The sequence below is a fragment of the Pseudophryne corroboree genome, unplaced genomic scaffold (assembly GCF_028390025.1).
Source record: "Pseudophryne corroboree isolate aPseCor3 unplaced genomic scaffold, aPseCor3.hap2 scaffold_1276, whole genome shotgun sequence".
Taxonomy (NCBI): Eukaryota; Metazoa; Chordata; class Amphibia; order Anura; family Myobatrachidae; genus Pseudophryne; species Pseudophryne corroboree.
Genome location: NW_026967901.1, coordinates 4,151 through 75,452, shown reverse-complemented (window position 1 = coordinate 75,452; position 71,302 = coordinate 4,151). Strand labels below are relative to the sequence as shown.

Genomic DNA, 71,302 nt, shown 5'->3' with positions numbered 1-71,302 from the left:
CAGGGCTATGTCGTGTAGATGATGGCTTAACAGGAGGCTTTAAAATTTTCTTTCTAGTGACCTTCGTTTGGGAGAAAAATGCAAAGGTACAAGACAGCTTTTCCTTGCCAATATCTCTCTTTTGCAAAGAGCTGCGCATTGGAAAATTCAGGGCTATGTCGTGTAGATGATGGCCTAACAGGAGGCTTTAACATTTTCTTTCTAGTGTCCTTCGTTTGGGAGAAAAATGCAAAGGTACAAGACAGGTTTTCCTTGCCAATATCTCTCTTTTGCAAAGAGCTGCACATTGGAAAATTCAGGGCTATGTCGTGTAGATGATGGCCTAACAGGAGGCTTTAAAATTTTCTTTCTAGTGTCCTTCGTTTGGGAGAAAAATGCAAAGGTACAAGACAGCTTTTCCTTGCCAATATCTCTCTTTTGCAAAGAGCTGCGCATTGGAAAATTCAGGGCTATGTCGTGTAGATGATGGCCTAACAGGAGGCTTTAAAATTTTCTTTCTAGTGTCCTTCGTTTGGGAGAAAAATGCAAAGGTACAAGACAGCTTTTCCTTGCCAATATCTCTCTTTTGCAAAGAGCTACGCATTGGAAAATTCAGGGCTATGTCGTGTAGATGATGCACTAACAGCAGGCTTTAAAATTTTCATTCTAGTGTCCTTCGTTTGGGAGAAAAATGCAAAGGTACAAGACAGCTTTTCCTTGCCAATATCTCTCTTTTGCAAAGAGCTACGCATTGGAAAACTGACTCGCTGTTTATCCTCTACGCACCAAACAAGATGGGTGCTCCTGCTTCAAAGCAGACTATTGCTCGCTGGATATGTAGCACAATTCAGCTTGCACATTCTGCGGCGGGACTGCCGCATTGTAGATCAGTAAAAGCCCATTCCACGAGGAAGGTGGGCTCTTCTTGGGCGGCTGCCCGAGGGGTCTCTGCTTTACAACTTTGCCGAGCTGCTACTTGGTCGGGGTCAAACACATTTGCAAGATTTTACAAGTTTGACACCCTGGCTGAGGAGGACCTGGAGTTCGCTCATTCGGTGCTGCAGAGTCATCCGCACTCTCCCTCCCGTTTGGGAGCTTTGATATAATCCCCATGGTCCTTACGGAGTCCCAGCATCCACTTAGGACGTCAGAGAAAATAAGATTTTACTCACCGGTAAATCTATTTCTCGTAGTCCGTAGTGGATGCTGGGCGCCCATCCCATGTACTTGTACATAGTTATTGTTAACAAAAGGGTTATTGTTGAGAGTCATCTGTGCAGAGGCTCCGTTGTTGTCATACTGTTAACTGGGTATAATATCACGAGTTGTACGGTGTGATTGGTGTGGCTGGTATGAGTCTTACCCGGGATTCAAAATCCTTCCTTAGTGTCAGCTCTTCCGGGCACAGTATCCTAACTGAGGTCTGGAGGAGGGTCATAGGGGGAGGAGCCAGTGCACACCAGGTAGTCCTAAAGCTCTCTTTAGTTGTGCCAAGTCTCCTGCGGAGCCGCTATTCCCCATGGTCCTTACGGAGTCCCAGCATCCACTACGGACTACGAGAAATAGATTTACCGGTGAGTAAAATCTTATTATATATATATATATATATATATATATGACTTGGGGTTTGTTTTATTAGATAGAGCATGTCCCTGTGAAGTGCCTTTTGGGGTTGTGGTTTTTCAGAAAGTTACAGGTTTTTTTTAATTAAGAGAAATATGCCCCATTATAGAGATCGGGCATTTCAATTTGTTGCGCCTGCGCAGTGGCCGCCAGCAGGGGGTGTACTAGAGTGCCTTCTCTTGAGAGCCGCAATATGGCCGCCTTCTCCCCGGTTATTCTGTAAATAGGAAAATAACCTCACAGGTTCACATAGGGCAGAGTTGCCACTACTAGTGCAGGGCTGTAACTTACAGTACTAAGGAAAAGCCATATACTAAAGCGGCACGGTGACCTCACCCCTCTCAGAGACACCAGGGCGCAGCACACTGGTACACACACCTGTTAGCTCAGGGCAGCACTATAGGACCCTCCTGTAATGCTGTGCTGGCGGCGTGTAGTGATCAGGGCACTGGGAGACTGGCTGGCTGGTCTCCGTCTCTGCTGCCTATAGAACTTCCACCTCTGTTATATATCAGGGCTGCTGTCCTGTTGTTATGATTCCAATACTCTGGTCTGGGGATATCTTATAGCAAGGACCTGAGTACTGGAACGTAATGCTTGGAAAGGGAGTGGGAACGGGAATAGCCCCTGGCGCCCTATCTCCGTTGTCTCGCCCGTGCTGTCAGAAATCTCTTGCGAGACTATGGTTGCTTGGGCCCATGGCAGCCGCGTTTGAAGGGCGGATTACGTCTGCCCAACTCCGATGCCCCCTCAGGTCTTAATGGGAGACAAAGAGAAATCCGAGACAGGGTGATAACAAGGGGCCCTCTACTAAACAACAAAGCCAGGGGCTCAAAACTAACTTTAAACTAGAGTATGTGCGGAAAACCGCCAGGGAAAAGGACAACCAAAATACCCACTTGTCCACTCTTCTACCCATCACCGGCGAGTTCCGGAGAGGAGTGTGGGAGAGTAAACCTCCGCAAATGCACCAACACAGAATACAAAATAAAGCGGCCTAGGCCGCAGCACGCGGCAGAGCCGCCACTCACGAAAACCACACGAGATCCTCTAGCGACTGTTGCGGGTAAATGAGGACTGGAAGACTCCTTTGGAAGAGATGACAACACTAAGATTCAGGAACTCTGAGGACAGGAATGACCGGACACAGCAGAACTGGAACAGACGTCAGCAAACCAAAGCAGCATGCAGGAAGCTATTACCGGCGTCTGTGTGAAGCACTGAGAAGGTATTTAGCAGGGAGTCCTTCAATCAGAAGTTCAGAGCCTGATTAGCACAATGCCGTGCAGCTGCCTTGCTGCACGACCAGAAGACAAGTGTGTGTGTGTAGTTCACTTGATTGACCCTGCAAGGGGAGCGCAGTCCGTCCGTGGCGTCCCCGTTGCTAGGGTCCAGGCGGCTCAGCGCGCCCGGCGTCCTAGCGTTGCTAGGGAGCCGGCGGCTAGCACGCTCGGCGTCCCTAGTTGCTAGGCGCCGGGCCGCGAGGACATCGCGGACCACGGCGCCTAACACCTGTGTGTTCTCTTCCTCTCCTACCTCACACTGGAACTGGCCGCCCAGAGAACGAGAGGGCAGCGGCTGACATCAGAGAGGGTGCAGCAATCTGTGTGGGCAGAGCCCCTCACAGCAAGGTGTCCTTATGCTGTGCCCCGTGTAATCACTGTGATCCATACAGACTCTCACCCTGGTATGCTCTCTATTATTTATTTTTTTACACTGCGGCATGCTCGAGGGAAGGGAGCAGGCACCACCCCACCGCCACTACTCCTCCGCCAGCATCACTGCCGAGCCGGTCAGTGTTTCGGCGGCAATGAGCAGTAGGCAGCCACCAGCAACAACAGTCAGGAAGCTGTTACTCCCGGCAGCAGTAGCGTCAAGCTGCAATTCAGCCAGCGGCACGATGATCCGGGAGACAGTGGCAGCACAGGGAAGCAGTACCCCCTCCAATCGCAGCACCAACTAGGAGACTGAGGCAGCAACCTGCCCCCAGCAGCAGCACCACCCTGATGATAGGTAAGATGCATTTTGGTGTCACAAGAAGGTGGCCGGAGTAGTGGCTGGCTGTGGTCACACCCCGGGGAAAAGTGATAGTGATTTCAGTGTTCCCTTGCGCGGGGATTGGATGTGTAGATGTATGGAGGCTATGTATGTATAGATGTGAGCGGCAGTGTGCGGATGTATGAGAGCGGCAGTGTGCGGATGTATGAGAGCGGCAATGTACGGCTGTATAACTGCGTCGGTGTGCGGCTGTATGAGTGCGATGGTGTGCGGCTGTATGCGTGCGGCGGTGTGCTGCTGTAAGAGTGCGGCAGTGTGCGGCTGTAAGAGTACGGCTGTAAGAGTACGGCTGTAAGAGTGCGGCTGTAAGAGTGCGGGGTTGTACGGATGTATGAGAGCGGGGTTGTACGGATGTATGAGAGAGGGGTTGTACGGATGTATAAGAGCGGCAGTGTATGGATGTATGTGAGAGCAACAGTGTACAGTTGTGTGAGAGCGGCAGTGTGCGGATGTATATGAGTGGCGGTGTACGGATGTATGAGAGCGGCAGTGTATGGATGGCAGCGTCATAGGGAGGGATGTCGGAATGCTGTTATAGGGTTCCTAATACAAAATGCCACGTTGGGCTTGATGGGCAGGTAGTGCGGCAAGCACACCCAAATTGGCATCTGACGTCGCCTGCAGTCCACACTGTTGTGAGGAGTCAGAGTTAATTTTGACTGTGTAGTGTACTCACAGAGGACCTACCGCCTGTCCCCTCCTCGCATCTGAGCAGCAGGTCAGGCTCTTATTTTCTTTTTAATCAGGAGAGGCCGAGTGAACTGTGAGCAGGGGGGCAGAGCTACATGGGACCCAGAGGGGCTGCTGTGCTGTCAGAGAGGGAGAGGAAGAGAGAGATGAAGCTACTGCAGATCCCCAGCTGATTGTGAGGTGCCGGGTTGAAGGGTGATGTGATCACCCTTCTCCCTCGCTGCCGCTGGGGACCGCATCTAGGCTTCCTCCATCGAGGGCATGCGGCGCAGCAGTGGGCAGCGTGTAATGAGTTTGTCTGACTCATTATACTGCTGCCTGTTGTGGACACCTCCGTCCGTACGGACTGGTGTACATGCCCAGCACAGAGGTGACAGTGTTGGTGGAAGTGCTGCCCAGTTCTGACCCTGCAGGCCTCCCTCATCTGACTGCGGCCGCTGCTACTGCTGCGGCCCGAAACCCCTGCCGGTCCCCTCCATAGACTTCTGCCTGTCCAGCGCTGAGGTACTAGGGGTATCCCAGCTGCGGGAAGGGTATGTCTCTGGCTTTCTCTCCGGCAGGGGAAGGTGACAGCGGCGGAGGAAGTGTTGCCCACCTCAGACACTGCAGGCCTCCCCGATCCAGCTGCGGCCACAGCTGATGCTGCCAGAACCCCCTGCTGGTCTCCTTTGTTGACTGCCGCATGGCCAGTGCTGAAGTACTGGGGGTAGGCCAGCTACGGGAAGAGTGTCTCTGCCTCGGGCTCTCTCTCTCTGTCAGGGGAAGGAAGGGCTGATTCTCTGGCACAACAGGGAGGGCTAGGCTGCAGGAACACAGCACTGGAAGAAACAGGAGGCCGAACTCATGACCAAAAAGTGAGCAGTGCAGTGATCAGCCCCCTAGTCTTTCCCTCTCTCTGGGTGCAGAGCTGTATTCTACAGAGAGAGCTGGGATGGGAAGAAGGGGAACGGCACCTGACACACACATACACGCGCGGCACCTGACACACACATACACGCGCAACACCTGACACACACACATACACGTGCGGCACCTGACACACACACACGTAGCATCAGACACAATAAAATAAACATGCAGCACCTGACCCACACATACACGCGCAACACCTGACACACACACATACACGTGCGGCACCTGACACACACACACGTAGCATCAGACACAATAAAATAAACATGCAGCACCTGACCCACACATACACGCGCAACACCTGACACACACACATATACACGTGCGGCACCTGACACACACATGTACCATCAGACACAATAAAATAAACATGCAGCACCTGACACATGCATATACACGCAGCACCTGACACATGCATATACACGCAGCACCTGACACATGCATATACACGCAGCACCTGACACATGCATATACACGCAGCACCTGACACATGCATATACACGCAGCACCTGACACATGCATATACACGCAGCACCTGACACATACATATACACGCACACCATCAGACACACACATACACACGCAGTGCCTTACTCACACACACATAGACACGTGCAGCACCTGAGGCACACACATGTACACGCGCAGCACCTGACGCACACACATGTACACGCGCAGCACCTGACGCACACTCATGTACACACGCAGCACCTGACGCACACTCATGTACACGCGCAGCACCTAATGCACACTCATGTACACGTGCAGCACCTGACGCACACTCATGTACACGCGCATCACCTGACACAGACATACGTATTCATGCACAGCACCAGACATACACTTGTACACACGCGGAGCACCTGATACTCACACACATATACACCCGCAACACCTGACACACACACACACACGTGCGGCAGCTGACGCATACACACGCACCATCAGACACACTCATATATACACGCAGTACCTGACACACACATACACACAGGAGCTGACACACACATACACAGGCAGCACCTGACACACACACACATATACACGCGCAGCACCTGACACCACGCACTCACACGTACAAGCAATGCATTTCACGCCTACCTCCAGCCTCAGTTACAGGCTGCTGCCGCCTACCCCCCTCCCTGCATCAGCTGCAAAGGCAGCAAAATATTTTGACCAAAGTCTAAAGGCCCGTACACATTAAACGATGTCGCTCTGTGAGCTACATCGTCTAATGTTTCCCCTCCCGGGCCGGCCGGCGGCCGACTGTACACACTGAGCGATATGACCGCTCATATCGCTCAGTGACGTCACGCCCCCGCCAGCCCTGCATGAAGGTCGTGGACGACAGTCCACATCCTTCCTGCATGCCCTACCAACAGCGAAGATTGTTGCCGACCCGCGGGGCCGCGCATCGTTTGTCGCTGGCTGCATACACACTTAACGATAAAATGAGCGACGTCGCTCATTAAATCGTTAAGTGTGTACGGACCTTAAACAATTTGGTTTGGTTAATAAAATAATTTTGCACAGAACAGTGATGTTATACGAACATTTTCATTAAACATTTAAAAAATCAAATGTTTATTCTTACAGTGAAATTTTACATTTCTGAATAAAATTTTTTTTTTTTTTAAAAAGCGATGAAATTCCATAGACAAAAAACCTTACGGTTTCACATGTCCCATTAAGGCTTCTTAGACATGATCGAAATTTCAGAAACCTGTTGTAACTCTTCCACTCAAACTCCAAAAAGCAATGAAATTCCGATCATTAAGGCTGACGCCTTAATGGACGTGTTCCTTGCGTAATACAGATATGGTATGCCTTCACAGCCTGTGGGTAAGTGCAGATTCAGCACTCTCACAGAGTGAGATTGCTGTCACTCACACAATGGTGGAGCTGCTAATTCACAGATTTGTGTGCTCATTGGAATACACACATGCAGTCTATGCAACTGAAGGTCTGAGCGGAAGACAAAGCTGCTCAGATGAGGTAAGAGTGTTGTTGATTGGAGGGAGGAGAGCGGTGTGGATGGGGGAACAGAAGTGTGTGGATAGAGGGAACACTAAGCAGCACTAATGGGGGGGACAGAGAAACACAGGGGGTAATTCAGACCGCAGCAGCAGCAGCGATTGCAGTCTGAATTAGTTTGTGAGGTGCGCACGTGCAATGGCCGCACTGCGCGTGCGTACCCCAGGAGCCCAGTGAGATGCTATCACCCTGCCTGATTGATAGGCAGAGGTGGTTGCGGGGAAGGAGGGGGGCGTGCAAACAGCGTTAGAATGCCATTGGCAGGGCATGGTCTGCACAACGGAGGCGTTTCCGGACCACTGGGGGGTGGGCTGTGGCGGTTATCCCCCTGCCAAGAGCGCAGGATCCACTAAATTTACCTTCAGGATGTCAGCTACATGAATAGGGTAAGAGTGGTGTGGATAGGGGGTAGATTAAGCAGCAAGTATGGGAAGGGAGACAGAGCGGTGCAGATGGGGGAAATGGTGCAGATGGGTTGAAAACACTGGCATGGATGGGTAGAAAACTGGTGCAGATGGGAGAGAAGACAGTGTGCCATGTACTGGAGGAGGCAGAGTGACGTTGAAGAAGGAAACACTGAGCAGCACAGAGAGAAGGAAACGGTGGTACAGACAATGCACAGGTGGGGAAAGACAGATGGTACAGATAAGTTAGTACAGACTAGCACAGATGGGAGAACACAGCAGTAGGGATTGGGGAAGACCGGGCAGCATGGGGGTGTATAGGGGACGTAAGTGTAGATGCATAGACCGTAGATGGGGTATTATAGTTTAGCAATTAACCAAGATGTTTGAGGGAGCTAAATGTGTATACTAAGTGAGATGGATGTATGGAGTTAGAAGGATGTTGTAACAAGGTGGCTTTGTTGTGTTGACTGAATGGGATGGTTGTGGGCACTGTGTGGGATGGGAGCACCACAAAACTGCTCAGACCTTCAGTTGCATAGACTGCATGTGTGTATTCCAATGAGCACACAAATCTGTGAATTAGCAGCTCCACCATTGTGTGAGTGACAGCAATCTCACTCTGTGAGAGTGCTGAATCTGCACTTACCCACAGGCTGTGATGGCATACCATATCTGTATTGCGCAAGGAACACGTCCATTAAGGCGTCAGCCTTAATGATCGGAATTTCATTGCTTTTTGGAGTTTGAGTGGAAGAGTTACAACAGGTTTCTGAAATTTCGATCATGTCTAAGAAGCCTTAATGGGACATGTGAAACCGTAAGGTTTTTTGTCTATGGAATATATATATGTATCACAAACATATATGATTCATACATATATCACACACACATACATGATACATACATGAGAAAGACCTGGGATGGTGATGAGGCCAGGGCCCCCTGCTGATGTTGCGTTGAGGAAGGCAGTGTTCCAGGGCGGATGCCAGTCGGGGAGAGCGCCGCGCAGCCCGGGAAAAATACTGCTGAGGAGCTACATCTGGAAGAGCCCCTGGGAGGGAGAGTGCCACATGCCCCATCCTGCGCGGCAGACTCTGCAAGCCTGCACATGGGAAGGGAGGTCTCTGGCCACACATACTCACCCTTCTGCTGAAGCCCCGCTGCTGTCCCCATCAGCAATCTCCAGCGGGGAGCGTGGCCAGGATGAACCTCAACCTGAGAGAACTATCTTCATGATCAAGAGATCTCATATGCAAGATAAGTATGTTTTGGGATAGGGCTGGGGAGGGCGGCTGCTCGGGCACAGCCCCGTCAAGTTAAGGAGATTTAACTGAGGAAGCACAAGGGAACTCTCGTCTGGGGACAACAACTGCAGGGAGACCACATCTTTTCAGATGAACATGGGAGGGCGGAAGGCTGCCTAATACTGAAGCACCCTCAGACATTAAACCATATGCAACAACTATTGCAAGCATTCCTGGGGGAAGGTCTGCAGCAGACGGATTTGCATACGGTGATGTCATCCAAGCAGTGGGCCAAAGTTGGCTGGAACCCTCATCTGTATATGAAAAGAGAAAAGGGGCATGCAGGGCATGGCGGCCTTTTGCGGCGATTGGATAACCCCAAGTTTGCATTAAACACCCCCACCCTCCTTCGGTGTGGGGCTCATGTTAGCCATGCCCAAGCCCCTGAAACATTCAAGCTGATTTCTTGCAGCAGCTGGGCACTGTAACAGCTTCAGAGCTGCTCTACAAGACAAGTAAAAGGGTGTGGGCCCTGCAGCACCACCTGTAGTTTGCATACACACATATATAGGACAGCATCTCTTATATGCCCCAGGGTCAATAAAATAGTATCCTTGTCTAGGCTATCCATCCCCTCAGATAAGGTATTTGTCCATGCCGCTACAGCACTACACACCCAGGCCGACGCAATTGCCGGTCTGAGTAAGGTACCTGAATGTGTATAAATGGACTTCAGGGTAATCTCCTGTTTGCGGTCAGCACACTCTTTGAGGGTAGCCGTATCCTGGGACGGGAGGGCTACCTTCTTGGATAAGCGTGTTAATGCTTTGTCCACCCTAGGGGAGGATTCCCATCGTAACCTATCCGTTGATGGGAAAGGATACGCCATAAGAATCCTTTTGGAAATCTGCAGTCTTTTATCTGGAGATTCCCAAGCTTTTTCACATAACTCGTTCAGCTCGTGTGAGGGGGGAAAGGTTACCTCAGGCTTCTTACCCTTGTACATATCTACCCTCTTGTCAGCGACAGGGGGTTCCTCTGTGATGTGCAAAACATCTTTTATTGCCATAATCATAAATCGAATGGATTTTGCCAATTTTGGCTGTAACTTTGCATCATCGTAATCGACACTGGAGTCAGAATCCGTGTCGGTATCTGTGTCAACAATCTGGGATAGTGGGCGCTTATGAGACCCTGACAGTCCCTGCAACATAGGATCAGGCATGGGTTTAAACCCTGACTGTCCCAAAGCTTCTGCCTTGTCTAATCTTTTGTGCAATGAGTTTACACTAGCATTTAAAACATTCCACATATCCATCCAATCAGCTGTCGGCGGAGACACCACATTCATTTGCTCCCGCTCCTCTCTAATATAGCCTTCTTCCTCAGACATGTCGACACACGTGTACCGACACACTACACACACAGGGAATGCTTTTTCTGAAGACAGTTTCCCCACAAGGCCCTTTGGAGAGACAGAGAGAGAGTATGCCAGCACACCCCCCAGCGCTATATAACCCAGGAATAAAACAGTAACTTAATGTTTGCCCAGTAGTGCTGCTGTATGTAATTTGCGAATTATGTGCCCCCCCCCTCTTTTCAACCCTCTTGTCTAACGTGGTATAAGCAGGGTAGAGTCCGGGGAGCTTCCTCTCAGCGGTGCTGTGGAGAAAAAATGGCGCTGGTGAGTGCTGAGGGAGAAGCCCCGCCCCCTCGGAGGCGGGCTTCTGTCCCGCTTAAACTGTAAAATTGGTGGGGGCTTATACATATATAAAGTGCCCAGGTGTATATATGTTATATTTTTGCGAAAGAGGTTTATATTGCTGCCCAGGGCGCCCCCCCTGCGCCCTGCACCCTTACAGTGACCGGAGTATGTGAGGTGTATGGGAGCAAAGGCGCACAGCTGCAGTGCTGTGCGTTACCTCAGTGAAGATCATGAAGTCTTCTGCCGCCTCTGAAGTCTTCTTTTCTTCTCATACTCACCCGGCTTCTATCTTCCGGCTCTGCGAGGGGGACGGCGGCGCGGCTCTGGGACGGACGGCGAGGGTGAGATCCTGCGTACCAATCCCACTGGAGCTAATGGTGTCCAGTAGCCTAAGAAGCAGGACCTTGCAACTCAGAGAGTAGGGCTGCTTCTCTCCCCTCAGTCCCTCGATGAGGGAGTCTGTTGCCAGCAGTGCTCCCTGAAAATTAAAAACCTAACAAAATACTTTCTGTCAGAAAGCTCAGGCGAGCTCCTGAAAAGCACCCAGTCTCCACTGGGTACAGTATCAAACTGAGGTCTGGAGGAGGGGCATAGAGGGAGGAGCCAGTGCACACCCAGAACTAAAGTCTTTCTTAAAGTGCCCATGTCTCCTGCGGAGCCCGTCTATCCCCATGGTCCTTACGGAGTCCCCAGCATCCTCTAGGACGTTAGAGAAAATAGGATTTTAATACCTACCGGTAAATCCTTTTCTCTTAGTCTGTAGAGGATGCTGGGCACCCGTCCCAGTGCGCACTGTGTCTGCAGTTATTAAATGGCCCTTAACTCCAGAACATTTATGTGGAGATGAAAACATCCAAGGAAGACTTGACCATCTTCCTTGGATGTTTTCCCCCTGTGTGACTGCTCTCCAGCCTCGGAGGGTTGCATCCGTGGTCCCTAGGATCCCGTCCTGGATCCCGAACCATCGCCCCTCTAGGTGGTGAGAACTGTGCAGCCACCAATGGAGTGAGATTCTGGTCTTGGAAGACAGGATTATCCTCCGGTGCATGTGTAGGTGGGATCCGGACCACTTGTCCAACAGGTCCCACTGGAACACTCTGGCATGGAACCTGCCAAACTGAATGGCCTCGTTGGCCGCAACCATCTTCCCCAGCAACTGAATGCATTGATGGATTAACACTCTTGCTGGTTTCAGAATTTGTTTGACCAGACTCTGGATCTCCAGAGCCTTTCCACTAGAAGAAAACCTCTTCTGTGTCCAGTATCACTCCCAAAAACAACAACCGCGTCATTGGGACCAACTGCGATTTTGGCAAGTTTAGGAGCCAACCATGTTGTTGAAGAACTGTCAGGGAGAGTAGATGTTTTGCACCAACTGGTCCCTGGATCTCGCCTTTATCAGGAGATCATCCAAGTACGGGATAATTGTGACTCCTTGCTTGCGAAGGAGGACCATCATTTCCGCCATCACCCTGGTGAAAATCCTCGGAGCCGTGGACAGACCAAACGGCAACGTCTGAAATTGGTAATGACAATCCTGAATTGCAAACCTCAGGTAGCTTGATGCAGTGGCTAAATGGGAACATATAAGTAGGCATCCTTTATGTCTACCAAAACCATGAAATCTCCTTTATCCCCCGGACTGGAGATCACTACCCTGAGAGATTCCATCTTGAAATTGAATTTCTTTAGGTAGAAATTAAGGGATTTCAGATTTAAGATTGGTCTGACTGAGCCGTCCGGCTTCGGGACCACGAAGAGGCTTGAATAAAAACCTTCTCCCTGCTGACTAAGGCTGATTTGAACAATCGGTGAGGGGGAACGTCTTGAAACCCCAGTTTGTACCCTTGGGACACTATTTGTAAAACCCACGAGTCCAGGTCCGAATGAATCTAGAACTGACAGAAGAGTTTTAGACGTGCCCCCCACTGGTGCGGGCTCCTGCAAGAGAGCCCCAGCGTCATGCAGTGGATTTGGCAGAAGCAGAGGACGATCTCTGCTCCTGCGATCTTGAAGAGGCTACAGACCTCTTCCCTCTTTTCCTTCCTCTACCTGCAAAGAAAGGGGAATCTTAACTTCTTGCATATCTATTGGGCCGAAATGACTGCGTCAGATAATGATGCGTCTTCATCCGTTGAGAGGGAACATATGCAAGAAGGATGACTTACCTGCGGGAGCTGCCGAGATCAAATTAACTAGGCCGTCGCCAAACAAGGCTTCACCTTCATAGGGAAGAGACTCCCTTTCTTCTTGGAGTCAGCATCAGCATTCCCTTGGTGAATCCACAATGCCCTAGTATCCGAGACTGCCATGAAATTGGCCCGTGAGCACTTGTGCCCGGTGTAGGATTTTTAAATATGTGTAGTTTACTGTATGCAAGGGTTTAAAACCTTTTAGGAACTGAGCTCTAAGGTGTATTTCATGTAGTTTAAAAAAAACAAAAAAGGTTTATTTTATTGCAGTAGTTTCCAAACTGGGGTTCTTGCACTGGTAGCATAGTTTGGTGGTCCAGGACCAATTAAAATTATTTATACTTTATTAAATTGGCAAAACCATTCCCTCACAACATAACTGAACCTGAGGATGACATGCTATAAACACAATTTACTTAATTTTATATTTTTTTCTGAATTTCTCAATAAAAAAAACTTTGGCCTAGGGGTGCCGTGAAACAAATTTTGATACTCTAGGGCAGGGGTGTCAAACCCATGGGCCGCATGCCGCCCCCAATGCATCCTTTTGTGGCCCACAGGCCGGGGTCCGGCAGGGGTCCGACAGGGGTCCTTTTGTGGCCCGATCACCTTGCTTAGAGCGAGGGCAGGAGAGTGCAGCCAGAGTCTTTGCTTTCTATGTGCGGCACCATCTTCCCGAAGAGATCACCGGGAAGATAGTGCCCCTTCCACTGGCTACAGCACAGGTATACTGGGGTGGGGTAGCAAACTGGGGGCCCCAATGGGCCCCTCCAGCAGTCCCTCTACCAAAACACGTCTTTTGGTGGTTTTGCGGTGTTGTTATAACTACATGGTGACGATACTGTAGCACAGAGATTTTCAACCATTTACAACTCACGTCACACAGAACAAGATTTAAATATTGACAAGGCACACTGAAATATAATGGTGATGCATGGTGCAGTATCGTGTCCTAGGATGTCATGTCGCAGCTTCTCCATAGGTAACGCCTGAACAGGCCCGGTGACAGGGGGGACCAAGGGGACACTTGTTCAGGGCTCCAAGTATTAAGAACTGAAATAATGGGGCCACAGTGCCAATATTGCTTTTTAAAGTGTATCCACCAACTGCTCAATTTAAGCAGGAAAACAATTAACAGGCCAACTAAACCCTCCCCCCTCCTTTTACCCCATCACTTTGTCCAGTCCCTGTGGTCCATACTGTATTGCCATTATTATGCATGTTGCTGTGCTGGCCCTTTTCTGAATGTCCCTGCCACCGCCACCGAAGAGCTGGATAGCCCAGTATGAAAACCACCTGCCGGCCTCACTGACGGTCCGAGTCAAAGGCTCCATTTTTTTTTAAAGATCCCTCTGCCAAGTTAAGGGGGGGGTTGAGGGGGCCCCAGAGATATCAGTGTACTGGGCCCCGAGATTTCTGTTTCTGGCCCTGACCCTCAGGGGCGTATCTACCCCTTGGCCAGGATGGCACTTGCCAGGGGCACCATCCAGCTGTGCCAACCGTGGCTAAGGGATAGAGTTCTGCAGTCTCGAAAGGGCGCTATGGCAATCAGCGTGGGACTGACCAATTAGACGGTGAGGGAAGGATACTGAAATTGTCCCAACCCTGTTACAGTTTGAAACGCCCCTCAACTGCTGTCCACTGCTTCACTCCTAGCTCTGCCCCTTTGAAATTATTAATCCCTACCCCCCGGTAGGCGGAGTTCTCCAGGCCCATACTCAGGAGTCACCACTGCTGTACATTATGTGCCGGTTGTAGAGGCAGAGCGGGGAACATCAGAGAACGCCACAAATTACACAGTGGGCAAGGAGATGGCTGGAGACAGCTGCACAGCCATGCCTTGCAAGTTCGAGAGAGCTGTTGAATTTCAGCACTTCAAGTCAGAGCCTGCCCCCTGCTGCCCAAGCAGTCCGTGACAGTTAGTGTCGAGGAGGGGGGGATTTGTGCATGTGTGCTTTCAGTGTGTGTGTGGGGGGGGGGGGGTGGGGGGGTGGAGGATGTGTGTGACTGTGAGGGAGCTGTCAGTGTCAGTGGGGAGAGGAGCAGGAGGGAGTTGTCAGTGTGTGGAAGTGATGAGAGTTGTCAGTACTGGGGAAATGTGTGTGTGTGTGTGTGTGTGCTAGATTTAGGAGTGTGTGTTTGTGAGAGGTTTCAGTTGGGGAATTAGAGTTCATACAGTAATTAAATGTTTTCATATTGAGAACTACATCTCCCAGCATATACAGTGTGCTGGGGATGCTAACAAGCTTTATTTAAAAGTTTAAAAAACATTGCTTTTATGACTGCAATGGTTAAAAAGGGAGAGCTATAAATCAATTTATCAGTGAATGATCGCAGTTTGAGCTGTTACATTTTACTGAACCACCTATCCCTCCACACTCACTACCTGTCCTCAGGATACATTTACCATCCCGGCAGACGGTATACCGGCGGTCATTTGACCGATGTTGGAATCCTGACACCACTTGGGAGACTGGTGCCGGCACACAGACAGCCAACATCCCGAAGGCGAGTATTGGAGGGAGGGTTAGGACCGGGGGAGGGGGTGTTAGGGAAGGCACTAGGAGGGGGGGGGGGTTAGTCCTAGCTGCCACCCCCTGAGGGTTAGCCCTATCCGCCACCCCCCCAGAGGGTTAGGATTAGGATTAGGTATCATGTGACTGCTGGAATCCCGAGCGCCGGATGCCATACCCAACCCCCTTTACTTTTTCAGGCATTTCTATCTCTCCTCTCTCTATGGTGTTCCGATTGCCCACTTTCCCTTGTGCTTTTCTCTCTCTCTCCTTTGTTTAGAGCATCAGTTTCTGTAGTCCACTTTATCCTTATTTTTTCCAGTGTTTCACTATCTCTCTGATGTAATGAGGATGTATGGTCTAGAGGGATCAGTAATGCATTGTACTGTATAGAGGCGTCAGGGATGTAGCGTAGGGTATAGAGGCGTCAGGGTTGTAGCGTAGGTTATAGAGGCATCAGGAATGTAGCGTAGGGAATAGAGGCATCAGGGATGTAGCGTAGGGTATAGAGGCGTCAGGGATGTAGCATAGGGAATAGAGGCATCAGGGATGTAGCGTAGGGAATAGAGGCGTCAGGGATTTAGCTTAGGGAATATAGGCATCAGGGATGTACTAGCAGGTATATAGAGGTCAGTGTACTGTATAGAGGGGTCAGTAATGCAGTGATGGTTATAGAAAGGTCAGTGATGTAGTGTAGGGTATAGAGGGGTCAGTTATGTAGTGTGGGGTAAAGAGGGGTCAGTAAAGATACTAAGCTGAAGTACTTAGAACACTTCTTGAATTAAGACACAACCTGCAAGAAAAAGTATGTAATATGGGTGAAAAGGCAAATGTCAGAGGTCTGATACAAGTGACCAGCTCCACACCTTGCACCACATAGCGTTATGTTAAACTGGGATATGTTCTTTTTTGGTGTGTGTGTGTGTGTGTGTGTGTGTGTATGTGTGTGTGTGGGGGGGGGGGGTGCCAAAGGAAATTTTTGCCATTGGCTCCTTTGGTCTAGAACCAGCCCTGATCACAAAATATTTTTGTCTGAGCAGACTGGACACTGATCAGCGTTGGCTCATTCTCAGCCCCCCGCCCAGCCTCTGCTGCCAACAGACTGCTATTAGCTAGTTAACCTTCTGCCTTCCCTATCTATGACACAGACTGCTGCTAATGCTACCAGAATGTTCCCAGTGGCTTCACACCAACAGTGAATCCCAGCCGATGATGTAGGGCAGCGTGTGGGGGAGGGGGTCAGTTGCTGTGGCTCCAACATGGTAACCGCCAATGGACTGCAATGCTTTATCGAAAGGGGGGGCGCCAGTCCCTTACTTTGCCAGGGGCGCTTGGACCCCTAGCTACACCTCTGTTGACCCTAACCGATACCCCTAAACTAACCATAATTCCTGCAGTAAAAATCCATGTTTCTATGTATATAGGGGGTCATTCCGAGTTGATCGCTTGCTGCCGTTGTTCGCTGCGTAGCAATCAGTTGAAAAAAAATGGCTAATCTGTGCATGCGCATGCTCCGTAATGTGCATGCGCATCGTACGGGTACAAAGTCCATTGTGGTTTTGCACTAGTTCTAGCGATTATTCCAATCACAGAACAGGCCACAAGGAGATTGACAGAAAGAGGGCGTTTCTGGGTGTCAACTGACCGTTTTCAGGGAGTGCTTGGAAAAATGCAGGCGTGGCAGAAGAAATGCAGACGTGGCTGGGCATTCGCTGGATGGGTGTGTGACATCAAAAGCCGTCCCTCGGTTGTTAGAATCAACGCACACGAAGTGTAACTACAGTGCTGGTCTTATTTTGAAACGATTTTGCAGGCGCTCTGCTGCTCAAGTGTTCGCACTTCTCCAAAGTGAATATACACTCTCCAGTGGGCAGCGACAATGCGTTTGCATGGCTGCTAAAAACTGCTAGCGAGCAATCAACTCAGAATGACCCCCATAGTGTATTGCAAGAAAATATCTGTAAATCCAATGGTACCGTAAGTGCGGTATATACTCGCACTTCTTTGCGGGGTGAGAACATCTCCCCTAAGTGAAGTCAGCCCTATGAATAGAGTTTGTGTGATCCCTGTGCAGCAGTCACAGAAAGGGTTCATCTCTGCAGTTTGTCACTCAAATTACATTGCTGCATTTTTTCTAGAAGTGGATCTGAGAGCTGTTACCCGCAGACCAGCTACAATAATTATCCTGGGTACTCACTAGACCAGTGGTTCTCAAACTGCACCCTGGGGTGCCTCAGGACACTTGCAGGGGTGCCTTGGATTGGTGGTCCAGGACCAATTCAAAATATTTATAGTTAGTGTTATAGGCAAAACCAGTGCTGTTGGCTGGCAATCATAACATATGTGCACAAGCAGAAGCAAATCCTGTCCCCTACCAAAGGGCCAGTGCTAGGGTGTTTGGCGCCTCCCTGCAAACTATTAATTTGGGCCCTCTCTCCAATACTTAATAAAGGGACAGTGCGCTCCTTAAAAAAAGAAGGTGTGGTATCACAAGGAAGGGGCATGGCCACACAATAGCACCCCAAATCAAAATACGCCACACAGTAGCACTATCTTATTGTCATTACACCGCATGTAATAATAATAATAATAATAATAATAATAATAATACCCACAGTCGCAGTGCCCTTTATACACATAACCACCATATCAGTGCAGCTTACACACATAATGCCAACAGTAGCAGTGCCCCTTCTACACATGCCCACGGTGGCAATCCTTTACATGGCAAATATCAACCTGGTTTTGCCATGTAAAGGATTGCCACTTTAAAAAACAAACAATAAAAAAAAAAAAAAACAGGAAAAAACACAAAATCTCTCACTTTCTGATTCTCACACCCTATTACATTCCTCCCTATATATTTAAATGTTTCTATTACTGTATGTTCCCTCTTCCCTTCTCCAAACTATACACATCAACATTTTTTTGTATTTCCAGGTAAGTTTTGTGATGTAGGCCATGCACAATTTTAGTTGCCCTAATGTATTTACAGCCTTCTGGAGATATGGCTTCTGGAACTGAACACAGGATTCTAAATGTGGCTGTACCAAGGACCTATACAGTGGCATTACAGGTTGAGTATCCCTTATCCAAAATGCTTGGGACCAGAGGAATTTTGGATATCGGATTTTTCTGTATTTTGGAATAATTGCATACCATAACGAGATATTATGGTGATGGGACCTAAATCTAAGCACAGAATGCATTTATGTTTCATATACACCTTATACACACAGCCTGAAGGTCATTTTAGCCAATATTTTTTATAACTTTGTGCATTAAACAAAGTGTGTGTACATTCACAGAATTCATTCATGTGTCATATACACCTTATACACACAGTCTGAAGTTCATTTAATACAATATTTTTAATAACTTTGAGTATTAAACAAAGTTTGTGTACACTGAGCCATCAAAAAACAAAGGTTTCACTATCTCAGTCTCACTCAAAAAAGTCCGTATTTCGGAATATTCCGTATTTCGGAATATTTGGATATGGGATACTCAACCTGTATTACTTTTTTCTGCTACTGGTTCTTTAACCTATGCAAACAAGCATCTGACTTGCCTTTCCTATTGCTTTGTTACATTGCTCACCTGAAATAGTAATACTTAGATAGCTTTCCTCTTGCCATTATAATGCCCTTAATATTATAGTTAGCCTTTGCATTTTTGAGACGTGTATGATTTTGCATTTTTTGGCATTAAATGTTGCCATGTTCTTGACCATTCCTCTAGTCCAGGGGCAGAACTGCCAGAGACAACGGAGTCAGTTGCCGCCGGGCTCCAGCCCTGAAGGGGCTCCAGCCCTAAAGGGGCTTCCTCCATTGCCCCCCGGCTGTTACGTGCCCTTCCTACTAAATAGACAAAGGCGCTACCAGCAGGGTCTCGCAGTTTGTACATTCCATGCCGTAACACCCTTCTTTCCACCTTTTTCAAGACCCAGCCCAGCAGCCTCGCCGCTGCCACCACCGCTAGCTGCAGCACTGCCAGCGGTGGGGTGCCCCTGCTTCTTCTCACACCACAGATAGCTGGGCAGCACTGCAACTGCCTGCCTGATTGCTCCGCCCCCTTCCGGCTCCCAAGCACCTCTGCTGCCCAGTGATCCAGGAGCCTGCTGCTAGGAAGAAGTGGCCGAGCTTCAGCAAGCGAGTCTGGACACTGGCGGAGGAAGCCATGATAACCAGATAATGGGGAGTGGAGAGCCAGTTCCAAGGTAATACTTTATACAGCTGGTTGAGATCCTGGTCGGTGGATATGGATTCCAAGAAAACCCTGGAGGTGCTTCCTTTCAAGGGAGACACTCTCTTTGGAGAAGACCTCAATAAGATTGTAGCTGATCTGGCTACTGCTAAAACAGCTTGCCTACCTCGTATGACTCCTACCACGCAGAAGGCTAAAAGTACTTTCCCTTGGCCCTTTCATCCCTCAGGTAAAGCGTACCCAAGGTCAGGCATACCCAAAGCAAGCTCATGCTTCCAGACCTGCCAAGCCCAGACTGAAGCAAGCCTGGGCTGCCCATCAGCCTGCTTCCAAAACGGACAAGCCTGCCGCATGACGGTGCAGGCCTCCCTCTGGGGGATCCCAGGGTGGGGGGCCCGACTTCTAGGTTTGGCATAGAAAGGTATAATTCTAAGCTAGAGAATTCTGTTTGGAGCTCACCTTGTACTTTGTGAAGAAATAATCAGCATTGTGGCTGAGCAGATACATGTAGTGTGTGGCTGCAAACTGCATGGATCTGCTGCGTTGTAATGCTGATACTTTTTTTTTGCAAAGTACCAATAGCTTCATATAATGTTCACAATTTTTATGCAGGATCAAATAGCTCAATAGGTAGGGTGTTTGATTAGAATTCAACAGGTTATAGGTTTGAATCCTGGGTATGGTAGTTTGAGATGTGTTATTTAATAAAGTATGTTGTTCTGACTGCTGGGATATCATACTAAATAAATGGAGTTGATCAATTTTTTTTTTATTTTTTTTTTTAAACTAGGGACAATTTCCAGATACTTTTCTTTATAACTGAGATTGCCCCCTGGAACTTCACATCAGTTGACAACTATGCATGAGTGGGCAGTGCTTGCTCTGGATCTGCCCACCCATTTATGTGCCGTCATAAAAGAAAGCACAACTGACAGTTATCCTGGGCGTACACTACACAATTATCTGTCAGGCTATCTATCCAGTCTGGATGGATGGAATGAAAATCTGGTAATGTATAGTAGCAAATGTCAATTAACCATTTGCTCCCAAACACTAGAAAAGTGGTCAAAAATGGTCATTACACAAATTGGTTAAACCCAAAATTTAACCAATTTGTTTAGGGGACCATGTTTGTCCATTTTCTAGTGTTTGAGAGTAAATCGTTGATGGTCATTTGCTCACATAGATAACCGGATTTCTATTCCAACCAGCCAGTGTTGGAGATATGGTCTGCCAGATTACATAATGCATACCAGAGCCATAACTAGACTTTTTGGTGCCCTGTGACAGAGAATTATATGCCCCCCCCCCTCCCCTCCCCATTTTTGCAATATGGACAAAAGGCGCATGCCTTGTGGGGAAGGGGCATAACAAGATTGGTCTCAGAGAAAGCACATGAGATATGAAGATATATCTAGTATACTTGACACTCAATGGTTTGTGGTATTGCCGGGGTGCCCTCCTTAAATGCATATACAGTCACACATGGCGTGTTTGTGCAAATGGCATATCAGCAGTCAGCACTAACTGGTGACATGCCATTTGTACAAGTAAGCCATGTGTGACTAATATATAAACATACTTTATTAAATAACACCTCAAACTATCATACCCAGGATTCAAATCTATAACCTGTTGAATTCTAATCAAACACCCTACCCATTGAGCTACTTGATCCTGCATCTATTCTAACCTCCAAAAACAGATTCGGTTGCATTTTCCAGCGTGTTTTGTTTGCGCCTTTGCAAATGTCTTACATCGACAAACTTATTTAGTACTATTTTGCAAATAGGGTTACATTGTCGCAACATTGTGTTCCCTAATTGCTTGATTTTTTAAATGCAACAATTGATAAAGACACCTGATAATTGCTCTGTGGAGTGTTATTTTGTGTCTACTTCTTATCTACATTTAATTCCCTACCTCTAATCAAGGCATTTTTAAATGCTGGGGGCTGCCAGGACGTGAGGCCTACCTAGACTTTAGATCGGAATTTGAATGTACTTGTGAACTAACTTAATTTCCTACTTCTAAATTCATTCCTAAATTCACTACTTACATTAATCCTGTAGTTGGGCATTTTGAGCCTTCAATTGTGGGTATTGTTTTGTGTCCAGACCAGCAGCTGGTGGTGTGCATTTGCTGGAAAGGCATCGAAGACCTCCGATATGCTGCATCTCCTGATGTGTGTCTCCCTCAAGTGGCTGTCAGCAAATGCATGCTAGACACCCCATTCCAAGCTGATTGTGACATCACGGAACATGCATCATAGAACAGGCATGCTAGAATATGGGTCTTCAACCTGCGACCCTCCAGCTGCTGTGGAACTACATATACCAGCATGCCCTGCCTCAGTTTTAGCATACCTTAATAGCAAAACTGTGGCAGGGCATGCTGGGATGTGTAGTTTCACAGCAGCTGGAGGGCCACAGGATGAAGACCCATGTGCTAGAGCCAAGCCGCAGGTACATTGAATGCTAGCAAGCTGAATGTTTAAATCCTTTTTGTTCCGCAGCATTCCAATGCGGAAGATTCCATGGAACCAGAGATTATTCCATTGAGAAGGACATGCTGCCTGGATGACTGCACTGTGCAAATTAAATCACGGAGCCAGTTGGCTTGTGGGTGGCTCTGGTGACTGGGTGGTTGGGTGGGCGGTGTGTCAGAGGTGGAGCACATGCAAATGAATGTGTATCATCCTGCTAGTGAGAGTGAAAACTCATGCAGGAGTGTGCCTGCTTGTCAGTGGGTTATGCACCTTGCCAGGCGTCAAATCTACATGGAGCAGCTGGAGGGGACAAGAGCAGGTTTGCAAAATATAGATAGAAGAGCATATATGCTGGCGCATTCTCCATGATTGTGTCAGCTTATGTTTTGGTGCACTGCACTTTCCTCCACTAAGTTTTAGCCATTTTGGTTAAACGCAAGTGTAGTTGCTTCTCGCCCTTTTGGCTGTGATCTTGTATTGTGGTTGAAGAGTCTGCTGGAGGGATTGTTTTCTTCATTGACGAGAGACTGAAGATATTACAGGATGGAAGGCTTGGGAACACTATCTGTTTTTCAGTTGTGGAAGAGTTGAAAGACAGCTTTTCCTTGCCAATATCTCTCTTTTGCAAAGAGCTACGCATTGGAAAATTCAGGGCTATACTGTGTAGATGAAGCACTAACAGGAGGCTTTAAAATTTTCATTCTAGTTTCCTTCGTTTGGGAGAAAAATGCAAAGGTACAAGACAGCTTTTCCTTGCCAATATCTCTCTTTTGCAAAGAGCTGCACATTGGAAAATTCAGGGCTATGCCGTGTAGATGATGGCCTAACAGGAGGCTTTAAAATTTTCTTTCTAGTGTCCTTCGTTTGGGAGAAAAATGCAAAGGTACAAGACAGCTTTTCCTTGCCAATATCTCTCTTTTGCAAAGAGCTACGCATTGGAAAATTCAGGGCTATGCCGTGTAGATGATGGCCTAACAGGAGGCTTTAAAATTTTCTTTCTAGTGTCCTTCGTTTGGGAGAAAAATGCAAAGGTACAAGACAGCTTTTCCTTGCCAATATCTCTCTTTTGCAAAGAGCTACGCATTGGAAAATTCAGGGCTATACCGTGTAGATGAAGCACTAACAGGAGGCTTTAAAATTTTCATTCTAGTGTCCTTCGTTTGGGAGAAAAATGCAAAGGTAGCTTGTGCCATCGCCACTCTGCTCCTTGTGCCACCTTGGCGGTTTACATGAGCCACTGCGGTGACGTTGTCTGACTGGATCAGAACCGGTTGGTCGCAAAGTAAGGTCTCCGCTTGACGTAGGGCATTGTATATGGCCCCTAGTTTCAGGATGTTGATGTGAAGACAAGTCTCTTGACTTGACCAAAGACCTTGGAAATTTCTTCCCTGTGTGACTGCTCCCCAACCTTGGAGGCTTGCATCTGTGGTCACCAGGATCCAGTCCTGAATGCCGAATCTGCGTCACTCGAGAAGGTGAGCACTCTGCAGCCACCACAGGAGTGATACCCTGACCCTGGGGGACAGGGTGATCAACCAATGCATCTGTAAATGTGACCCAGACCACTTGTCCAGTAGGTCCCATTGGAAAGTCCTCGCATGGAACCTGCCGAATGGAATGGCTTTGTATGATGCCACCATCTTTCCCAGGACTCGAGTGCAGTGATGCACTGACACAAGTTTTGGTTTCAATAGGTTCCTGACAAGAGTCATGAGTTCCTGGGCCTTTTCTATCGGGAGATAAACCCTCTTCTGGTCTGTGTCCAGAATCATGCCCAAGAAAGACAGACGAGTCGTAGGAACCAACTGCGACTTTGGGATATTGAAAATCCAGCCGTGTTGCTGTAACACTTTCAGTGAAAGTGATACGCTGTTCAGCAACGGCTCTCTTGATCTCGCTTTTATGAGATCGCTCAAGTACGGGATAATTGTGACACATTGCTTGCGCAGGAGAACCATCATTTCCACCATTACCTTGGTGAAAATTCTCTGGGCCGTGGAGAGACCAAACAGCAACGTCTGAAATTGGCAATGACAGTCCTGTACCGCAAATCTGAGGTACGACTGATGAGATGGATAAATTTGGACATGAAGGTTTGCATCCTGTACACAAATGCGGACAACAGGTGTCAAGCCGTGTGTTGCCTTTGTCAAGCTGTAATAAGTAGGGGTAAGGACGTTAACCACCTCAGAACATCCTCCCTTATACGTCACCTGCAGCGCATTAATCATAAGTCAGTGACAAGTTCAAAAACTTTGGATGACAGCGGAAGCAGTCCACTGACCACTAAATCCCTTCCTCTTGTAACCAAGCTCCTGCAAACCACACCACCAACTCCCTCAGTGTCAATTTCCTCCTTAGACAGGAGAGCCAATAGTCCTGCAGGCCATGTCACTGGCAAGTCTGACGAGTCCTCTCCTGCCTGGGATTCCTCCGATGCATCCTTGAGTGTAACGCCTACTGCTGCTGGCGCTGCTGTTGTTGCTGCTGGGAGTCGATCATCATCCCAGAGGGGAAGTCGGAAGACCACTTGTACTACTTCCAGTAGGCAATTGACTGTCCAGCAGTCCTTTGCGAGGAAGATGAAATATCACAGCAGTCATCCTGCTGCAAAGCGGATAACTCAGGTCTTGTCAGCCTGGGTGGTGAGAAACGTGGTTCCGGTATCCATCGTTAATTCAGAGGCAACTAGAGACTTGATTGAGGTACTGTGTCCCCGGTACCAAATGCCATCTAGGTTCCATTTCTCTAGGCAGGCGATACCGAAAATGTACACGCTTCTCCCAGGGCAAGGCTCACCCATTGCACTCTGGGTGTGCTGCTCCTGCGATTTCCCCAAATGTGGGACACTTGACTGCATAATTTGTGTTTCCTCTGGTCGGCTCTCGTATAATTCAGATCTCTTTGTCTCAGGTCTCTCTCCAGCCTAGTTTGCTGTCTGTTTCCACTTCTCTTTTCTTCAGCCGCTCCCTTCTATGCCCTTGCGCACTATCCTGACTTCTCCCGTCTGCTTACTTTGTGCCTTCCAACGCACAATGCGAACTACAGGTAGTGCTGCAGGGCCCACACCCTTTTAGTTGCCTTACAGAGCAGCTCTGGAGCTGTTACAGTGCCCAGCTGCTGCAAGAAATCAGCTGGAATGCTTCAGGTGCTGGGGCATAGCCAACATGAGCCCCACACCGAAGGAGGGTGGAGGTGTTTAATGCGAATTAGGGGTCATCCAAGGGCCGCAAAAGGCCGCCATGCCCTGCACATCCCTTTTTTCTTTTCATATGCAGACGAGGGTTGAAGCCAACTTTGACCCACTGCTTGGATGGCATCACCATATGCAAATCCATCTGCTGCAGGCCTTCCCCCAGGAATGCTAGCACTAGTTGTTGCATTTGGTTTGTTGTTTGGGGGTGCTTCAGTATTAGGCAGCCTTCTGCCCTCCCATGTTCATCTGAAAATATGTGTTCTCCCTGCAGTTGTTGTCCCCAGATGAGAGTTCCCTTGTGCTGCCTCAGTTGAATCGCCTTTACTTGACAGAGATGTGCCTGAGCAGCGGCCCTCCCCAGCCCTATCCCAAATCATACTTATTTTGCATAGGAGATATCATGGTCATGAAGATTGTTCTCCCAGGGTGAGGTTCATTCATTGCATTCTGGGTATGATGACCCCTGTGATTTCCCCAAATGTGGGAAACTCGACTGCATTATTTGTGGTAGTGGGGGACTGTGTTGTGCTTTCCTCTGGTCAGCTCTGGTAAAAGTCAGATTTCTTTGTCTCAGATCTTCCTCTAGCCTTGTTCTTCTTTCGAGAGTTCCCTTGTGCTGCCTCAGTTGGATCTCCTTCACTTGACAGGGGGGTGCCCGAGCAGCGACCCTCCCCAGCTCTAGCCCAACTCCTACTTACCTGCCAGGTGAGATACTATGATCATGTAGGTGCTTCTCCCAGGGCAAGCCTCACCCATTGCACTCTGGGTGTGCTGCCCCTTTGATTTCCCCAAATGTGGGAAACTTGACTGCATAATTTGTGTTTCCCCTGGTCGGCTCTCATATAATTCAGATCTCTTTGTCTCAGGTCTCTCTTCAGCCTAGTTTGCTGTCTGTTTCCACTTCTCTTTTCTTGAGCCGCTCCCTTCTATGCCCTTGCGCACTATCCTGACTTCTCCCATCTGCTTACTTTGTGCCTTCCAAAGCACAATGCAAACTACAGGTAGCGCTGCAGGGCCCACACCCTTTTACTTGCCTTACAGAGCAGCTCTGGAGCTGTTACAGTGCCCAGCTGCTGCAAGAAATCAGCTTGAATGCTTCAGGGGCTGGGGCATAGCCAACATGAGCCCCACACCGAAGGAGGGTGGAGGTGTTTAATGCGAACTAGGGGTCATCCAAGCGCCGCAAAAGGCCGCCATGCCCTGCACGCCCCTTTTCTCTTTTCATATGCAGATGAGGGTTGAAGCCAACTTTGACCCACTGCTTGGATGACATCACCATATGCAAATCCATCTGCTGCAGGCCTTCCCCCAGGAATGCTTGTACTAGTAGTTGCATTTGGTTTGTTGTTTGGGGGTGCTTCAGTATTAGGCAGCCTTCTGCCCTCCCATGTTCATCTGAAAATATGTGTTCTCCCTGCAGTTGTTGTCCCCAGATGAGAGTTCCCTTGTGCTGCCTCAGTTGAATCTCCTTTACTTGACAGAGATGTGCCTGAGCAGCGGCCCTCCCCAGCCCTATCCCAAATCATACTTATTTTGCATAGGAGATACCATGGTCATGAAGATTGTTCTCCCAGGGTGAGGTTCATTCATTGCATTCTGGGTATGCTGACCCCTGTGATTTCCCCAAATGTGGGAAACTCTACTGCATTATTTGTGGTAGAGGGGGACTGTGTTTGTGCTTTCCTCTGGTCAGCTCTGGTAAAAGTCAGATTTCTTTGTCTCAGATCTTCCTCTAGCCTTGTTCCTCTTTCGAGAGTTCCCTTGTGCTGCCTCAGTTGGATCTCCTTCACTTGACAGGGGGGTGCACGAGCAGCGACCCTCCCCAGCTCTAGCCCAACTCCTACTTACCTGCCAGGTGAGATACTATGATCATGAAGGTGCTTCTCCCAGGGCAAGGCTCACCCATTGCACCCTGGGTGTGCTGCTCCTGCAATTTCCCCAAATGTGGGACACTTGACTGCATAATTTGTGTTTCCCCTTGTCGGCTCTCGTATAATTCAGATCTCTTTGTCTCAGGTCTCTCTCCAGCCTAGTTTGCTGTCTGTTTCCACTTCTCTTTTCTTGAGCCGCTCCCTTCTATGCCCTTGTGCACTATCCTGACTTCTCCCGTCTGCTTACTTTGTGCCTTCCAATGCACAATGCAAACTACAGGTAGTGCTGCAGGGCCCACACCCTTTTACTTGCCTTACAGAGCAGCTCTGGAGCTGTTACAGTGCCCAGCTGCTGCAAGAAATCAGCTTGAATGCTTCAGGGGCTGGGGCATAGCCAACATGAGCCCCACACCGAAGGAGGGTGGAGGTGTTTAATGCGAACTAGGGGTCATCCAAGCGCCGCAAAAGGCCGCCATGCCCTGCACGCCCCTTTTCTCTTTTCATATGCAGACGAGGGTTGAAGCCAACTTTGACCCACTGCTTGGATGGCATTACCATATGCAAATCAATCTGCTGCAGGCCTTCCCCCAGGAATGCTTGCACTAGTTGTTGCATTTGGTTTGTTGTTTGGGGGTGCTTCAGTATTAGGCAGCCTTCTGCCCTCCCATGTTCATCTGAAAATATGTGTTCTCCCTGCAGTTGTTGTCCCCAGATGAGAGTTCCCTTGTGCTGCCTCAGTTGAATCTCCTTTACTTGACAGAGATGTGCCTGAGCAGCGGCCCTCCCCAGCCCTATCCCAAATCATACTTATTTTGCATAGGAGATACCATGGTCATGAAGATTGTTCTCCCAGGGTGAGGTTCATTCATTGCATTCTGGGTATGCTGACCCCTGTGATTTCCCCAAATGTGGGAAACTCGACTGCATTATTTGTGGTAGTGGGGGACTGTGTTTGTGCTTTCCTCTGGTCAGCTCTGGTAAAAGTCAGATTTCTTTGTCTCAGATCTTCCTCTAGCCTTGTTCTTCTTTCGAGAGTTCCCTTGTGCTGCCTCAGTTGGATCTCCTTCACTTGACAGGGGGGTGCACGAGCAGCGACCCTCCCCAGCTCTAGCCCAACTCCTATTTACCTGCCAGGTGAGATACTATGATCAGGAAGGTGCTTCTCCCAGGGCAAGGCTCACCCATTGCACTCTGGGTGTGCTGCTCCTGCGATTTCCCCAAATGTGGGACACTTGACTGCATAATTTGTGTTTCCTCTGGTCGGCTCTCATATAATTTAGATCTCTTTGTCTCAGGTCTTTCTCCAGCCTAGTTTGCTGTCTGTTTCCACTTCTCTTTTCTTGAGCCGCTCCCTTCTATGCCCTTGCGCACTATCCTGACCTCTCCTGTCTGCTTACTTTGTGCCTTCCAACGCACAATGCATACTACAGGTAGTGCTGCAGGGCCCACACCCTTTTACATGCTTTACAGAGCAACTCTGGAGCTGTTACAGTGCCCAGCTGCTGCAAGAAATCATCTTGAATGCTTCAGGGGCTGGGGCATAGCCAACATGAGCCCCACACCGAAGGAGGGTTCATCCAAGCGCCACAAAAGGACGCCATGCCCTGCACATCCCTTTTTTCTTTTCATATGCAGACGAGGGTTGAAGCCAACTTTGACCCACTGCTTGGATGACATCACCATATGCAAATCCATCTGCTGCAGGCCTTCCCCCAGGAATGCTTGCACTAGTTGTTGCATTTGGTTTGTTGTTTGGGGGTGCTTCAGTATTAGGCAGCCTTCTGCCCTCCCATGTTCATCTGAAAATATGTGTTCTCCCTGCAGTTGTTGTCCCCAGATGAGAGTTCCCTTGTGCTGCCTCAGTTGAATCTCCTTTACTTGACAGAGATGTGCCTGAGCAGCGGCCCTCCCCAGCCCTATCCCAAATCATACTTATTTTGCATAGGAGATACCATGGTCATGAAGATTGTTCTCCCAGGGTGAGGTTCATTCATTGCATTCTGGGTATGCTGACCCCTGTGATTTCCCCAAATGTGGGAAACTCGACTGCATTATTTGTGGTAGTGGGGGACTGTGTTTGTGCTTTCTTCTGGTCAACTCTGGTAAAAGTCAGATTTCTTTGTCTCAGATCTTCCTCTAGCCTTGTTCTTCTTTCGAGAGTTCCCTTGTGCTGCCTCAGTTGGATCTCCTTCACTTGACAGGGGGGTGCCCGAGCAGCGACCCTCCCCAGCTCTAGCCCAACTCCTACTTACCTGCCAGGTGAGATACTATGATCAGGAAGGTGCTTCTCCCAGGGCAAAGCTCACCCATTGCACTCTGGGTGTGCTGCTCCTGCGATTTCCCCAAATGTGGGACACTTCACTGCATAATTTGTGTTTCCTCTGGTCGGCTCTCGTATAATTCAGATCTCTTTGTCTCAGGTCTCTCTCCAGCCTAGTTTGCTGTCTGTTTCCACTTCTCTTTTCTTGAGCCGCTCCCTTCTATGCCCTTGCGCACTATCCTGACTTCTCCCGTCTGCTTACTTTGTGCCTTCCAACGCACAATGCGAACTACAGGTAGTGCTGCAGGGCCCACACCCTTTTACTTGCCTTACAGAGCAGCTCTGGAGCTGTTACAGTGCCCAGCTGCTGCAAGAAATCAGCTTGAATGCTTCAGGTGCTGGGGCATAGCCAACATGAGCCCCACACCTAAGGAGGGTGGAGGTGTTTAATGCGAATTAGGGGTCATGCAAGCGCCGCAAAAGGCCGCCATGCCCTGCACATCCCTTTTTTCTTTTCATATGCAGACGAGGGTTGAAGCCAACTTTGACCCACTGCTTGGATGACATCACCATATGCAAATCCATCTGCTGCAGGCCTTCCCCCAGGAATGCTTGCACTAGTTATTGCATTTGGTTTGTTGTTTGGGGGTGCTTCAGTATTAGGCAGCCTTCTGCCCTCCCATGTTCATCTGAAAATATGTGTTCTCCCTGCAGTTGTTGTCCCCAGATGAGAGTTCCCTTGTGCTGCCTCAGTTGAATCTCCTTTACTTGACAGAGATGTGCCTGAGCAGCGGCCCTCCCCAGCCCTATCCCAAATCATACTTATTTTGCATAGGAGATACCATGGTCATGAAGATTGTTCTCCCAGGGTGAGGTTCATTCATTGCATTCTGGGTATGCTGACCCCTGTGATTTCCCCAAATGTGGGAAACTCAACTGCATTATTTGTGGTAGTGGGGAACTGTGTTTGTGCTTTCTTCTGGTCAACTCTAGTAAAAATCAGATTTCTTTGTCTCAGATCTTCCTCTAGCCTTGTTCCTCTTTCGAGAGTTCCCTTGTGCTGCCTCAGTTGGATCTCCTTCACTTGACAGGGGGGTACCCGAGCAGCGACCTGATAAAGCTAAATATTTATCGTATATAAAACACTTTAAGAGGTCTAAGAACACTATACGCTATCTACGTAAGAAGTACCGTAAGGGTACGCAAGTTGTGTAGCGATCGCTCAACCGTAGTCGAGACGCTCAAGCGTCACGTTCGCTTACGGCCCAGTGATCACAGGCAGGCACGCTATTGGCTGCCGACTAACGTAATGATTCGCTATAGCGTAGCGTACGCTCGGGACCACGAGGAGATCACCAGCGGTGCAGACGCTTACAACGTTTAAACCTTTATCTCTATACCTTTAACGATGAGATACACAGTATACCTTAGTGTAGAGACAGAGTGTAAGTGCAACCTGGTGTAACCTGATTAACTACAAAGCTGCTTGAGCGTCACCGGCGCTCAGAGAATACTTAACACTATAAAGAATACACAGATACCTGGGCTTAGGGTCCGAAACCTATTATATGTATTATGACTATTATACTTGCAAAAAGAATCACAGTACAAAGCATACACTACAATATAACATAAACCAACTAACCAGATAAACTACACAGGAAATACAATACAATACAATTAAAGGAAAATACGAGAGAAAGAGAAGAGAGAGAGAGAGATAGAGAGAGAGAGATGGCTCACAGTAAGACAATATGATTACGGAGAAAACTTACGCACAAGGGGAACGATCGCATGCGCCTCGATATCCAGCTCCCGATTATCAGCAATGAGAACCGTTGAAGAGAGAGAGAACTGGATACGGTCGGCCTGCCTATTTATGCCCCACACACAATACAATTCAATGGTCCCTACAATCTCATTGTTCATTGGACACAGGAATTCGGCTTCGCATTATAACAAAAGGTCATAGGTTGATTCATACAGGTGGGCTGTGACTATTTCCAACTGCTCAGGTGGGAGGGAAACTGGGTATCCCGCCGCATGGGTAATAAAGTGCAAATAAAGTAAATGTTCATAAACTTCTTATGTCCATAACTATTCGCACGAGCGATTGATCTGCTTCAAACCAACACCGGAATATTTCTAATTAAATATTCTTCCGATGGATACTAAACACCACTGTATTACTCCTGTCTGACCCTTCGTATCAAACAAAGAGGGATTCCTCTGTTCATAAACATTCTATATTAACCAAACTTTCAGAATCTATCAAAGGGACCATGATCTACAAAATACATTATTAGTGAAAATATGTTACGATTGAGTCGCACGCTACAACCACATAAACTCTACCGTAAATACGCATACCATGCGCCTGCGGGTGCCCGCGACTGTGAGTATGCGCACGTACGGGAGAGCGTACGCATGCGCAGCACGGACCTGGGTGAGGTGCAAATATGGTAGTGTGCATAGAGATATTTTTCTGACTTTGACAGTCCACCCTTTGGCAGTCAATAATAACTGCCACTTCCTGAAAACATTTCAAAAGGAGAAAAATATATGTTAGGGGTTAATTCATTTCCATGGTTGGGTAAGGGAGGAGAGAGGAGTAGGTGTGAAGAGGGTATGACCTAGTGAGATAGCAGAAGCATGTGTGTATGAATCCATGTTTGGGGGGTCATGTATCATCGTGCCGTACGTGTTGTAAATCAAGCTTCGAGGTATTGCGAAGTATACATTTGAATTCCTTCTTATCCCGTGGTACGGGTCTGTGGATGGGCTGTCAAACTTTACCGAGCTCTTTTCGGATTTTGAACAAAATGGGGAGCACATTTTAGTTGATGATACATGAATGGGGGAATATGTGATTGCTGATATCTGTGCCTGTATTCCCTATACTATGTGTGTCATTACCTGAGGGTTGTAGAAATGAAGAAAAGACATAATTACGGTAAATGCGGTGGTATTCTATGTCAGGTTAATGTATATCTGTCGGTTGAAGTTTTGTTCGGTATCAGTTGAAAGTCGTCTTCTTTGCGCTGTGTTGCCCATTAGGGGTGAGCAAAAAGCTTTGTCAATGCCATTAGATTTACAAAAAATGTTGGGCTAGCGTAAGTTTAAGAATTCTAGGGAAACTGGGGATCCCTGGCAAAGTTCATCAAATGTCCATATCTCAAGTGGTCAAAACTTCTTCTTTGGTCTATCCGTTGTCTGTATAGCGTCTCGTCAACTTCCTCGTCCAAGTGGGTCTTTTTATCTTGGAGAAAAACCAGAAAAACAGGTGAAAGAAACGGACCGTAGAAATCGCATTTTCATCACATCATTGTTTCTATCATTGGGTCATAAATCAAATCCAGGTTAATTACAGTTTCCTCACTCCTCAAACTCATTACCTTAGTACGACGATTGCACCTCATTAAAGCCTGACCGCATCTAAATATCAAGCCAATGGTTATGATAACACCTAAGATACATAGGAGAAACTTCCCAACATCCATTATGACTCCTTGAGCCCAGTCTCCCAAACCGGAGAACCAATTTCGCGGGTTCAACCATGACACCCAACCAGTCAGCTCATTACCTACAGCAGCAAGAGTGAGATTGTGTTTTCGGCGAAATTCCCACTTCAATTGGAGAATATCGTCCATCTTTTGGTCTATGACCTCGACCGGATCCTCGGTGCTATTCGTGATATACGTGCAACACTTCACGCTGTACTGTGTTGCCAATGTAACACAATATCCGCCTGTCACTGCTGTGAGGTAATTAAGAACCATTCTATGCTGCACCAGTTCTGTTTTATAAGCTTGAAGTTCCCTTCCCGTATATCTAAATGTGTCATCATACATTTCAGTGATATTGTCTAACAAATTTGCGAGCGCCAATATGTATTTATAATTTAGCACTCCTCTAGCGGTGCGGGTGAAATCTAACGCGATTAAGAATTGAATCCCGGTGGATTCACTTATCAGATCAGAGGCCGGATGCTCTGTCTTCTCTATCAGGTGTCTTTTAACAACGTGCTCGTAGTGGGTGTGAGTATAAGGAGCTTGGGCACCACGATGTATGTCCTTCATTTTGTCATGTGTTACAGTCATTACTTCAGGCAATACTTTTCCAATATAACACAATCCTTCAGAGTTTGGGGCAAGCCACTTGTACGCCTTTCTCCCGCATATGAAATATGCATCATCGGGGAGAACATATGGGACGGAGAAGGACATAACCATATTACACACCTTCCAGGTGAAATCTCCTAACCCTAATTCTTCCATCTGCTTAATACACGTATCAGGTTGTACGATATGTGCACAGTATCCTGGTGATACTTCTCCAACTCTCGTAATCCTATTTCCTAAGGTGTACCTATACCGGAAAGATTTTCCTCTACTGGCTATGTGGCGTACAAGCTCTGTATCTGTAGGCATTCTATCTGCTCTATGCGAAAAGGTCATGGTGTGGTTACTCCATGACACTTCCCAATTTCCCGGCTTTCTGGGATTGGAGATGTTGAAACATAATAGGGACCTATCCACATGGTATTGGTGGAGCTTCAAACTAGGAGGGCTGGAGATATTAAACCTCCTGTCCACCGGTCTCCCACCATTTAACTCAAGTACCTCCCCTATCGTTAAAGGAAATGGTACTAGCCCTGATTTGCTTTGACCTTGAGGTACTTGAGAGCATACCCAACAATCTGTTTTGTTTAACACATTACCCACTAAGGAGTGATAGTCACTCAATGGATGCCGGTCCATATGGATATTAAAACTGGATTGGCATTTCTTAATGCACCCATCTTCAATGACATTGTTACAGAGCCTACAGATACAGTTTTCTTCAGCTAACAATCCGTCACAATTTCTTCTATGGTCAATGCTATCGGATCGTTTTCTGATACTCGCCTTTGCTTGTTGGTTAGGTTGATCCTGGAAAACTACGCCTCCATCTTTATCATCAGAACCCATTCCAGAACCTCTATCGACCTCCATGGTACTCTCGCCGGAACAGACTGCTCTGGTCAACATCATGGTCAACAGGAAAATCCGGATCACAGTCTCTTGGGGCAAGTCCATCTTATAGGAGGAAATGGAGAAGAATGAGAAGGAGGAAAAAGAAATTTGAGGGAGAGGGGATGGGAAGTGGAGGAAAATAATAAAAGGGAGTGGGGAGTCGACAACAGCTCTCGGTCTTCAAGGCTCAGGTGCCGCCTCAGTCCTCCTGGAACAGACACTCCAGTGATACAACCTCTACCGTCTGTTTCTTATCACGGGACTTCTCTGGATCAGCAACCTTCTTGCAGTGGGATGAATGGACCCAAGTCTCTCTCTCAGCAACCTTCAATGCCGTAGTGCTAGTCAATAAGACCTGGTATGGTCCTTCCCATCTGTCAATAAGGCAACCTGAGCGTAGAAAATTCCGTATCATTACATAATCCCCAGGTTCAATGTCATGACAATTACTATCTGGTAAATCAGGAATCACTAACTTCAGATTATCATTTTGATTCCTCAACTGTTTACTCATGTTAATCAAGTACTTTACAGTTACTTCATTGTTACATTTCAAATCATCCTGAGGGTTAATCATGGCATGCGGTTGTCGACCAAACAAGATTTCAAAGGGAGACAGATTAAGAGGGGACCTGGGAGTGGTTCTGATACTGTACAATACAATGGGTAAAGCTTCTGGCCATGTCAATCCTGTCTCTGCCATCACTTTACTCAATTTATTTTTAATAGTGCTGTTCACTCTTTCGACCTTCGCACTCGCCTGTGGACGGTACGGAGTGTGCAGCTTGCTATCAATTCCCATCAACTTACACATTCCTTGAAAGACATCACCTGTAAAATGGGTACCCCTATCACTTTCGATTATTCTAGGGATACCATATCTACATACAAATTCCTGCACAATTTTCTTAGCAGTAAACATAGCGGTATTTGTTGTCGCTGGAAATGCTTCGACCCAATTTGAGAAAACATCTATACAAACAAGTACATATTTCAAATTCCGACAAGGGGGTAATTGTATAAAGTCAATTTGTATTACCTGGAAAGGGCCGCCGGCAGGTGGGATATGGGATGGTTCTGTAGGTATTGCCTTTCCAATATTCTTTCTCAAACAGGTAAGGCATGACATTGCTCTTTTACTCGCATGAGAGGAGAATCCTGGGGCGCACCAGTATGCTCTTACCAATTTGCACATTCCTTCCTTGCCTAGATGAGTCAGCCCGTGAGCTGCTTCAGCCAGACATGGAAGATATGCTCTGGGGGCCACTGGTTTACCATGTCCATCCGTCCAGAGTCCTGAGGACTCCTGGCCACATCCCTTTGCCTTCCAGACTGCCCTTTCCTGTGTGGAACACAAATTTTGCATTTCACACAACTTCTGTGTGTTAATGGTATTAAATACCATTAATTGTGTGGTGTCTGTCTGTATGGGGGTAGCAGCTGCTAACTTAGCAGCTTCGTCTGCTCGGCTGTTACCAAGTGATACCGGGTCTTGGCTATATGTGTGTGCTTTACATTTGATAACAGCCACTCTGTCGGGTTCCTGTATCGCTGTTAGAAGCCTTTTTATGTGAGCTGCATGCGCTACCGGTGTACCAGCGGCCGTCATGAAATTTCTGAGGCGCCATAGGGCTCCGAAATCATGGACTACCCCGAATGCGTATCTAGAATCGGTGTAGATATTGGCTGACTTACCCTTAGCCAATTCACATGCTCTGGTTAGGGCGACCAGTTCAGCAACCTGGGCTGAGTGAGGTGGGCCTAGCGGTTCCGCTTCTATGGTGTCTTGGTCATCTACGACTGCGTATCCAGTACACAAGTCTCCCGAGTCTGACTGTCTATGACAACTACCGTCCGTGTAGAACGTGAGTTCTGCATCTTCCAGTGGGTTGTCACTGATGTCAGGCCTTGCGGTAAAATTTTGGGTCAAATATTCCATACAATCATGTGTATCTTCCTTTGTATTAAATCCTCCTTCCCCATCACTCTCACCTTCCACCCTTTGTGCCTGACCAGGCACACCTGGGAGATACGTTGCAGGATTTAATGCACTGCATCTCCTTATGGTGATGTTTACGGGGGCCATTAGTGCCAATTCCCATCTTGTAAATCTCGCTGATGAGACGTGTCTGGTTTGGGCAGAATTCAATAAGGCTGATACTGCATGTGGCGTATGGATTGTGAGGTTGTGGCCTAGCACGACGTCTTCGCTTTTTGTCACTAGCAATGCTATTGCAGCAACGCTTCGCAAGCATGTGGGGAGGGATCGCGCTACCGTGTCTAGCTGAGCGCTGTAGTATGCAACTGGCCTACTGGCATCACCGTGTTTTTGGGTTAGTACACCTGCCGCGCAACCAGCACTTTCTGTTCCGTATAGTTCAAAGGGTTTCCCATAGTCTGGCATACCTAGTGCTGGTGCCTGCGTTAGGCACTGTTTGAGTCTCTCAAATGCTGTTTCGGACTCGTCTGTATGCGAAATCCTATCAGGTTTGTTTGAGGAGACCATTTCCTGCAAAGGTAACGCCAAAATGGAAAACCCTGGGATCCAATTACGGCAATACCCACACATTCCTAAAAACGTTCTGATCTGTTGCTGGGTTTGTGGCAGAGTCATGTCTCTAATTGCTTGGATTCTATCAGCGGTCAGGTGTCTCAGTCCTTGTGTTAGACAGTGTCCCAAATATTTTACCTTAGTTTGGCATAATTGTAACTTGTCTTTGGACACCTTGTGTCCGGTGTCTGAAAGATGAAACAGGAGCTGTTTCGTATCCTTCAGAGATGCTTCCAGTGAATCTGAACACAGTAATAAATCGTCCACATACTGTATCAATACTGATCCACTGTCTGGTTGCAAAGACTGTAAACAATCATGCAAAGCCTGAGAAAATATACTTGGACTATCTATGAAACCTTGGGGTAATCGAGTCCACGTGTATTGGACTCCTCTGTATGTGAATGCAAACAAATATTGGCTGTCAGGGTGCAGAGGTACCGAAAAGAAAGCGGAGCAGAGGTCAATAACAGTGAAAAATTTGGCAGTGGGAGGGATTTGCATTAGGATGACAGCTGGATTTGGCACTACGGGGAACTGACTCTCAACTATTTTGTTAATCCCCCTTAGATCCTGCACTAGTCTGTAACCCCTCCCCCCACTCTTTTTCACAGGGAAGATGGGACTATTAGCAGTGCTGGACGTTCTTACCAGAATGCCCTGTTGTAGCAAGCGCTCTATTACTGGGTAAACTCCTAACTCCACCTCTGGCTTCAGAGGGTACTGTGGGATTTTTGGAGCTATCCTACCATCTTTTACTTGTACAACTACTGGAGCTACGTTTGCCATTAATCCAGTGTCTTGTCCGTCTTTTGTCCAAAGTGACTCTGGTATCTGAGATGTCATCTCTTCTATTTGGGATGGATTCCTATTTGTCATAATGGTATGTGACATTAATTTTGATGGGGAGTCTAACATGTCTCGCACTTCCTGAGCGTGTTTCTCAGGTATGTCCAAGAATACACCTTCAGGAGTACAATAAATGACGCACCCCATTTTACACAGTAAGTCTCTTCCCAGGAGATTGGTTGGTGCCGATGCAGCCAGCAAAAAGGAATGCTTGGTATGCAAAGGCCCTATTGTAATCTCGGCTGGTTTGCTAACAGGGTAGTGCTGGACTACTCCTGTTACTCCCATGGCTGGAATTGTCCTACCAGTGGTTCTCATGCCCACTGTCGAATTTATCACTGACCTGTGTCTACAAGAAAGTTTAAAGTTTTACCAGCTACATTAATTGCGATCTCGGGTTCACTTCCAAGATTGGCAATTAATTTTACTGGCTGCAGATTACAGATATGGCCACACCCCTATTGGGTATGGTGACCTCCCTGAATCCCGCTGGCAGCAACTACTTGTGAGGGAGATAGTTGGGAACTACCAGAGGCATGCCAGTCTCTGTTTGGGGGATATCTTTTTGTTTCCCCTGTATGTGGCTCATAACTCCGTTTCTGCGGACCTTGCTCCCAATGTCGTGTGTCGTGTCGTTGTCTAGGGGTTTGGTATGAGTTTCGTGGATTCTTTACTCTACAATCTCGTGCCATGTGTCCCTGTTTGTGACAAGAATAACAAGTAACCATACTTGACTTACCCACAGGATTTGGTGATACAAACAAAGGCTGCCTTGTGGTCAGAGCCTGTATACTTACTGACATTAATTTGTCACCTTGTTGTTCCCTGTGTCTGGTGATGTTTCTGTCGTGATCAATAGCAGCCTCTCTCAAAGTAGCCACAGACAGACCTCGCCAACATGGTTGCGTGGTCTGTACCCTAGTCTTCAATGACTCTTTTAAACCATCCATCAGTACCGATACTGCTACTTCCCGATGGTTTGAGTCTGTTTTAATGTCCTCTATGCCTGTGTATTTGGCATTTCTAATAATGCTCTGTGAAAATACTCTGCAGCTGTCTCTGACTCCTTCTGTTTAATGGAGAATATCTTATTCCATTTAGCTACTGCTGGGAAATACTCTTTTAACTGCAAGTTTATTCTTTTCACATTATCTTGGTTGTACACATCTGTAAGAGGTACATCATGACCTAGTCCGCAATCAGCTAAAAATTGAGTTGCGTCGACATTTGAGGGTAAACATGCTCTCAGCAATATCTGCCAGTCTTTATTGTTGGGCTCTACAGTGTTACCTAAGTCTCTGATGTATTTTTGACTGGCAACTAAGTCTTTTCTAGGGTCAGGAAATTCAGACACTATGGTCCTTAATTCCATTCGGGAAAATGGAGTGTACATGGCAATGTTCCTAATGGGAGTGGCTCCTGATGCGTCTGTTTTCCCATTTGGCACTGCTATTACTCTAACAGGTGTAATTCTAACAACCTCATTCTGTGTAGATTCTACAGGCTGTGGTGAAATAGTTTCAGCATAATGCATGGTGCCGTACTTACCAGTTGATACGACCTCACCTATCCCTCCGCTAGGGGCCTTTACTAATCTCGTGGGTGGAGCTGTGCCTACTGTGGTCTCTGCTATGGTGGCTGCTAGAGAGAGCGCTGAAATCGTTGCCGATTCATCCTCTTGATCACACTCCTGAGGAAAGTTCAAAACAGGGTACAACTTGCACGGGTTAATACTTGCATGGGTTAATGGGTTAACATTATCATTAACATTTACACAGTTACTAAGTGATTTTGTGTTACACCTTAGTGCGTCTTTCTCCGCAATCAACTTCTCTCCTGATATGTATGGTGGCGGCGGGGCCGTGGCAATCAGTTTTCTGTTAGAGCCAGATCCCGCCGCCTGAGCCAAACCTCTCTGTATCTCACCTTCCTGTTGCCACAACTGTAAATAATCATAATGCTGGATTCGTCTCTTTGTTGATTTTATGAGACATATCCTCCTCCTTAAATTTTGTAACACTTCTGAGCTGAAGCTCCCTACTCTTGGGAATTTCTCCCCGTCATGTACAGTCATTCTCTCCCATTCATCACATAAAGTTTCTGTGTGACTTCCATATTTCTCACACATTATATACCTGGCCGACCCAATTGGCCGGACCACTGAATCAACCCGAACCGAGGTTGATCGCCCCCTACCTGAACAAGTGGCCCCCATAGTTCGAAAGTGTTGCTTTATTTAGCCAACCCTTTACGCAAAACCAAATGCCAACAATAGGCTGACGGTGGCGGTTTACCGAGTACCCCACTCACTCGCCCACGCCGACCAATACGACCTGATCACACCGATATGGTGCTGGCGTACTCGACCTAGGGCCCCTGCGACCTGAACCTCTATTTACTGGAACCTGCGAGGGTTATCCGAAGAACACTTACTCTTTCCAGTAACTATTGGTTGCTGGATAGTTCCTGAGTGAGCAGCGAACTTCCCTTAAAATAAAAAAATTACACAAATCACGTTAGAGTGTACAGATAGCGTTTGTGACCCCTTTACTCTAATGGTATTAGGTCAGATTACTAACTACTGCACACACTTACGTGCGGTCCAGTCGTTCAGTACACAAACAACTAAGCTTATGTACGGAAAGACCAATGGAATCGAAACTTACGACTGCGAATTCCTTCAGCCAGAGCTTATATGGCCTATATGGGTGTTGCACCAACCCTTTTCGGTGTTGTGCCTGTGAACTGTATAGCAGACTTCCTTGTCAGCTGTACCTGGACCTCCTGGTCTGTTATGACCTCCTGGTCTTGTTACAGTATGACCTCCTGGTCTGCTATACTCTAATGCTCAAAATTGTATATTTAACCAGAGATGCCTCCCTAGCCACCGTGCACGTCACTTACACGCATGTACCTCACGAGTACTCGACTTTTCTTGTGGTTCAACCTTTAAAAATTGTAAAAACACTCACTCATCACATGTACACTTTTGTTTCTATTTCTATTTCTGCGCAGAAATTTTTCTTCAGATCAGGTGTGTTACCAATTAGGAGCAGGATCTGTTAACTAAATTTCGGACACCCAAAAATAGACTTGCGTTATTTCTCGCCTCGCGTTATTTATCGCTTTGCGTTAAAAATCAACTTATCGTGACTTGAGCTACGTGGGCGTAACCGGACGCTCCGTTGCGTAACGTACGCTGCGTGCGTCGGCCTTTGGATTGCGTACGCAAGTCTTTGTTAGAGACACGTATACGCAAAGCAAAGATCCACCGTAACACAATTTATACTTTTATCAATGTAGATGATCCTTGATCATCTACCACACAAACACACTGACTTCGCCTTATCTCCCAGGCGAAACTGTGTGTTTGTCTATCTTTTAACTATATTACCTTTACTCTTAAACTATGAAATAACGGCAACTCTCTTTTTAGCACTTCTATCAACTATAAAAACTGGCAGACAGGAGAGTGATATACGAAAATGAAAAAGAAAAAGAAATGCAGATATATATATGTGTGCGTGCGTGTGTACGCAAGACAGAAAAATAAACAGTTTTAAAAGACACTAGCGTTTTGTTCTTACCTCCGGTTCCCGGATTCCTTCAGCACTCTTTACCTAAGTGAAGCAGACGCTTATCCTGTCAGCACTACGAGGGATACAACCTCCCGCCCTTTGCTGAGGGATAATGTCTGCTGATCTACCTAGTGCAGATATGTGAAGGACGGGCGAGCCGCCAATTGATAAAGCTGAATATTTATCGTATATAAAACACTTTAAGAGGTCTAAGAACACTATACGCTATCTACGTAAGAAGTACCGTAAGGGTACGCAAGTTGTGTAGCGATCGCTCAACCGTAGTCGAGACGCTCAAGCGTCACGTTCGCTTACGGCCCAGTGATCACAGGCAGGCACGCTATTGGCTGCCGACTAACGTAATGATTCGCTATAGCGTAGCGTACGCTCGGGACCACGAGGAGATCACCAGCGGTGCAGACGCTTACAACGTTTAAACCTTTATCTCTATACCTTTAACGATGAGATACACAGTATACCTTAGTGTAGAGACAGAGTGTAAGTGCAACCTGGTGTAACCTGATTAACTACAAAGCTGCTTGAGCGTCACCGGCGCTCAGAGAATACTTAACACTATAAAGAATACACAGATACCTGGGCTTAGGGTCCGAAACCTATTATATGTATTATGACTATTATACTTGCAAAAAGAATCACAGTACAAAGCATACACTACAATATAACATAAACCAACTAACCAGATAAACTACACAGGAAATACAATACAATACAATTAAAGGAAAATACGAGAGAAAGAGTAGAGAGAGAGAGATAGAGAGAGAGAGAGATGGCTCACAGTAAGACAATATGATTACGGAGAAAACTTACGCACTAGGGGAACGATCGCATGCGCCTCGATATCCAGCTCCCGATTATCAGCAATGAGAACCGTTGAAGAGAGAGAGAACTGGATACGGTCGGCCTGCCTATTTATGCCCCACACACAATACAATTCAATGGTCCCTACAATCTCATTGTTCATTGGACACAGGAATTCGGCTTCGCATTATAACAAAAGGTCATAGGTTGATTCATACAGGTGGGCTGTGACTATTTCCAACTGCTCAGGTGGGAGGGAAACTGGGTTTCCCGCCGCATGGGTAATAAAGTGCAAATAAAGTAAATGTTCATAAACTTCTTATGTCCATAACTATTCGCACGAGCGATTGATCTGCTTCAAACCAACACCGGAATATTTCTAATTAAATATTCTTCCGATGGATACTAAACACCACTGTATTACTCCTGTCTGACCCTTCGTATCAAACAAAGAGGGATTCCTCTGTTCATAAACATTCTATATTAACCAAACTTTCAGAATCTATCAAAGGGACCATGATCTACAAAATACATTATTAGTGAAAATATGTTACGATTGAGTCGCACGCTACAACCACATAAACTCTACCGTAAATACGCATACCATGCGCCTGCGGGTGCCCGCGACTGTGAGTATGCGCACGTACGGGAGAGCGTACGCATGCGCAGCACGGACCTGGGTGAGGTGCAAATATGGTAGTGTGCATAGAGATATTTTTCTGACTTTGACAGACCCTTCGCAGCTCTAGCCCAACTCCTACTTACCTGCCAGGTGAGATACTATGATCATGTAGGTGCTTCTCCCAGGGCAAGGCTCACCCATTGCACTCTGGGTGTGCTGCCCCTGTGATTTCCCCAAATGTGGGAAACTTGACTGCATAATTTGTGTTTCCCCTGGTCAGCTCTCGTCAGATCTCTTTGTCTCAGGTCTCTCTCCAGCCTAGTTTGCTGTCTGTTTCAACTTCTCTTTTCTTGAGCCGCTCCCTTCTATGCCCTTGCGCACTATCTTGACTTCTCCCATCTGCTTACTTTGTGCCTTCCAACGCACAATGCGAACTACAGGTAGTGCTGCAGGGCCCACACCCTTTTACTTGCCTTACAGAGCAGCTCTGGAGCTATTACAGTGCCCAGCTGCTGCAAGTAATCAGCTTAAATGCTTCAGGGGCTGGGGCATAGCCAACATGAGCCCCACACCGAAGTAGGGTGGAGGTGTTTAATGCGAACTAGGGGTCATCCAAGCGCCGCAAAAGGCCGCCATGCCCTGCACGCCCCTTTTCTCTTTTCATATGCAGACGAGGGTTGAAGCCAACTTTGACCCACTGCTTGGATGACATCACCATATGCAAATCCATCTGCTGCAGGCCTTCCCCCAGGAATGCTTGTACTAGTTGTTGCATTTGGTTTGTTGTTTGGGGGTGCTTCAGTATTAGGCAGCCTTCTGCCCTCCCATGTTCATCTGAAAATATGTGTTCTCCCTGCAGTTGTTGTCCCCAGATGAGAGTTCCCTTGTGCTGCCTCAGTTGAATCTCCTTTACTTGACAGAGATGTGCCTGAGCAGCGGCCCTCCCCAGCCCTATCCCAAATCATACTTATTTTGCATAGGAGATATCATGGTCATGAAGATTGTTCTCCCAGGGTGAGGTTCATTCATTGCATTCTGGGTATGATGACCCCTGTGATTTCCCCAAATGTGGGAAACTCGACTGCATTATTTGTGGTAGTGGGGGACTGTGTTTGTGCTTTCCTCTGGTCAGCTCTGGTAAAAGTCAGATTTCTTTGTCTCAGATCTTCCTCTAGCCTTGTTCTTCTTTCGAGAGTTCCCTTGTGCTGCCTCAGTTGGATCTCCTTCACTTGACAGGGGGGTGCCCGAGCAGCGACCCTCCCCAGCTCTAGCCCAACTCCTACTTACCTGCCAGGTGAGATACGATGATCATGTAGGTGCTTCTCCCAGGGCAAGCCTCACCCATTGCACTCTGGGTGTGCTGCCCCTTTGATTTCCCCAAATGTGGGAAACTTGACTGCATAATTTGTGTTTCCCCTGGTCGGCTCTCATATAATTCAGATCTCTTTGTCTCAGGTCTCTCTTCAGCCTAGTTTGCTGTCTGTTTCCACTTCTCTTTTCTTGAGCCGCTCCCTTCTATGCCCTTGCGCACTATCCTGACTTCTCCCATCTGCTTACTTTGTGCCTTCCAACGCACAATGCGAACTACAGGTAGTGCTGCAGGGCCCACACCCTTTTACTTGCCTTACAGAGCAGCTCTGGAGCTGTTACAGTGCCCAGCTGCTGCAAGAAATCAGCTTGAATGCTTCAGGGGCTGGGGCATAGCCAACATGAGCCCCACACCGAAGGAGGGTGGAGGTGTTTAATGCGAACTAGGGGTCATCCAAGCGCCGCAAAAGGCCGCCATGCCCTGCACGCCCCTTTTCTCTTTTCATATGCAGACGAGGGTTGAAGCCAACTTTGACCCACTGCTTGGATGGCATTACCATATGCAAATCAATCTGCTGCAGGCCTTCCCCCAGGAATGCTTGCACTAGTTGTTGCATTTGGTTTGTTGTTTGGGGGTGCTTCAGTATTAGGCAGCCTTCTGCCCTCCCATGTTCATCTGAAAATATGTGTTCTCCCTGCAGTTGTTGTCCCCAGATGAGAGTTCCCTTGTGCTGCCTCAGTTGAATCTCCTTTACTTGACAGAGATGTGCCTGAGCAGCGGCCCTCCCCAGCCCTATCCCAAATCATACTTATTTTGCATAGGAGATACCATGGTCATGAAGATTGTTCTCCCAGGGTGAGGTTCATTCATTGCATTCTGGGTATGCTGACCCCTGTGATTTCCCCAAATGTGGGAAACTCGACTGCATTATTTGTGGTAGTGGGGGACTGTGTTTGTGCTTTCCTCTGGTCAGCTCTTGTAAAAGTCAGATTTCTTTGTCTCAGATCTTCCTCTAGCCTTGTTCTTCTTTCGAGAGTTCCCTTGTGCTGCCTCAGTTGGATCTCCTTCACTTGACAGGGGGGTGCACGAGCAGCGACCCTCCCCAGCTCTAGCCCAACTCCTATTTACCTGCCAGGTGAGATACTATGATCAGGAAGGTGCTTCTCCCAGGGCAAGGCTCACCCATTGCACTCTGGGTGTGCTGCTCCTGCGATTTCCCCAAATGTGGGACACTTGACTGCATAATTTGTGTTTCCTCTGGTCGGCTCTCATATAATTCAGATCTCTTTGTCTCAGGTCTTTCTCCAGCCTAGTTTGCTGTCTGTTTCCACTTCTCTTTTCTTGAGCCGCTCCCTTCTATGCCCTTGCGCACTATCCTGACCTCTCCCGTCTGCTTACTTTGTGCCTTCCAACGCACAATGCATACTACAGGTAGTGCTGCAGGGCCCACACCCTTTTACATGCTTTACAGAGCAACTCTGGAGCTGTTACAGTGCCCAGCTGCTGCAAGAAATCATCTTGAATGCTTCAGGGGCTGGGGCATAGCCAACATGAGCCCCACACCGAAGGAGGGTTCATCCAAGCGCCACAAAAGGACGCCATGCCCTGCACATCCCTTTTTTCTTTTCATATGCAGACGAGGGTTGAAGCCAACTTTGACCCACTGCTTGGATGACATCATATGCAAATCCATCTGCTGCAGGCCTTCCCCCAGGAATGCTTGCACTAGTTGTTGCATTTGGTTTGTTGTTTGGGGGTGCTTCAGTATTAGGCAGCCTTCTGCCCTCCCATGTTCATCTGAAAATATGTGTTCTCCCTGCAGTTGTTGTCCCCAGATGAGAGTTCCCTTGTGCTGCCTCAGTTGAATCTCCTTTACTTGACAGAGATGTGCCTGAGCAGCGGCCCTCCCCAGCCCTATCCCAAATCATACTTATTTTGCATAGGAGATACCATGGTCATGAAGATTGTTCTCCCAGGGTGAGGTTCATTCATTGCATTCTGGGTATGCTGACCCCTGTGATTTCCCCAAATGTGGGAAACTCGACTGCATTATTTGTGGTAGAGGGGGACTGTGTTTGTGCTTTCCTCTGGTCAGCTCTGGTAAAAGTCAGATTTCTTTGTCTCAGATCTTCCTCTTGCCTTGTTCCTCTTTCGAGAGTTCCCTTGTGCTGCCTCAGTTGGATCTCCTTCACTTGACTTTTTAAAGTTTTTCTAGGAAACGTTCTAGATGAATGCTTATTAGCCTTTGTCAGTATGTACTTTTTGCAAAGTGTCTCTGTGGCGCAATTGGTTAGTGTGTACGGCTATTAACCAAAAGGTTGGTGGTTAAATCCTACCCAGGGACGTAATTGACCTTGTGATCAGATTTTGGTGATATTTAAGTAGACAAGTCAAAATTTCAAACCCCCTCTTATTGTGTAGGGTACCTAGCCTTCTCTGATGTAATCAGAGTTAGATTTGATTCAGTGATTTTATAAAAACAGCTAGGAAGCACAATTTAGCAGTGGGTTGCAGAGAAAAAGAAATATGCTGGCAAAAAAATCCAATTGAGTGATTAAACAGCTCTTCATTTCTGGCTTTATTTTTATGCTAACAAATTTGTTCTCTGAAAAGTGTCCACAAAGCCAAGTCTCTGATTAACACCTTTGTAGGGATGGTTTTTCACATATTACTAAATTAAACTTGCTTCATTGTAAAGGCAGCAAGATGCATCCTCATTTCAATGTCTACTGAAATAATACAAGTTGACACCAGGAAACATTAACGCCACTGCATCCTTGCTGCTTTCTCATGTGGAAGTCTGTTTAATGTGAAAACAAGGTGATATCTAATTAGCACACAAGTAAGGAATTAAGAAAATCTTTATTTAAGGGTGAAGATGTTTCTCACAAAATCGTTGCCCCAATGCATCATTGAAATTCAAGCTGGAAAGATGATTTTAATATATCACTTGTACATTTTGTATTGCTCTTCTGGTGACAATGTAGTTTGTTTTTGTCAATTACCATTTTAATAATAGGGTAAAGAAAATTAAGTGGATTTTTGAAAGAAAACAATACTGTCAATATACTATTAAAACAAATTAAAATGGTAAAAGAAATTGTACTTTAAGTAAAAATAAAAGAGGCAAAATATCAATCCCAGTTTTGGATTACTTTAATTAACAAAAAAAAAATGCATATAGCAGAGGATAGTTTCAATCTGCCTACCTCTGGGTTATGGGCCCAGCATGCTTCCATTGCTGTACTCTGCTGCACATGTAAGTGCAAGAGATCCTGAAGCACTCACTCATCATGGGAAAGTACCAATGTGTTTCTTCGTTGGTTGATGGAAGAAACATCTTACAAAAACTCTCCAGATTATTGACTTTTTAAAGTTTTTCTAGGAAACGTTTTAGATGAATGCTTATTAGCCTTTGTCAGTATTTACTTCTGCAAAGTGTCTCTGTGGCGCAATCAGTTAGTGTGTACGGCTACTAACCAAAAGGTTGGTGGTTCAATCACACCCAGGGACGTAATTGACTTTGTGATCAGATTTTGGTGATCTTTAAGTAGACAAGTCAAAATTTCAAACCCCCTGTTATGGTGTAGGGTACCTGGCCTTCTCTGATGTAATCAGAGTTAGATTTGATTCAGTGATTTTATAAAAACAGCTAGGAAGCACAATTTAGCAGTGGGTTGCAGAGAAAAAGAAATATGCTGGCAAAAAAATCCAATTGAGTGATTAAACAGCTCTTCATTTTCTGGCTTTATTTTTATGCTAACAAATTTGTTCTCTGAAAAGTGTCCACAAAGCCAAGTCTCTGATTAACACCTTTGTAGGGATGGTTTTTCACCTATTACTAAATTAAACTTGCTTCATTGGAAAGGTAGCAAGATGCATCCTCATTTCAATGTCTACTGAAATAATACAGGTTGACACCAGGAAACATTAACGCCACTGCATCCTTGCTGCTTTCTCATGTGGAAGTCTGTTTAATGTGAAAACAAGGTGATATCTAATTAGCACACAGGTAAGGAATTAAGAAAATCTTTATTTAAGGGTGAAGATGTTTCTCACAAAATCGTTGCCCCAATGCATCATTGAAATTCAAGCTGGAAAGATGATTTTAATATATCACTTGTACATTTTGTATTGCTCTTCTGGTGACAATGTAGTTTGTTTTTGTCAATTACCATTTTAATAATAGGGTAAAGAAAATTAAGTGGATTTTTGAAAGAAAACAATACTGTCAATATACTATTAAAACAAATTAAAATGGTAAAAGTTATTGTACTTTAAGTAAAAATAAAAGAGCAAAAATATCAATCCCAGTTTTGGATTACTTTAATTAACAAAAAAAAATGCATATAGCAAAGGATAGTTTCAATCTGCCTACCTCTGGGTTATGGGCCCAGCATGCTTCCATTGCAGTACTCTGCTGCACATGTAAGTGCAAGAGATCCTGAAGCACTCACTCATCATGGGAAAGTACCAATGTGTTTATTCGTTGGTTGATGGAAGAAACATCTTACAAAAACTCTCCAGATTATTGACTTTTTAAAGTTTTTCTAGGAAACGTTTTAGATGAATGCTTATTAGCCTTTGTCAGTATTTACTTCTGCAAAGTGTCTCTGTGGCGCAATCAGTTAGTGTGTACAGCTACTAACCAAAAGGTTGGTGGTTCAATCACACCCAGGGACGTAATTGACCTTGTGATCAGATTTTGGTGATCTTTAAGTAGACAAGTCAAAATTTCAAACCCCCTCTTATTGTGTAGGGTACCTGGCCTTCTCTGATGTAATCAGAGTTAGATTTGATTCAGTGATTTTATAAAAAACAGCTAGGAAGCACAATTTAGCAGTGGGTTGCAGAGAAAAAGAAATATGCTGGCAAAAAAATCCAATTGAGTGATTAAACAGCTCTTCATTTTCTGGCTTTATTTTTATGCTAACAAATTTGTTCTCTGAAAAGTGTCCACAAAGCCAAGTCTCTGATTAACACCTTTGTAGGGATGGTTTTTCACCTATTACTAAATTAAACTTGCTTCATTGGAAAGGCAGCAAGATGCATCCTCATTTCAATGTCTACTGAAATAATACAAGTTGACACCAGGAAACATTAACGCCACTGCACCCTTGCTGCTTTCTCATGTGGAAGTCTGTTTAATGTGAAAACAAGGTGATATCTAATTAGCACACAGGTAAGGAATTAAGAAAATCTTTATTTAAGGGTGAAGATGTTTCTCACAAAATCGTTGCCCCAATGCATCATTGAAATTCAAGCTGGAAAGATGATTTTAATATATCACTTGTACATTTTGTATTGCTCTTCTGGTGACAATGTAGTTTGTTTTTGTCAATTACCATTTTAATAATAGGGTAAAGAAAATTAAGTGGATTTTTGAAAGAAAACAATACTGTCAATATACTATTAAAACAAATTAAAATGGTAAAAGTTATTGTACTTTAAGTAAAAATAAAAGAGCAAAAATATCAATCCCAGTTTTGGATTACTTTAATTAACAAAAAAAATGCATATAGCAAAGGATAGTTTCAATCTGCCTATCTCTGGGTTATGGGCCCAGCATGCTTCCATTGCAGTACTCTGCTGCACATGTAAGTGCAAGAGATCCTGAAGCACTCACTCATCATGGGAAAGTACCAATGTGTTTCTTCATTGGTTGATGGAAGAAACATCTTACAAAAACTCTCCAGATTATTGACTTTTTAAAGTTTTTCTAGGAAACGTTCTTGATGAATGCTTATTAGCCTTTGTCAGTATGTACTTTTTGCAAAGTGTCTCTGTGGTGCAATTGGTTAGTGTGTAAGGCTATTAACCAAAAGGTTGGTGGTTCAAACCCACCCAGGAACGTAATTGACCTTGTGATCAGATTTTGGTGATATTTAAGTAGACAAGTCAAAATTTCAAACCCCCTCTTATTGTGTAGGGTACCTGGCCTTCTCTGATGTAATCAGAGTTAGATTTGATTCAGTGATTTTATAAAAAACAGCTAGGAAGCACAATTTAGCAGTGGGTTGCAGAGAAAAAAAATATGCTGGCAAAAAAAATCCAATTGAGTGATTAAACAGCTCTTCATTTTCTGGCTTTATTTTTATGCTAACAAATTTGTTCTCTGAAAAGTGTCCACAAAGCCAAGTCTCTGATTAACACCTTTGTAGGGATGGTTTTTCACCTATTACTAAATTAAACTTGCTTCATTGGAAAGGCAGCAAGATGCATCCTCATTTCAATGTCTACTGAAATAATACAAGTTGACACCAGGAAACATTAACGCCACTGCATCCTTGCTGCTTTCTCATGTGGAAGTCTGTTTAATGTGAAAACAAGGTGATATCTAATTAGCACACAGGTAAGGAATTAAGAAAATCTTTATTTAAGGGTGAAGATGTTTCTCACAAAATCGTTGCCCCAATGCATCATTGAAATTCAAGCTGGAAAGATGATTTTAATATATCACTTGTACATTTTGTATTGCTCTTCTGGTGACAATGTAGTTTGTTTTTGTCAATTACCATTTTAATAATAGGGTAAAGAAATTTAAGTTGATTTTTGAAAGAAAACAATACTGTCAATATACTATTAAAACAAATTAAAATGGTAAAAGTTATTGTACTTTAAGTAAAAATAAAAGAGCCAAAATATCAATCCCAGTTTTGGATTACTTTAATAAAAAAAAAAAGCATACAGCAGAGGATAGTTTCAATCTGCCTACCTCTGGGTTATGAGCCCAGCATGCTTCCATTGCTGTACTCTGCTGCACATGTAAGTGCAAGAGATCCTGAAGCACTCACTCATCATGGGAAAGTACCAATGTGTTTCTTCGTTGGTTGATGGAAGAAACATCTTACAAAAACTCTCCAGATTATTGACTTTTTAAAGTTTTTCTAGGAAACGTTTTAGATGAATGCTTATTAGCCTTTGTCAGTATGCACTTTCGCAAAGTGTCTCTGTGGCGCAATCAGTTAGTGTGTACGGCTATTAACTAAAAGGTTGATGGTTCAATCCCACCCAGGGATGTAATTGACCTTGTTATCAGATTTTGGTGATCTTTAAGTAGGCAAGTCAAAATTTCAAACCCCCTCTTATGGTGTAGGGTACCTGGCCTTCTCTGATGTAATCAGAGTTAGATTTGATTCATTGATTTTATAAAAACAGCTAGGAAGCACAATTTAGCAGTGGTTTGCAGAGAAAAAAATATGCTGGCAGAAAAATCCAATTGAGTGATTAAACAGCTCTTCATTTTCTGGCTTTATTTTTATGCTAACAAATTTGTTCTCTGAAAAGTGTCCACAAAGCCAAGTCTCTGATTAACACCTTTGTAGGGATGGTTTTTCACCTATTACTAAATTAAACTTGCTTCATTGGAAAGGTAGCAAGATGCATCCTCATTTCAATGTCTCGTGAAATAATACAAGTTGACACCAGGAAACATTAACGCCACTGCATCCTTGCTGCTTTCTCATGTGGAAGTCTGTTTAATGCGAAAACAAGGTGATATCTAATTATCACACAGGTAAGGAATTAAGAAAATCTTTATTTAAGGGTGAAGATGTTTCTCACAAAATCATTGCCCCAATGCATCATTGAAATTCAAGCTGGAAAGATGATTTTAATATATCACTTGTACATTTTGTATTGCTCTTCTGGTGACAATGTAGTTTGTTTTTGTCAATTACCATTTTAATAATAGGGTAAAGAAAATTAAGTGGATTTTTGAAAGAAATCAATACTGTCAATATACTATTAAAACAAATTAAAATGGTAAAAGTTATTGTACTTTAAGTAAAAATAAAAGAGCCAAAATATCAATCCCAGTTTTGGATTACTTTAATTAACAAAAAAAAAGCATATAGCAGAGGATAGTTTCAATCTGCCTACCTCTTGGTTATGGGCCCAGCATGCTTCCATTGCTGTACTCTGCTGCACATGTAAGTGCAAGAGATCCTGAAGCACTCACTCATCATGGGAAAGTACCAATGTGTTTATTCGTTGGTTGATGGAAGAAACATCTTACAAAAACTCTCCAGATTATTGATTTTTTAATGTTTTTCTAGGAAACGTTCTAGATGTATGCTTATTAGCCTTTGTCAGTATGTACTTTTTGCAAAGTGTCTCTGTGGCGCAATCGGTTAGTGTGTTCGGCTATTAACCAAAAGGTTGGTGGTTCAATCCCACCCAGGGACTTAATTGACCTTGTGATCAGATTTTGGTGATATTTAAGTAGACAAGTCAAAATTTCAAACCCCCTCTTATTGTGTAGGGTACCTGGCCTTCTCTGATGTAATCAGAGTTAGATTTGATTCAGTGATTTTATAAAAACAGCTAGGAAGCACAATTTAGCAGTGGGTTGCAGAGAAAAAAAATATGCTGGCAGAAAAATCCAATTGAGTGATTAAACAGCTCTTTATTTTCTGGCTTTATTTTTATGCTAACAAATTTGTTCTCTGAAAAGTGTCCACAAAGCCAAGTCTCTGATTAACACCTTTGTAAGGATGGTTTTTCACCTATTACTAAATTAAACTTGCTTCATTGGAAAGGCAGCAAGATGCATCCTCATTTCAATGTCTACTGAAATAATACAGGTTGACACCAGGAAACATTAACGCCACTGCATCCTTGCTGCTTTCTCATGTGGAAGTCTGTTTAATGTGAAAACAAGGTGATATATAATTAGCACACAGGTAAGGAATTAAGAAAATCTTTATTTAAGGGTGAAGATGTTTCTCACAAAATCGTTGCCCCAATGCATCATTGAAATTCAAGCTGGAAAGATGATTTTAATATATCACTTGTACATTTTGTATTGCTCTTCTGGTGACAATGTAGTTTGTTTTTGTCAATTACCATTTTAATAATAGGGTAAAGAAAATTAAGTGGATTTTTGAAAGAAAACAATACTGTCAATATACTATTAAAACAAATTAAAATGGTAAAAGTTATTGTACTTTAAGTAAAAATAAAAGAGCCAAAATATCAATCCCAGTTTTGGATTACTTTAATTAAAAAAAAAGCATACAGCAGAGGATAGTTTCAATCTGCCTACCTCTGGGTTATGAGCCCAGCATGCTTCCATTGCTGTACTCTGCTGCACATGTAAGTGCAAGAGATCCTGAAGCACTCACTCATCATGGGAAAGTACCAATGTGTTTCTTCATTGGTTGATGGAAGAAACATCTTACAAAAACTCTCCAGATTATTGACTTTTTAAAGTTTTTCTAGGAAACGTTTTAGATGAATGCTTATTAGCGTTTGTCAGTATGCACTTTCGCAAAGTGTCTCTGTGGCGCAATCAGTTAGTGTGTACGGCTATTAACTAGAAGGTTGGTGGTTCAATCCCACCCAGGGATGTAATTGACCTTGTTATCAGATTTTGGTGATCTTTAAGTAGACAAGTCAAAATTTCAAACCCCCTGTTATGGTGTAGGGTACCTGGCCTTCTCTGATGTAATCAGAGTTAGATTTGATTCATTGATTTTATAAAAACAGCTAGGAAGCACAATTTAGCAGTGGTTTGCAGAGAAAAAAAATATGCTGGCAGAAAAATCCAATTGAGTGATTAAACAGCTCTTCATTTTCTGGCTTTATTTTTATGCTAACAAATTTGTTCTCTGAAAAGTGTCCACAAAGCCAAGTCTCTGATTAACACCTTTGTAGGGATGGTTTTTCACCTATTACTAAATTAAACTTGCTTCATTGGAAAGGCAGCAAGATGCATCCTCATTTCAATGTCTCGTGAAATAATACAAGTTGACACCAGGAAACATTAACGCCACTGCATCCTTGCTGCTTTCTCATGTGGAAGTATGTTTAATGCGAAAACAAGGTGATATCTAATTATCACACAGGTAAGGAATTAAGAAAATCTTTATTTAAGGGTGAAGATGTTTCTCACAAAATCATTGCCCCAATGCATCATTGAAATTCAAGCTGGAAAGATGATTTTAATATATCACTTGTACATTTTGTATTGCTCTTCTGGTGACAATGTAGTTTGTTTTTGTCAATTACCATTTTAATAATAGGGTAAAGAAAATTAAGTGGATTTTTGAAAGAAATCAATACTGTCAATATACTATTAAAACAAATTAAAATGGTAAAAGTTATTGTACTTTAAGTAAAAATAAAAGAGCCAAAATATCAATCCCAGTTTTGGATTACTTTAATTAACAAAAAAAAAGCATATAGCAGAGGATAGTTTCAATCTGCCTACCTCTGGGTTATGGGCCCAGCATGCTTCCATTGCTGTACTCTGCTGCACATGTAAGTGCAAGAGATCCTGAAACACTCACTCATCATGGGAAAGTACCAATGTGTTTATTCGTTGGTTGATGGAAGAAACATCTTACAAAAACTCTCCAGATTATTGACTTTTTAAAGTTTTTCTAGGAAACGTTTTAGATGAATGCTTATTAGACCTTGTCAGTATATACTTTTGCAATGTGTCTCTGTGGCGCAATCAGTTAGTGTGTACGGCTATTAACCAAAAGGTTGGTGGATCAATCCCACCCAGGTACGTAATTGACCTTGTTATCAGATTTTGGTGATCTTTAAGTAGACAAGTCAAAATTTCAAACCCCCTGTTATGGTGTAGGGTACCTGGTCTTCTCTGATGTAATCAGAGTTAGATTTGATTCAGTGATTTTATAAAAACAGCTAGGAAGCACAATTTAGCAGTGGGTTGCAGAGAAAAAAAATATGCTGGCAGAAAAATCCAATTGAGTGATTAAACAGCTCTTTATTTTCTGGCTTTATTTTTATGCTAACAAATTTGTTCTCTGAAAAGTGTCCACAAAGCCAAGTCTCTGATTAACACCTTTGTAAGGATGGTTTTTCACCTATTACTAAATTAAACTTGCTTCATTGGAAAGGCAGCAAGATGCATCCTCATTTCAATGTCTACTGAAATAATACAGGTTGACACCAGGAAACATTAACGCCACTGCATCCTTGCTGCTTTCTCATGTGGAAGTCTGTTTAATGTGAAAACAAGGTGATATCTAATTAGCACACAGGTAAGGAATTAAGAAAATCTTTATTTAAGGGTGAAGATGTTTCTCACAAAATCGTTGCCCCAATGCATCATTGAAATTCAAGCTGGAAAGATGATTTTAATATATCACTTGTACATTTTGTATTGCTCTTCTGGTGACAATGTAGTTTGTTTTTGTCAATTACCATTTTAATAATAGGGTAAAGAAAATTAAGTGGATTTTTGAAAGAAAACAATACTGTCAATATACTATAAAAACAAATTAAAATGGTAAAAGTTATTGTACTTTAAGTAAAAATAAAAGAGCCAAAATATCAATCCCAGTTTTGCAGTGGCAAACGCAGGATTTGCATGGGGGGGTTTCCAGAACTGGGCGGAGCCAATCACGGGGGTGGGGACTGAGGTGACCCAGTATATGCTGGGTCCGTAAAACTAGTGTGTCTGTGTGTGTGTATATATATATATATATATATATATATATATATGTACACATATATATATATATATATATATATATACACATATATCTACACACACACATATATATATATATATATATATACACACACATACACACACACATACATATACATATACACGGGTGGTCTTCAGTATGCCGGCGGTCGGGCTCCCGGCGACCAGCATACCGGCGCCGGGAGCCTGACCGCCGGCATACCGACACTTATTCTACCTCGTGGGGGTCCACGACCCCCCTGGAGGGAGAATAGAATAGTGTGGCGCACGTAGCATGGCGAGCGCAGCGAGCCCGCAAGGGTCTCATTTGCGCTCGCCACACTGTTGGTAAGCCAGCCTCCCGGCACCGGTATGCTGGTCGCCGGGAGGCCGGGAGATCATAGTGAATCCATATACACATATACATAGCATATTAAACATGCATACATATATATATATATATATATATATACACACACATACAGTACACATATATATACACATGTATATATATATATATCATATGTGTGTGTGTGTGTGTGTGTGTTTATATGTATGTATGTACGTACGTACGTACGTATGTATATACATGTGTATATATGTAGGCACATGGATATATATGTACTATAATTAAAAAAAAGTTAACTTTTATTGCACTTGCAAGTGCCACCAGGAAGACAGCAGGCTGCAGAGGACGCTAGACAGTCATTAATAATACTCATGCAGCTAAAACCCCCCCTGGGTGCGCCACTGTTTTGGATTACTTTAATTAACAAACAAAAAAATGCATATAGCAGAGGATAGTTTCAATCTGCCTACCTCTGGGTTATGGGCCCAACATGCTTCCATTGCTGTACTCTGCTGCACATGTAAGTGCAAGAGATCCTGAAGCACTCAATCATCATGGGAAAGTACCAATGTGTTTCTTCGTTGGTTGATAGAAGAAACATCTTACAAAAACTCTCCAGATTATTGACTTTTTTAAGTTTTTCTAGGAAACGTTTTAGATGAATGCTTATTAGCCTTTGTCAGTATGGACTTTTGCAAAGTGTCTCAATCAATTAGTGTGTACGGCTATTAACCAAAAGGTTGGTGGTTCAATCCCACCCAGGGATGTAATTGACCTTGTTATCAGATTTTGGTGATCTTTAAGTAGACAAGTCAAATTTCATACCCCCTGTTATGGTGTAGGGTACCTGGCCTTCTCTGATGTAATCAGAGTTAGATTTGATTCAGTGATTTTATAAAAACATCTAGGAAGCACAATTTAGCAGTGGGTTGCAGAGAAAAAGAAATATGCTGGCAAAAAAATCAAATTGCGTGATTAAACAGCTCTTCATTTTCTGGCTTTATTTTTATGCTAACAAATTTGTTCTCTGAAAAGTGTCCACAAAGCCAAGTCTCTGATTAACACCTTTGTAGGGATGGTTTTTCACCTATTACTAAATTAAACTTGCTTCATTGGAAAGGCAGCAAGATGCATCCTCATTTCAATGGTAAGTCAACCTTCTTGCCCTATGTTCCCTCTCAACGGATGAAGACGCATCATTATCTACCGCAGTCATTTTGGCCCAATAGATATGCAAGAAGTTAAGATTCCCCTTTCTTTGCAGGTAGAGGAAGGAAAAGGAAGAGGTCTGTAGCCTCTTCAAGATCGCAGGACCAGAGATTGTCCTCTGCTTCTGCCAAATCCACTGCATGACACTGGGGCTTTCTTGCAGGAGCCCACACCAGTGGGGGCACGTCTAAAACTCTTCAGTCAGTTCTGGATTCATTCGGACCTGGACTCGTGGGTTTTACAAATAGTGTCCCAAGGGTACAAACTGGGGTTTCAAGACGTTCCCCCTCACCGATTGTTCAAATTGGCCTTAGTCAGCAGGGAGAAGGTGTCACAACTGAGGGCCTGAGCTGACGGGAGGCAGCCTCAGTTGTAGGGGCTGAGATGTACCGGAACCCGGGAGGTTGTATCAGACCCCTGGACATGTAAGTAACATGAATAATAACTGCCCGAAGGCGTGACCACGACAACTTGGATAAAAGTCAATGATGTTTATTATGACAACTCCGCAACACAGCAGCAGTAAAAGAAAACATAAAAGTCAGCAAAGAATAAATACAGTTCCTGGGTACTACAGGGTGGCAGGAGCCACAGGGCACTGGTAGTGTGAGATAGTTCTTATAATCTTCTAGATGGAAAGTCCTTACCAGGCCCGACTGTAGCAATGGAGATAACCCAGGATAGTACCAGCTGGTGTTCCAGGAAAAGCTGGGTTGCTGAAGATAAAACAGCTGCTGTGGATACTGGCTGGAACCAGACTGTTGTTAACACGGAGTGGATACTGGCTGGAACCAGTTAAATAATAAATGAAGCTTGAGAGCGATGCAATATGAGTAAAATGTAGAGTTTGAGAGCGGAGAAATAATAATACCGGTGGAGAGTGGTAAAGTGTAGAAAGGACACCGGCCCTTTAAGAGAAGCTGTACTCTGCTGGAAGCTGAGCTGGAAGCAGGTAATGTTGAAGCTGGAAACAGATGAATCCACAATGGATCAGAGAGTCAGGCTACACCGCAGGTGGAATGCTGGTGCGGGTCTCTATGGTGGAAGTCTTGAGACAGGAGCTGGAACCTGGAAGACAATCACAGGAGAGAGACAAACAGGAACTAGGTTTGACAACCAAAGCACTGACGCCTTCCTTGCTCAGGCACAGTGTATTTATACCTGCAGCAAGGAAGGGATTGGCTAGGCAATTATGCAGATTAACAATACTGACAACAGATTGGAGGAAATGATCAGCTGACAGAGTCCAAGATGGCTGCGCCCATGCAGACACTTGGAGGGAAGTTTGGTTTGTAATCCATGTGGTAATGAAAACAGTAATGGCGGCGCCGGCCACTGGAGACAGGAGACGCCCGGCTGACAAGTGCACATCCAACCACGCGGACACAGCGGAGACCGCGGCTGACGTAATCGCCACTCTGACACTCTGCATGCAGAAGCTCAGGGATGGCGGCGGAGGCCGCGGGAGACGCCATGCCAGATGTAATAAGGCGTTACTGTGACAGCGTCTCAGAGAGACAGGAGAGGATGCAGGAATGTGAACATTAGGATAACAGATGGGATCCGGTCCTGGAGCGCTGAGCCAGCCTTAGGAGGCATCTGATGGGTAAGAAATGGTGTCCAGATACCCGGATCGTGACAGAAGGTTTTTATTCAAGCCTCTTCGTGGTCCCGAAGCCGGACGGCTCAGTCAGACCAATCTTAAATCTGAAATCCCTCAATTTCTTCCTAAAGAAATTCAATTTCAAGATGGAATTTCTCAGGGCAGTGATCTCCAGTCCGGAGGACGGAGATTTCATGGTTTTGGTAGAGATGAGCGGGTTCGGTTTCTTTGAATCCGAACCCGCACGAACTTCACTTTTTTTTTCACGGGTCCGAGCGACTCGGATCTTCCCGCCTTGCTCGGTTAACCCGAGCGCGCCCGAACGTCATCATGACGCTGTCGGATTCTCGCGAGGCTCGGATTCTATCGCGAGACTCGGATTCTATATAAGGAGCCGCGCGTCGCCGCTATTTTCACACGTGCATTGAGATTGATAGGGAGAGGACGTGGCTGGCGTCCTCTCCATTTAGATTAGATTTAGAAGAGAGAGAGAGAGAGAGATTGCTGTGATACTGTAGATTAGAAGAGAGTGCAGACAGAGTTTAGTGACTGACGACCACAGTGACCAGTGACCACCAGAGACAGTGCAGTTGTTTGTTTTATTTAATATATCCGTTCTCTGCCTGAAAAAAACGATACACAGTCACACAGTGACTCAGTCTGTGTGCACTGCTCAGCCCAGTGTGCTGCACATCAATGTATTGTATATAAAGCTTATAATTGTGGGGGAGACTGGGGAGCACTGCAGGTTGTTATAGCAGGAGCCAGGAGTACATGATAAATAATATTATATTAAAATTAAACAGTGCACACTTTTGCTGCAGGAGTGCCACTGCCAGTGTTACTAGTGGTGACCAGTGCCTGACCACCAGTATATTAGTAGTATTGTATACTATCTCTTTATCAACCAGTCTATATTAGCAGCAGACACAGTACAGTGCGGTAGTTCACGGCTGTGTCGGCACTCGGCAGGCAGTCCGTCCATCCATAATTGTATTATAATATATACCACCTAACCGTGGTTTTTTTTTCATTCTTTATACCGTCGTCATACTAGTTGTTACGAGTATACTACTATCTCTTTATCAACCAGTGTACAGTGCGGTAGTTCACGGCTGTGGCTACCTCTGTGTCGGCACTCGGCAGGCAGTCCGTCCAACCATAATTGTATTATAATATATACCACCTAACCGTGGTTTTTTTTTCATTCTTTATACCGTCGTCATACTAGTTGTTACGAGTATACTACTATCTCTTTATCAACCAGTGTACAGTGCGGTAGTTCACGGCTGTGGCTACCTCTGTGTCGGCACTCGGCAGGCAGTCCGTCCATCCATAATTGTATTATAATATATACCACCTAACCGTGGTTTTTTTTTCATTCTTTATACCGTCGTCATACTAGTTGTTACGAGTATACTACTATCTCTTTATCAACCAGTGTACAGTGCGGTAGTTCACGGCTGTGGCTACCTCTGTGTCGGCACTCGGCAGGCAGTCCGTCCAACCATAATTGTATTATAATATATACCACCTAACCGTGGGTTTTTTTTCATTCTTTATACCGTCGTCATACTAGTTGTTACGAGTATACTACTATCTCTTTATCAACCAGTGTACAGTGCGGTAGTTCACGGCTGTGGCTACCTCTGTGTCGGCACTCGGCAGGCAGTCCGTCCAACCATAATTGTATTATATACCACCTAACCGTGGTTTTTTTTTCATTCTTTATACCGTCGTCATACTAGTTGTTACGAGTATACTACTATCTCTTTATCAACCAGTGTACAGTGCGGTAGTTCACGGCTGTGGCTACCTCTGTGTCGGCACTCGGCAGGCAGTCCGTCCAACCATAATTGTATTATAATATATACCACCTAACCGTGGTTTTTTTTTCATTCTTTATACCGTCGTCATACTAGTTGTTACGAGTATACTACTATCTCTTTATCAACCAGTGTACAGTGCGGTAGTTCACGGCTGTGGCTACCTCTGTGTCGGCACTCGGCAGGCAGTCCGTCCATCCATAATTGTATTATAATATATACCACCTAACCGTGGTTTTTTTTTCATTCTTTATACCGTCGTCATACTAGTTGTTACGAGTATACTACTATCTCTTTATCAACCAGTGTACAGTGCGGTAGTTCACGGCTGTGGCTACCTCTGTGTCGGCACTCGGCAGGCAGTCCGTCCAACCATAATTGTATTATAATATATACCACCTAACCGTGGTTTTTTTTTCATTCTTTATACCGTCGTCATACTAGTTGTTACGAGTGTACTACTATCTCTTTATCAACCAGTGTACAGTGCGGTAGTTCACGGCTGTGGCTACCTCTGTGTCGGCACTCGGCAGGCAGTCCGTCCAACCATAATTGTATTATAATATATACCACCTAACCGTGGTTTTTTTTTCATTCTTTATACCGTCGTCATACTAGTTGTTACGAGTATACTACTATCTCTTTATCAACCAGTGTACAGTGCGGTAGTTCACGGCTGTGGCTACCTCTGTGTCGGCACTCGGCAGGCAGTCCGTCCATCCATAATTGTATTATATACCACCTAACCGTGGTTTTTTTATACCACCTAACCGTGGCAGTCCGTCCATAATTGTATACTAGTATCCAATCCATCCATCTCCATTGTTTACCTGAGGTGCCTTTTAGTTCTGCCTATAAAATATGGAGAACAAAAAAGTTGAGGTTCCAAAATTAGGGAAAGATCAAGATCCACTTCCACCTCGTGCTGAAGCTGCTGCCACTAGTCATGGCCGAGACGATGAAATGCCAGCAACGTCGTCTGCCAAGGCCGATGCCCAATGTCATAGTACAGAGCATGTCAAATCCAAAACACCAAATATCAGAAAAAAAAGGACTCCAAAACCTAAAATAAAATTGTCGGAGGAGAAGCGTAAACTTGCCAATATGCCATTTACCACACGGAGTGGCAAGGAACGGCTGAGGCCCTGGCCTATGTTCATGGCTAGTGGTTCAGCTTCACATGAGGATGGAAGCACTCAGCCTCTCGCTAGAAAACTGAAAAGACTCAAGCTGGCAAAAGCACCGCAAAGAACTGTGCGTTCTTTGAAATCCCAAATCCACAAGGAGAGTCCAATTGTGTCGGTTGCGATGCCTGACCTTCCCAACACTGGACGTGAAGAGCATGCGCCTTCCACCATTTGCATGCCCCCTGCAAGTGCTGGAAGGAGCACCCGCAGTCCAGTTCCTGATAGTCAGATTGAAGATGTCAGTGTTGAAGTACACCAGGATGAGGAGGATATGGGTGTTGCTGGCGCTGGGGAGGAAATTGACCAGGAGGATTCTGATGGTGAGGTGGTTTGTTTAAGTCAGGCACCCGGGGAGACACCTGTTGTCCGTGGGAGGAATATGGCCGTTGACATGCCAGGTGAAAATACCAAAAAAATCAGCTCTTCGGTGTGGAGGTATTTCACCAGAAATGCGGACAACAGGTGTCAAGCCGTGTGTTCCCTTTGTCAAGCTGTAATAAGTAGGGGTAAGGACGTTAACCACCTCGGAACATCCTCCCTTATACGTCACCTGCAGCGCATTCATAATAAGTCAGTGACAAGTTCAAAAACTTTGGGTGACAGCGGAAGCAGTCCACTGACCAGTAAATCCCTTCCTCTTGTAACCAAGCTCACGCAAACCACCCCACCAACTCCCTCAGTGTCAATTTCCTCCTTCCCCAGGAATGCCAATAGTCCTGCAGGCCATGTCACTGGCAAGTCTGACGAGTCCTCTCCTGCCTGGGATTCCTCCGATGCATCCTTGCGTGTAACGCCTACTGCTGCTGGCGCTGCTGTTGTTGCCGCTGGGAGTCGATGGTCATCCCAGAGGGGAAGTCGTAAGCCCACTTGTACTACTTCCAGTAAGCAATTGACTGTTCAACAGTCCTTTGCGAGGAAGATGAAATATCACAGCAGTCATCCTACTGCAAAGCGGATAACTGAGTCCTTGACAACTATGTTGGTGTTAGACGTGCGTCCGGTATCCGCCGTTAGTTCACAGGGAACTAGACAATTTATTGAGGCAGTGTGCCCCCGTTACCAAATACCATCTAGGTTCCACTTCTCTAGGCAGGCGATACCGAGAATGTACACGGACGTCAGAAAAAGACTCACCAGTGTCCTAAAAAATGCAGTTGTACCCAATGTCCACTTAACCACGGACATGTGGACAAGTGGAGCAGGGCAGGGTCAGGACTATATGACTGTGACAGCCCACTGGGTAGATGTATGGACTCCCGCCGCAAGAACAGCAGCGGCGGCACCAGTAGCAGCATCTCGCAAATGCCAACTCTTTCCTAGGCAGGCTACGCTTTGTATCACCGCTTTCCAGAATACGCACACAGCTGAAAACCTCTTACGGCAACTGAGGAAGATCATCGCGGAATGGCTTACCCCAATTGGACTCTCCTGTGGATTTGTGGCATCGGACAACGCCAGCAATATTGTGTGTGCATTAAATATGGGCAAATTCCAGCACGTCCCATGTTTTGCACATACCTTGAATTTGGTGGTGCAGAATTTTTTAAAAAACGACAGGGGCGTGCAAGAGATGCTGTCGGTGGCCAGAAAAATTGCGGGACACTTTCGGCGTACAGGCACCACGTACAGAAGACTGGAGCACCACCAAAAACTACTGAACCTGCCCTGCCATCATCTGAAGCAAGAAGTGGTAACGAGGTGGAATTCAACCCTCTATATGCTTCAGAGGTTGGAGGAGCAGCAAAAGGCCATTCAAGCCTATACAATTGAGCACGATATAGGAGATGGAATGCACCTGTCTCAAGTGCAGTGGAGAATGATTTCAACGTTGTGCAAGGTTCTGATGCCCTTTGAACTTGCCACACGTGAAGTCAGTTCAGACACTGCCAGCCTGAGTCAGGTCATTCCCCTCATCAGGCTTTTGCAGAAGAAGCTGGAGGCATTGACGAAGGAGCTAACACGGAGCGATTCCGCTAGGCATGTGGGACTTGTGGATGCAGCCCTTAATTCGCTTAACAAGGATTCACGGGTGGTCAATCTGTTGAAATCAGAGCACTACATTTTGGCCACCGTGCTCGATCCTAGATTTAAAGCCTACCTTGGATCTCTCTTTCCGGCAGACACAGGTCTGCTGGGGTTGAAAGACCTGCTGGTGACAAAATTGTCAAGTCAAGCGGAACGCGACCTGTCAACATCTCCTCCTTCACATTCTCCCGCAACTGGGGGTGCGAGGAAAAGGCTCAGAATTCCGAGCCCACCCGCTGGCGGTGATGCAGGGCAGTCTGGAGCGACTGCTGATGCTGACATCTGGTCCGGACTGAAGGACCTGACAACGATTACGGACATGTCGTCTACTGTCACTGCATATGATTCTCTCAACATTGATAGAATGGTGGAGGATTATATGAGTGACCGCATCCAAGTAGGCACGTCACACAGTCCGTACTTATACTGGCAGGAAAAAGAGGCAATTTGGAGGCCCTTGCACAAACTGGCTTTATTCTACCTAAGTTGCCCTCCCACAAGTGTGTACTCCGAAAGAGTGTTTAGTGCCGCCGCTCACCTTGTCAGCAATCGGCGTACGAGGTTACATCCAGAAAATGTGGAGAAGATGATGTTCATTAAAATGAATTATAATCAATTCCTCCGCGGAGACATTGACCAGCAGCAATTGCCTCCACAAAGTACACAGGGAGCTGAGATGGTGGATTCCAGTGGGGACGAATTGATAATCTGTGAGGAGGGGGATGTACACGGTGATATATCGGAGGGTGAAGATGAGGTGGACATCTTGCCTCTGTAGAGCCAGTTTGTGCAAGGAGAGATTAATTGCTTCTTTTTTGGGGGGGGTCCAAACCAACCCGTCATATCAGTCACAGTCGTGTGGCAGACCCTGTCACTGAAATGATGGGTTGGTTAAAGTGTGCATGTCCTGTTTTGTTTATACAACATAAGGGTGGGTGGGAGGGCCCAAGGATAATTCCATCTTGCACCTCTTTTTTCTTTTCTTTTTCTTTGCATCATGTGCTGATTGGGGAGGTTTTTTTGGAAGGGACATCCTGCGTGACACTGCAGTGCCACTCCTAGATGGGCCCGGTGTTTGTGTCGGCCACTAGGGTCGCTAATCTTACTCACACAGCTACCTCATTGCGCCTCTTTTTTTCTTTGCGTCATGTGCTGTTTGGGGAGGGTTTTTTGGAAGGGACATCCTGCGTGACACTGCAGTGCCACTCCTAGATGTGCCCGGTGTTTGTGTCGGCCACTAGGGTCGCTAATCTTACTCACACAGCTACCTCATTGCGCCTCTTTTTTTCTTTGCGTCATGTGCTGTTTGGGGAGGGTTTTTTGGAAGGGACATCCTGCGTGACACTGCAGTGCCACTCCTAGATGTGCCCGGTGTTTGTGTCGGCCACTAGGGTCGCTAATCTTACTCACACAGTCAGCTACCTCATTGCGCCTCTTTTTTTCTTTGCGTCATGTGCTGTTTGGGGAGGGTTTTTTGGAAGGGCCATCCTGCGTGACACTGCAGTGCCACTCCTAGATGGGCCCGGTGTTTGTGTCGGCCACTAGGGTCGCTAATCTTACTCACACAGCTACCTCATTGCACCTCTTTTTTTCTTTGCGTCATGTGCTGTTTGGGGAGGGTTTTTTGGAAGGGACATCCTGCGTGACACTGCAGTGCCACTCCTAGATGGGCCCGGTGTTTGTGTCGGCCACTAGGGTCGCTTATCTTACTCACACAGCGACCTCGGTGCAAATTTTAGGACTAAAAATAATATTGTGAGGTGTGAGGTATTCAGAATAGACTGAAAATGAGTGTAAATTATGGTTTTTGAGGTTAATAATACTTTGGGATCAAAATGACCCCCAAATTCTATGATTTAAGCTGTTTTTTAGTGTTTTTGGAAAAAAACACCCGAATCCAAAACACACCCGAATCCGACAAAAATAATTCGGTGAGGTTTTGCCAAAACGCGTTCGAACCCAAAACACGGCCGCGGAACCGAACCCAAAACCAAAACACAAAACCCGAAAAATTTCAGGCGCTCATCTCTAGGTTTTGGTAGACATAAAGGATGCCTACTTACATGTTCCCATTTAGCCACTGCCTCAAGCTACCTAAGGTTTGCAATTCAGGATTGTCATTACCAATTTCAGACATTGCCGTTTGGTCTGTCCACGGCTCCGAGGATTTTCACCAGGGTGATGGCGGAAATTATGGTTCTCCTTCGCAAGCAAGGAGTCACAATTATCCCGTACTTGGATGATCTCCTGATAAAGGCGAGATCCAGGGACCAGTTGGTGCAAAACATTGCACTCTCCCTGACAGTTCTTCAACAACATGGTTGGCTCCTAAACTTGCCAAAATCGCAGTTGGTCCCAATGACGCGGTTGTTGTTTTTGGGAGTCATACTGTTAGGCGCCGGGGTCCGCTTGATGGTCTGCGCGGCCCGGCGCCTAGCAACTAGAGACGCCGTGCACGTACAGCCGCCGGCTCCCTAGCAACGCTAGACGCCGGGCGCGCTGAGCCGCACGGACCCTAGCAACGGGGACGCCACTGGCGGACCGCGTTCCCCGTTGCTAGGCTTTAGGAAATTAAGATATTCACCTGCTCTCTGGCCGTGCAGCAAGGCAGCTGCACGGCATTTATTCTAATCAGCCATTAGCAGCTGATTGGAGGACTCCTTGTTAAATACACTCCCAGGGCTTCTCACAGACGCCGGTAATAGCTTCCTGCATGCTGCCTTTGTTTGCCGAGAGTCTGTTTCCAGTCCTGCTGTATCCGGTCATTCCAGTCCGCAGAAGTCCGGTATTCGGGAGTTGTCATCTCATCCCAAGAGGTCGTTTGGTTCCCTGGAGTCCTGACTGATCACCGTTTTATATCCAGTGGTGTTCGTGAGTTGCGGCTCTGCCGTGTGTTGCGGCTCAGCCGCTTTACCTTTTATATTTTGTGTTTGGAGCATTTGCGGAGGGTTCCGCTTCCACAAGTCCTCTCTGGTACTTGGCGGTGCCGGGTAGGAGAATTGGACAAGTGGATATTTTGGTTGTCCTTTTTCCTGGCGGTTTCTCCGCACATATTATAGTTTTGAGTTTGCTTAGCCCCTGGCCTGGTTGTTTAGTTAGAGGGCCTCTTGTTATCACCCTGTCTCGGGTTTCCCTTTGTCTCTCATTAAGACCGGGGGGCATCGAAGTTGGGCAGACATAATCCGCCCTTCAAAAGCGGCTGCCAAGGGCTCAAGAAACCATAGTCTCGCAGGGGATTTCTGACAACACGGGTGAGACAACAGAGTTAGGGTGCCAGGGGCTATTTTCCTGTCCTGCTCCCTTCCCCAGCATTCAGTTCCAGTGCTCCAGTCCTTGCCATAAGATCTTCTCTGACCAGAGTGCTGGAATCATAACATTATTACCGGCCATACCAAAACTTAAAATTAAACGGGGTTTAATTTTTTCTCATTCAGTTTTGTGAGAGTTTATCGGCCTCATGAATCCAACAGGTTTAGGGCCAAATCCTGGTCAGCTCTTAGTCAGCCAGATTCAAGAACTTACTCAGATGGTTCAGGATCTTTCTCTTCGGGTGAAGTCGCAGGAAGATCTTTTGCGAGCTTCCCCAAGGGTAGTCCCTGAACCAAAGATGCATTTGCCTGACCGTTTTTCTGGTGATAGAAAAGAGTTTTTTAATTTTAAAGAATCCTGTAAACTTTATTTTCGTTTAAGACCGACTTCCTCGGGTACTGAATCTCAGCGGGTAGGGTTTATTATTTCTTTGCTCCAGGGGGATCCTCAGACCTGGGCATTTGGTTTAAGAGCAGAGGATCCGGCATTGTTGTCAGTTGACGCTTTTTTGAGTCTTTAGGGCTCTTGTATGATGACCCTGATAGAGAGGCGTCCGCTGAAAGTCAGTTGCGCGCTCTCAGACAGGGTAGAAATCCTGCAGAGGTTTATTGTACGGAGTTTCGCCGTTGGTCGAACGACTGTAGCTGGAATGACCCAGCCCTGCGCAGTCAGTTTCGCCTCGGCTTCAGTTCTTCGGTGTCGGCTTTTGTTGACAGTGGAGCTGCAGGAAACTTTATGGATTTAACTTGGGCTAAGGCCTTAGGCATTCCTCAGTTACCTTTGGGTAGGTGTGTCACCATGCATGGCTTAGATGGGAGTCCGCTGTCTAATGGGATTATTTCTCTCCGTACACCCCCTGTACTACTTACAGTAGGAGCTCTACATTCCGAGAAAATCGAGTTCTTTCTTACACATTGCCCAGCAGTTCCAGTTGTTCTGGGTCACCCTTGGCTGGCCTTTCATAATCCCACCATTGATTGGCGGTCGGGGGAGATTTCACATTGGGGTACTTTTTGTGATAAGGAATGTATCACGTTTCCAGTCAGAGCAGCAGCTATCATTCCAGAACTCATTCCGGTGGAATACCAGGAGTTTGCTGATGTTTTCTCCAAAGGCAATGCGGACATTCTGCCTCCCCATCGGCCTTATGATTGTGCTATTGAGTTAATTCCTGGTGCCGCATTGCCAAAGGGAAGATTATATGCATTATCCGGGCCAGAAACTGCGGCTATGAATGATTATGTAAAGGAGAGCCTTGAGAAAGGATTTATTAGACCATCAAAATCTCCTTTAAGTGCAGGCTTCTTCTTTGTGGAGAAAAAGGATGGCTCGCTTAGACCTTGCATTGATTTTAGAGCCCTGAATAAGATCTCAGTTAAAAACACCTATCCTTTGCCGTTGATTTCTGTACTCTTTGATCAGTTACGTTCTGCTGTGATTTTTTCTAAAATTGACCTTAGAGGAGCGTACAACCTCATCCGAATTAAATCTGGAGATGAGTGGAAAACGGCCTTCAGTACTCAGTCGGGTCACTACGAATACCTGGTGATGCCGTTCGGCCTGTCCAATGCTCCGGCAGTTTTTCAAGACCTCATTAACGATGTGCTCCGTGACTTCCTAGGGAAATTCGTGGTCGTTTACTTAGACGACATCCTGATTTTTTCTAAATCAATGGAACAACATGTTACCCAGGTGCGTCTGGTTCTTCAAAAGTTATGTGTGAATCATTTATATGCCAAGCTGGAGAAGTGTGAGTTTCATGTCACGGAAGTATCTTTTTTAGGGTACATAATTTCCCCTCAGGGATTTTCCATGGAACCAAAGAAACTCCAGGCCATCCTTAGTTGGGCGCAACCCACCAATTAAAAGCAATTAAGCGTTTTTTAGGGTTTGCGAATTATTATAGGAGGTTCATTCATTCTTTTTCTGACCTGGTTGCTCCCATTGTAGCTCTGACAAAGAAAGGAGCGGATCCTACCAACTGGTCGCGTGAAGCTGAGTTGTCCTTCCGGGCCTTGAAACAAGCCTTTATCTCGGCTCCAGTCCTCAGACATCCTAATCCGGAATTGCCCTTTGTGGTGGAGGTTGATGCCTCGGAGGTTGGAGTGGGGGCTATCCTTTCTCAAAAGGATCCGGAGTCTCTGGAGTTACATCCTTGTGCCTTTATGTCCAGGAAATTCTCCTCCGCTGAATCCAACTATGACGTTGGTAATCGGGAGTTACTGGCGGTAAAATGGGCTTTCGAGGAGTGGAGGCATTGGCTGGAGGGAGCAAAACATACTATTTCGGTATTGACTGACCATAAGAACCTGCAATACATTGAATCGGCTAAGCGGCTTAATGCCCGGCAGGCACGTTGGGCATTATTTTTTACGCGTTTCAAATTTATAATCACTTTCAGGCCTGGTTCCAAGAATACTAAGGCTGATGCCCTGTCACATAGCTTTCTTCCGGTTCACAATAACAATCCTGTTACCCCCATACTTCCATCTTCGGTCATCTGGGCGGGCCTCACACAAGATTTATTTACCCAGTTAAAACAGCTTCAACACCAAGCTCCTAGAATTACTCCTGCTGGTCGTCTTTACGTCCCTGAGTTTTTGAGAGTTACTGTTTTAACGGAATTCCATGATAACAAAGTTTCAGGGCATCCAGGAGTCTCTAAGACATTGGAGTTAGTCTCTCGCTCAGTATGGTGGCCTGGTCTTTCTAAAGACGTCAAGGAATTTGTTTATTAATGTCAGGTTTGTGCACAGCATAAGGTTCATCTGGCAACTTATGCCCTTAAATGTTCCTCTCAGGCCGTGGTCTCATATTTCCATGGATTTTGTGGTTGACCTTCCCCTTTCAGCCGGATTCCGAGTCATATGGGTGGTAGTGGACCGTTTTAGTAAAATGGCTCATTTTATTGCTCTTCCCCGATTGCCTTCTGCCCAAGGGTTGGCAGTTTTGTTTCTCCGCCATGTATTCAGGCTTCATGGGTTGCCTACTGATATTGTTTCTGATCGGGGTCCACAATTCATCGCACAATTCTGGAAATGTTTTTGTGCCTCATTGAAGATGAAATTGTCGTTAACATCCGGTTACCACCCACAATCCAACGGGCAAACCGAACGAGTTAATCAATCATTGAAACAATATTTGCGCTTGTATTCAGCCAAACTCCAGAATGATTGGTCCGAGTTTCTTCCGTTGGCTGAATTTGCTTACAATAATTCTTGTCATTCCTCCACTAAAGAGTCTCCATTCTTTTCAGTTTTTGGTTTTCACCCCAGAGCTAATTCTTTTTTTCATCATTCCTCAGTCTCCTCGCTTACCTTAACCTCCCATCTCAGAGCCATTTGGAAAAAGGTGCACCTTGCTCTCAGAAAAGCGGCCTTTCGAGAGAAGAAATTTTCTGACAGGCTCCGACGTCCTTGCACTTTTAAGGTGGGAGATAGGGTGTGGTTGTCGACTCGCAACATCAGACTTCGACAATCCTCAGCTAGACTGGGACCCAAATTTATTGGGCCATTTCTTATTATTAAAAGAGTCAACCCAGTTGCCTTTCGGTTACGTTTACCAAGATCTCTCAGGATTGGAAATACGTTTCATTGTTCCCTGTTGAAACAATACGTTTCTTCCAGTAGATTTCCTCGGAAGATCTCTCAGGGTAGATCTCCAGTGGATGTACAGGGACAACAGGAGTTCTTGGTAGAGAAGGTTCTCGATTCCAAATTGTCCTGGGATCGGCTGTATTTTCTGGTTCACTGGAAAGGCTATGGTCCGGAGGAAAGGTCTTGGGTCCTGGATAAGGATCTTCATGCCCCGAGGCTCAAGAGGGCATTTTTTCGGGAATTTCCTCAGAAACCTGGCTTTAGGGGTTCCTTGACCCCTCCTCAAGGGGGGGGTACTGTTAGGCGCCGGGGTCCGCTTGATGGTCTGCGCGGCCCGGCGCCTAGCAACTAGAGATGCCGTGCACGTACAGCCGCCGGCTCCCTAGCAACGCTAGACGCCGGGCGCGCTGAGCCGCACGGACCCTAGCAACGGGGACGCCACTGGCGGACCGCGTTCCCCGTTGCTAGGCTTTAGGAAATTAAGATATTCACCTGCTCTCTGGCCGTGCAGCAAGGCAGCTGCACGGCATTTATTCTAATTAGCCATTAGCAGCTGATTGGAGGACTCCTTGTTAAATACACTCCCAGGGCTTCTCACAGATGCCGGTAATAGCTTCCTGCATGCTGCCTT

The 71,302-nt window shown here is 45.8% G+C and overlaps 11 non-coding genes and 4 pseudogenes across 11 annotated transcripts; all 15 read left to right on the top strand.

The window, feature by feature from the left end:
- Positions 1–25,622: 25,622 nt before the first annotated feature.
- Positions 25,623–25,785, top strand: LOC134993413 (U1 spliceosomal RNA). The gene has a single exon (XR_010197217.1). It is a non-coding gene; the product is annotated as a U1 spliceosomal RNA (small nuclear RNA).
- A 152-nt stretch (positions 25,786–25,937) lies between these two features.
- On the top strand, positions 25,938–26,079 carry LOC134993419 (U1 spliceosomal RNA; annotated as a pseudogene).
- A 692-nt stretch (positions 26,080–26,771) lies between these two features.
- LOC134993424 (U1 spliceosomal RNA) lies at positions 26,772–26,935 on the top strand. The gene has a single exon (XR_010197223.1). It is a non-coding gene; the product is annotated as a U1 spliceosomal RNA (small nuclear RNA).
- Positions 26,936–27,087: 152 nt separating this feature from the next.
- On the top strand, positions 27,088–27,223 carry LOC134993416 (U1 spliceosomal RNA; annotated as a pseudogene).
- A 698-nt stretch (positions 27,224–27,921) lies between these two features.
- LOC134993421 (U1 spliceosomal RNA) lies at positions 27,922–28,085 on the top strand. Its single transcript, XR_010197221.1, has one exon. It is a non-coding gene; the product is annotated as a U1 spliceosomal RNA (small nuclear RNA).
- A 152-nt stretch (positions 28,086–28,237) lies between these two features.
- LOC134993417 (U1 spliceosomal RNA) lies at positions 28,238–28,391 on the top strand (annotated as a pseudogene).
- A 655-nt stretch (positions 28,392–29,046) lies between these two features.
- LOC134993425 (U1 spliceosomal RNA) lies at positions 29,047–29,210 on the top strand. Its single transcript, XR_010197224.1, has one exon. It is a non-coding gene; the product is annotated as a U1 spliceosomal RNA (small nuclear RNA).
- Positions 29,211–29,362: 152 nt separating this feature from the next.
- LOC134993418 (U1 spliceosomal RNA) lies at positions 29,363–29,525 on the top strand. The gene has a single exon (XR_010197220.1). It is a non-coding gene; the product is annotated as a U1 spliceosomal RNA (small nuclear RNA).
- A 671-nt stretch (positions 29,526–30,196) lies between these two features.
- LOC134993411 (U1 spliceosomal RNA) lies at positions 30,197–30,360 on the top strand. The gene has a single exon (XR_010197215.1). It is a non-coding gene; the product is annotated as a U1 spliceosomal RNA (small nuclear RNA).
- Positions 30,361–42,947: 12,587 nt separating this feature from the next.
- On the top strand, positions 42,948–43,104 carry LOC134993414 (U1 spliceosomal RNA). The gene has a single exon (XR_010197218.1). It is a non-coding gene; the product is annotated as a U1 spliceosomal RNA (small nuclear RNA).
- A 671-nt stretch (positions 43,105–43,775) lies between these two features.
- On the top strand, positions 43,776–43,939 carry LOC134993412 (U1 spliceosomal RNA). The gene has a single exon (XR_010197216.1). It is a non-coding gene; the product is annotated as a U1 spliceosomal RNA (small nuclear RNA).
- Positions 43,940–44,091: 152 nt separating this feature from the next.
- LOC134993420 (U1 spliceosomal RNA) lies at positions 44,092–44,233 on the top strand (annotated as a pseudogene).
- Positions 44,234–44,925: 692 nt separating this feature from the next.
- Positions 44,926–45,089, top strand: LOC134993410 (U1 spliceosomal RNA). The gene has a single exon (XR_010197214.1). It is a non-coding gene; the product is annotated as a U1 spliceosomal RNA (small nuclear RNA).
- A 152-nt stretch (positions 45,090–45,241) lies between these two features.
- On the top strand, positions 45,242–45,404 carry LOC134993415 (U1 spliceosomal RNA). The gene has a single exon (XR_010197219.1). It is a non-coding gene; the product is annotated as a U1 spliceosomal RNA (small nuclear RNA).
- A 643-nt stretch (positions 45,405–46,047) lies between these two features.
- On the top strand, positions 46,048–46,211 carry LOC134993423 (U1 spliceosomal RNA). The gene has a single exon (XR_010197222.1). It is a non-coding gene; the product is annotated as a U1 spliceosomal RNA (small nuclear RNA).
- Positions 46,212–71,302: the final 25,091 nt, after the last annotated feature.